At 32.6% G+C, this 72,089-nt stretch overlaps 3 protein-coding genes and 1 long non-coding RNA gene across 8 annotated transcripts; 1 reads left to right on the top strand and 3 right to left on the bottom strand.

The window, feature by feature from the left end:
• Positions 1–28,067: 28,067 nt before the first annotated feature.
• Positions 28,068–33,017, bottom strand: LOC120083325 (uncharacterized protein At4g15970-like). Its single transcript, XM_039039033.2, has 4 exons — positions 32,469–33,017; positions 29,045–29,389; positions 28,489–28,976; positions 28,068–28,389 (listed from the first exon to the last, which is right to left on the bottom strand). The coding sequence occupies exons 1-4, from the start codon at positions 32,706–32,708 to the stop codon at positions 28,323–28,325; spliced, it is 1,140 nt and encodes a 379-aa protein (XP_038894961.1). The 5' UTR covers positions 32,709–33,017; the 3' UTR covers positions 28,068–28,322.
• Positions 33,018–34,436: 1,419 nt separating this feature from the next.
• LOC150034748 (uncharacterized) lies at positions 34,437–37,035 on the top strand. Of its 2 annotated transcripts, XR_016531204.1 has the most exons (5): positions 34,437–34,636; positions 34,916–34,992; positions 35,146–35,199; positions 35,347–35,814; positions 36,615–37,035. It is a non-coding gene; the product is annotated as an uncharacterized LOC150034748 (long non-coding RNA). The 2 variants fall into 2 exon arrangements; XR_016531205.1 differs by lacking the exon at positions 35,347–35,814 and having other exon boundaries at positions 34,441–34,636; positions 36,615–36,875.
• A 4,473-nt stretch (positions 37,036–41,508) lies between these two features.
• Positions 41,509–46,100, bottom strand: LOC120084220 (sucrose synthase 6). The gene is made up of 15 exons (XM_039040125.2): positions 45,775–46,100; positions 45,558–45,690; positions 45,332–45,486; positions 44,999–45,191; positions 44,777–44,895; positions 44,451–44,667; positions 44,266–44,361; positions 43,987–44,160; positions 43,780–43,896; positions 43,471–43,637; positions 43,152–43,376; positions 42,489–43,055; positions 42,276–42,414; positions 42,067–42,194; positions 41,509–41,816 (listed from the first exon to the last, which is right to left on the bottom strand). Exons 1-15 carry the CDS (start codon positions 45,879–45,881, stop codon positions 41,654–41,656), a joined length of 2,700 nt encoding a protein of 899 aa, XP_038896053.1. The 5' UTR covers positions 45,882–46,100; the 3' UTR covers positions 41,509–41,653.
• Positions 46,101–47,645: 1,545 nt separating this feature from the next.
• AGO1 (Stabilizer of iron transporter SufD / Polynucleotidyl transferase) lies at positions 47,646–55,099 on the bottom strand. Of its 4 annotated transcripts, none has more exons than XM_090316243.1 (23): positions 54,723–55,058; positions 53,460–53,893; positions 53,232–53,387; positions 52,926–53,134; positions 52,688–52,837; positions 52,466–52,599; positions 52,226–52,335; positions 51,954–52,060; positions 51,722–51,860; positions 51,490–51,606; positions 51,286–51,393; positions 51,119–51,190; positions 50,544–50,666; positions 50,266–50,431; positions 49,927–50,186; positions 49,698–49,840; positions 49,527–49,589; positions 49,365–49,428; positions 49,142–49,277; positions 48,717–48,790; positions 48,529–48,623; positions 48,273–48,304; positions 47,646–48,148 (listed from the first exon to the last, which is right to left on the bottom strand). In XM_090316243.1, exons 2-23 carry the CDS (start codon positions 53,868–53,870, stop codon positions 47,934–47,936), a joined length of 3,084 nt encoding a protein of 1,027 aa, XP_090172369.1. In that variant the 5' UTR covers positions 53,871–53,893; positions 54,723–55,058; the 3' UTR covers positions 47,646–47,933. The 4 variants fall into 4 exon arrangements, with proteins under 4 accessions (XP_090172369.1, XP_090172370.1, XP_038896052.1 ...); XM_090316244.1 differs by having other exon boundaries at positions 53,460–53,875; positions 54,723–54,997; XM_039040124.2 differs by having other exon boundaries at positions 53,232–53,893; positions 54,723–55,099.
• Positions 55,100–72,089: the final 16,990 nt, after the last annotated feature.

Below are 72,089 nucleotides of genomic sequence, written 5' to 3' on the forward strand. Positions count from 1 at the left end.
TAATTAATAGACAATTAATATAATCACATTATATTTATAACCTATGGATTAATATCATATATTAACCATAGTATTTTTCCTTCATTAGATATAAAGCATATTTACATCCAATTTCCTCCAAATTAATTTATCTCATACATAAAGTTAATTATATCATATATAATTAACTAGTTCAATTATATCATATATATTCGAACTCCCTCTTGTCAATTTAAACATTTCAAACTGACCCAAAAATTGATTCTCAACTTGTATCCAAGCTACCAAGAGGACCTTATGGACCTATGGCTCGAAGCTCCAACGGTACGTGAATAATTGACTAAACTCTTTAGCCGCGATATCCACCATCCGTTAACTATCGGATATTTCACTAAAGACCGACGGTTGAACTTTTCTTACCATAGATATATTTCTATGTCCATTGGATATAACAATCATTAGTACAATAACCCTTCACAGATGCTCGTAAGTACAGCTGGGTCAATTTACCATTTTGCCCCTTTAGTTACATCTTACTCCTTAAGTACCACTGATTCCTCTAATAAACAATACAACATAGTCCTACTGTGTGTGAACATCTCTCGGGCTATGAGAAGGTGTGTGGCGCCACATCGTTTAAGCCCTGGGATCAGTCCTTAAGAGAGCAATATATCTACTTACCCCTGCTTTAGGGAAGGAGTGAACTCCCATCTTGTGAAGCTGAGTTCTCATCTCTCAAATCAAACAAATCCCCAAAGTGATAGGTTTGAGTCGGCGATCTGGCCACTCGCACCTATGCAAATCAAAGGATTTCCCTCAATGGCAGGAGTTCCCAACTCACTCAGGATTGAGGTCATGTTACCTATGGTCATCCTAGTGAAGTGAAGTATATGTCATGAACAGAGTTATATGACGAGACGTTAACGCTTTGTGGTCAGGTCTTATACAAACTCTTTGTATAGGACGCCTCCACTCGTATGTCCCCTACACGAATCATCGAGATCAAATCATCTGTGACAAGTCGCAACACTTGTAAATATTCCACAAAGCAGGTCGCGTCCGTAGCGTTACCAGGATAAGGTTTCCCTCCTATATCCATATACTATAGACCATTTTGGTTGTCACTTAAAACATGATCCACTTGTATGTAACTACATACATGCTTAAGTTATATAAAGACAACCAGAGATATTAAGTTTATTGGTTTGTGGTAAAATAAAACATCTAAATGTGCAAAGTCAAGAAGTGAAGTAAATATTATATATATTATACATCATAAGCATTCATACAAAATTGTTTACAAACTACATGACACAAGACTTTAGGGCACAAACCCCAACAATCTCCCACTTGTCCTAAAGCGAAGTGGGGAGTACAAAAACAAGTACAAAACGATAAACTAGGGCATAAAAACCCAGGATAATAAAATCTCCCACTTGTCCTAGTCCAGCTGCGGGCGGTCCCGTAGACCCATGCTCTGAAGGTGACCCTTAAACACTGTAGCCGTAAGAGCGTTCGTAAATGGATCAGCTGTTGGGGTTGATGCCCTAAAGTCTCATGTCCTGTAGTTTAAACAATATATACGAACACTTGTGTTGTTAATATATGATATTTATTTCACATCTTGTTGTTTTGCTCGGTATATAACACCGTTCATGACAGAGACTTCATTTCACTAGGATGACCATAGGTAACTTGACCTCAATCCTGAGTGAGTTGGGAACTCCTGCCACTGAGGGTGGTCCTTTGATTTGTGTGGGTGCGAGTGGCCACGTCACCGATTCAAACTACCATTTTGGGGATTCGTCTGATTTGGGAGCTAGGAACTTAGCTACACAAGATGGAATTCACTCTTTCCCCAAAGTAGGGGTAAGTAGATAGATGGCTCCCTTAAGGGCTGATTCCGGGGCTTGAACGATATGGCGTCACACACCTTCTCTTGGCACGAGAGGTGTTTACACGTAGTTGGACTATGTTATATTGTTCATTAGAGGAATCAATGGTACTTAAGGAGTGAGATGTAACTACAGGGGCAAAACGGTTAATTGACCCAGCTGTACTTACGAGCATCTGTGAAGGGTCATCATACTCATGATTGATTATATCCGATGGACACTGAAATATATCTGTAGTAAGAAGAGTTCAACTATTGGTCTTTAGTGGAATCACTGACAATTAACAGATGGTAGATCTCGTGGTTAAAGAGTTTAGTCAGCTATTCACGTACTGTTGGAGCTTCGAGCCACAGGTCCATTAGGTCACCTGAGTGGCTTGGATAAAGTCGAGAACCAGTGTTTGGGTTAATTTGAAATGTTCAAATTGACAAGAGAAAGTTCAATTATATATGATATAACTGGCTAAATGTATGAAATACATTAATTATGGAGGAAATTAGATATAAATATGATTTATATCAAGTAAAGGAAAAAATACTATAGTAGATATGTGATATCAAACTATAGGATATAAATATAATATGATTATATTTATTATTTAAATTAATTGATTAATTATTTGACAATTAACTAATTTGTCCACGCTCGGACGTGGGAAATGGGTTGCGTAGGTAATTTTCATGAGAGTGCATTCAAATTTTTGTCTGCGCCCAAAAGATTTCGTGAAAGCGATCGCGAGAGCCTATACGATAGAAGCTCGTCCGTCTAAACAATCGTCTACCTCATGTTTTCTCAAAACAATCGTATACGTTTTTCCTAAACGATCGTAAAGCCTTTCATACATGATCGTGTAGCTCTTCTATACAATAAGCATTTCCACTATATGATAGCACAGTTCCATCTCCCACTTGCTTATCGTCTACACGACGCATTGTCTTCTGTCCTCTACCAAACTCACCAAAGCCCACTCTTTGGGTTTTCATGTCGAGGATACCTAGGTTTCACTTGTGGTGGTGTTGTCCCCACTGTAGTTTTAGTGTTCGTACTGATCGTGTTGTTGCAGTCGACATATTAGCCGGGTGTTGGTAGATCCATTGGAGGGTTTCCGCTGCTTAGGGTTCAGACATATGAATAGAGTCTTCATCTAGTATGAACCCTTTCCTTGTTATTCATTTTGTTCTGAACATGTCGATAATTAGGTTTATATGCATAACTGTTAACGTTGAATGTATATCTTTTGTGTTTCGGTCACTGTGAAATCAGAGCGATCTTAATCCACTCATGGAATTCTCGTTATGAGTTCCTTCAATTGGTATCAGAGCCAGGTTGCTAATACTCCGATTTCATCTGTTGCAATGAAATAACATATACATTAATGGTGGGTGCATTTCTACGTTGTTTTAATTGTTAAATCTGTTGTGGATATGCCGGTTTAATGGATATTTTTGGGATGAATCACCTCGGTTTGTCTAATTCCTTTTACAATTGCGGTTGTTTTTAAAGGCCCCTGTGTTTTTGGTCATAATAATCGTTATCGAGTCTGCGTTTTTGGGCATAATAATCATTATCGAGTTCTTAACTGCAGTCAATAGACCTACATTATTCCTAATAAGTAGTATATCATCTACATACAACACTAAGAAAGCTACTGAGCTGTTGACTATCTTCTTGTAAACACAAGGTTCATCAACGTTTTGATCAAAGCCATACGATTTAATCGCAATATTAAACCGAATATTCCAAGATCAAGACGCTTGCTTCAGCCCATAAATGGACCGATTCAGTTTGCAAACTTTTTTCTCTTGACCTTGGACAATGAATCCTTTGGGTTGCACCATGTAAATGGTCTCCTCAAGATTCTCATTCAGAAAAACCGTCTTGACGTCCATTTGCCAGATCTCATAATTATAATAAGCAACAATGGACAGGAGGATGCAGATCGACTTTAACATGGCAACAGGTGAGAAAGTCTTCTCCTAGTTGACTCCCTCCTCTCAGTATAACCCTTTGCCACAAGTCGAGCCTTAAAGGTTTGCACCTTCCCATCAGCACCCCGTTTGCGCTTGTAGATCCATTTACAACCTATAGGTCTTACCCCATCGGGCTGATCTACAAGATCCCATACCGAATTGAAGTACATTGACTCCATCTCAAGATTCATGGCTTTGACCCATTCATCATGGTCAACATCCTCCATTGCCTTTTGATAAGACAATGAATCCTCAATGTCGCCATTTGCCACCACAACTAGGATTTCCGTGAAACCCAGATAGCGATCAGATGGGTTCATAACCCTCCCACTGCGTTGAGGTTCTGTCAACTCTTGAGGTGGAACCGACCTACCAGATGAACTATCATCAACAACTCTGGTTAATGAAGCAGGTTCTTCAACAACTTTTGTTGAAGTTTCTGTAGTTTCTTTGGAAAGCTCACATAACACGACTTTACTACGTGGACTGTGCTCCCTGATATAATCCTCCTCCAGAAAAGTAGCGTTTGTGGAAACAAACACCTTGTTTTCGGACGGATCATAAAAGTAACCCCTTCGTGTACCTTTGGGGTAGCCTACAAAGATGCACAACCTCGACTGTGATTCCAACTTCTTGGCAACCTCATATGCGAAAGTGACATAAACTAGCTTTATGCCCATTCCATAACTCTAGAGGTGTTCTCGCAACACTCTTAGAAGGAACACAGTTGAGAATGTATACCGTAGTTTCCACTGCGAAACCCCAAAACGAGTCTGGTAAGGAAGTGCAACTCATCATCGAACGAACTATGTCCAACAAGGCTTTGTTTCTCCTCTTCGCTACACCATTCTATTGAGGTGTACCCGACACTGAGAGTTGGGAAACGATTCCATGTTCTAATAAATAGTCTTGGAACTCAGAATCCAAAAACTCTCCACCCCGATCTGATCGAAGTGTTTTAATTCGTCTATCCAAAGCATTCTCAACTTCAGCCTTAAATAATTTGAACTTTTCAAAAGATTCAGACTTTCGTTGCATCAGATAAACATACCCATATCTCGAGTAATCATTAGTAAAACTGATAAAGTACTCATAGCCTCCTCGAGCTCGCACATTCATGGGACTGCAAAGGTCAGAATGTACTAATTCTAGAGGCTCTTTGGCTCGATAATCTTTTCCAGTAAAAGGTCTTTTAGTCATCTTACTCTCAAGGCAAGATTTTCACATTGGTAACTAATTTTCTTCTAACTCGCTTAGAAGGTCATTCTTCATCAATCTCTAAATCCTATTGAGATTGATGTGCCCTAATCGAAGGTGCCAAAGTTGGCCATTCTCTTTTGGAGAAACCCGATGGCGTTTAGATTGAGTTACAGCAGATTTAAACATCTCTATGTTATGGAGGGAACTTAAGGCTAACGGTCTTAGCACATACCAGTTATTTTCCAGTTTAGTTATACAAATTTCAACATTATCCTTATGCATAAACACTTTATTCAATTTAAAAGAAATAGAGTAATTACATTGTAACAGACACTTTACAGAAATAAGGTTTCTTTTTAGTTTAGGAACTACAAAGACATCTTTTAATACAAGAAACCTATTTTGTAAAGTTAACTGGATGCCTCCCACTGCCACAGCTGAGATGACATGCCCGGTTCCTACTCGCAACGTCAAATCACCAGCCTCCAGCTATCGTTAGGATCTAATCCCTTGAAAAGAAGAACAAATATGATTAGTGGCGCTCGAATCAATTATCCAAGAAGAATTATCATTCTCCACTAAATAAGTTTCTAACACAAGTAAATCACCTTATTTTCCTTAAGATAGTGAGGACAAGTCCTCTTCCAGTATTCATCCTGATTGCAGTGAAAATATGTTCCTTTTTCAACTGGTGGTGGACGCTTCTTTTGGGAGATAGGTGGTGGGTTAGCAGGCGCTTTCCCTTTCCCTTTACCACCCTTCTTCTTCTTCCTTTTTCCAAAGTTACAAGTTAAAGGTGCAGACTTTGTTCCTGAGGTTGAACCTCGATGGAACCTTTTAGAAAACGAGACAATATTTGCCTCACTTATTTTTTTCTCCTTACTTTTCAGTAAGGATTGATAAGTCTGCAACTCGTTGAGGAGAGTAGTAAAGGTATAGACTACTTTTTTAAGAATCGTATTACTAACAAAGTGGAGGACGCTCTCCGACAATGAATTCAGGATAATACTAAACTGACTGCCCTCATCGATTTTAGACTCGTTCATCTCCGCCACATTAAAGTAGACCATCATATTTAGCACGTGTTCACGAACAGAGGTGTCTTTTTTCATTTTTGAGCTGAAGATGTGTTTCAGAGCCTCGTGCTTGAGCTGTTCAAACGACTGTCTAAACATTCCCTGTAGGGACTCCATGATCTCAAGTGCTGAGACCATGGGCTCATGGTTCTTGGCCAACACGTAACTAAGATTGGTCAAGATATAGGCTCAAGCCTTTTCGTTTACCCGTGTCCAATGCTCATACATTGCCTAAATATTTTGAGCAACATCCGGAGGTGGAATAGGAGAACAATCCTTCGTAAGGACAAACTTCAGATCCTCAATGATGAGTATCGTTGTGAGCATATGTTTCCAACTTGAATAGTTTTGGCCATTCCATTTTTTCGGCACTAAGTAAACTGATAGTGGCTGTAACCATTTAAAATTGTTGCTGAGAAACAAATAAACTTTAATAAGACTTTGTAAAATCACATTTTAAACCAATTAGTTTTAGCAAAACAATTTCCAAGTACCCTAAGTGATAAGACTTTCTATTTTGCAATGATGCCCCAGCGAGGTAGGACAGACATCACCGGTGGGATGATCAGATGTCGTTTCACTAAGATGAGACATTCTTAACCATTAGGTAGAACCAACTCTTACAACTACCTAATAGCCACCATTTGTTCGGTCTAGAACTGTTAACCCTTAAAAATTTCGCGTAAGTGTAACCCCTCGTTTTCGGCCCCAGAGTCCTGCCCTAATGCGCCCACTGTAGAGAAAAAGCAGATTATGACAAGAGACTAAGTAATCTTATCCTTTTACAGGAGATCAAATAAAGAAACGTGTAAAACAGTCATCCTATAGGGGGACACTCCTAGAGCGCCTTTAGGTGATGCGCAGAAACTTTATTTAATCCAACGAGAGAGACCGTTGGATATACTGTCGCACTTACCACTCCCATTTACTACGAACATTCTCTCCATCCACCTTAATATTGACCTACGCAAACACCATCCTTTAGGGGGACACTCCCAGGGTGTCACGAGGCCGAGGATAGATCTCACGGTATGGACTATAAGGGAGAAACGCGAGAGGTTTAAATGAAGCATCAAATGCCTCAAGTACCTCCCACTGAATGTTTTACCTAGGGGTTTATTAACATAGACAATCCAACTACTGATTATAATCTAAGTCATTTATTAAGTTTGTACAAAAACAACTTTTGTCTTTGAAATAAAACAAATTCAAGTAGTCACATTAAGCTCTTTAATGAATTGTCCTTAACTTGCATGCATGTATCAAATCTATCTAATTCACCTTTCCAGGTAGGTTCCCAGGTAGGGGTGCTCCATTGCGTCACCTTAAATACCCCAGCCTAGACAGAACCCGCCTTAGACAAAAGGTCCCTTATAGATAGATTTGCTACACTTTAACCTTTATTTAATTATTTTAGTTCTAATTTCATTTTATAACCATTATAAAATAAACAACTAAAACACACATGCCACATAACGAAGTATTTATAACACTAATAAATATTACGCTAAATAAATAATGCATATATAAATATAACCCTTATATTATATGATGCATGAGCATGCACTTACATAATTTAAATCATGCTTCACTAAATTATAACACTTATAATAAAGAGAATATGCATGACCAGTGCATAACCTAAGGTGGGATTTATCTATATGTGTATATCATATGACATAAAATAAATATACATCGCATGTATAAAACCATGGATTAATGGACTGGGATGACCAACACAAAATCGGAATGAAAAAACTATCTATTACATCATTCCACCGAGCAAACCAGTTCACAAGCGAACCGGATCTTGATCTGCCAGGAAAAGCTCCCATCGTTTAGTAAACGCCTCCAGGTAACGATCATATAGTGCACACTAGACGACAGTGCAAAAGCTATACGATTGCATAGACAACAATAAGGCCACGAAGCCTGATCGTCTAGACGATCGCTTAGTACGCAAAAGGTAAACGATTTACCATGCATTTACTCCGCGATCATATAGTCAGTAACTAAGCGATGAAGCTCGCTGAGCTATACGATCGTCTAGTGTGTGCGCGCGTTAAATGACAGTCGAGCATCCGATACTCAGCGATCATCTACCTCATCGTCTACACGACACGACCAATGCTTGATCGTCTTCTTCCTTGAAGAACAGAAACCTGGCTTTGCTACCAATTGAAGGAACTCTTATTCAAGAGTACCTATGAGCGGAAGCGAATCTTTCCAATTCATTGTGACAGAATTTCCACATATACATTCAAGCATCCTAATATGTATTCATAACATTCAATTACTGACATGCTCAAAGGAACAATAAATAAGAGATCAAGAGATCATATCAGTCAAATACTTATTCTTCATAGCAAATCTTGCTTTCGCTGGAACGGTAAGCTATTGTTCAGCAAATCCCAATCGTCTACCTCGAACAGTCTCCACACGAACAGAAGGAAATGGAGACGACACCATCACTTAGAGCCCTCAGTATTCTCGGAGTGAGAATCCAAAGGGTGGGCTTTGTTTGGATTTGGTAGAGTTGAGGAGGAAGGGAGATCGTATAGAACGATCAAGCAAGTGGGAGAAAGGCTCGTTTATCATATAGAAAAAATGTTTGATCGTTTAGGTGAAGTATACAGTCGCGTAGGAAAAGGTAAGCGACCGTCTAAACGATTATGTAGGAAAAGCTAAGCGATCGTCTATACGATCGTTTAGTAAATATCGGGCGCTAAACAATCACTTAGAAAAAGGTAAACAATCATTTAGTAAATAGCGCGTTAAGCGATTGCTCAGCTCTATCGTATAGGTAAGCAGTCGTTCAGCACTATTGTATAGGCATTGATTTTATTAAGCGATGACACACTTCAGACTATGTCCGTGCATCCAATGCTTAACACACCGTGAGCTATTTAAGCATCTCAAATCGATTCTTCAACTTACTCATTTGTTATGAAAAAGAAGAGACGCCGACTTATTATCCCTTAACCGTCCAATTAATAGACAATGAATATAATCACATTGTATTCAATATCATCTATTAACCACATTATTTTTTCTCCACTAGATATAAATCATATTTACATCTAATTTCCTCCAAATTAATGTATCTCATACATAAAGTTAATTATATCATATATAATTAACTAGTTCAATTATATCATATATAATCAAATTCCCTCTTGTCAATTTGAACATTTCAAACTGATCCAAAAACAGATTCTCAACTTGTATCCAAGCTACCAAGAGGACCTTATGAACCTATGGCTCGAAGCTCCAATGGTACATGAATAACTGACTAAACTTTTTGGCCACGATATCCACCATCCATTAACTGCCAGGCATTCCACTAAAGATCGAAAATTGAACTCTTCTTACCATAGATATATTTTTATGTCCATTGGATATAACCAATCATCAGTGCGATGACCCTTCACAGATGCTTGTAAGTACAGCTGGGCCAATTTACCGTTTTGCCTCTGTAGTTATATCTTACTCCTTAAGTACCACCGATCCCTTTAATGAACAATACGACATAGTCTTACTATGTGTGAACACCTCTCGGCCATGAGAAGGTGTGTGGCGCCACATCGTTCAAGCCCCAGGATCAGCCCTTAAGAGAGCAATATATCTACTTACCTTTGCTTCGGGGAAAGAGTGAACTCCATCTTGTGAAGCTGAGTTCCCAGCTCCCAAATCAGACGAATCTTCAAAGTGGTAGGTTTGAGTCGACACTCTAACCACTCGCACCCATGCAAATCAAAGGACCACCCTCAATGGCAGGAGTTCCCAACTCACCCAGGATTGAGGTTAAGGTTGGCAACGAGGTCAGGCCAGGGCGGGGGAGAGTCCCTCGTCCCCGACCCCGTAGGGAAAATTACCCCCATCCTCGTCGGGGAAACGGGTTCCCGTGGAGCCCCATTCCCCTTTTTTCCTGCGGGGATTCCCCTACTAATTCCCCACGGGGAATCCCTTATTAGATCCCTGCGGGGATTTCCCATTTCTTTCTTTTAACTTTTTAAAGTTTGGGCTCGACTTTTGGGCTTAAATTTAAAATTTGTATATTCAATATTGGACTTATAACACTATAAGTCTATAGTATACATTATAAACATACATATAAATAAGTTATTTTATATATTATAAATATATATTTATAAAATATTAAAAATATAACTATATAAAATCGGGATCGAGGATTAATTGGGGTCGGGGTCGGGGCCCCAAAAAAATTCTTCGGTTTAACCCCATCCCTGGTCAAACCAGGGATTCCCCGCCCCGCGGGGAATTTTGCTAACCCTAATTGAGGTCATGTTACCTATGGTCATCCTAGTGAAGTGAAGTATCTGTCATGAACGGAGTTATATGACGAGATGTTAACACTTCATGGTCAGGTCTTATACAAACTCTATGTATAGGATGTCCCCGCTTGCATGTCCCCTACACGAATGATCATGATTAAACCATCTGTGATAAGTCACACCACTTGTAACTATTCCACAAAGCGGGCCGCGTCCGTAGCATTACCAGGATAAGGTTTCCCTCCTATATCCATATACTACAGACCATTTTGGTTGTCACTTAAGACATGATCCACTTGTATGTCACTACATACATGCTTAAGTTACATAAAGACAACCAGAGATATTAAGTTTATTGGTTTGTGGTAAAATAAAACATCTAAATGTGTAAAGTCAAGAAGTGAAGTAAATATTATATATATTATACATCACAAATGTTCGTACAAAATTGTTTACAAACTATAGAACACGAGACTTTAGAGCACAAACCCCAACAAGGGTGATATGAAACGAAACATGAATCTTGATTGTGAACTTTTAGGGGCGTGAGAGCTAAAAATAACATATCACATATGTTATTAATTATTTCACATATGTTATTAATCTCCCACTAAAGTGTTATTAAATTTTCACTGAAGTGTTCTAATAACATATCATATATGCTATTAAACTCTCACTGAAGTGTCATAACACTTGTTTGGGTATATCTTTACTCAGGTTTGTTCCGACTAATTAAACAACCTAAGTCTAGGTGTTTATCCAGGTATAACATTTATATTTGGATTTAACTTATGATGTTTAGGTGATAAACCAGTTTTAAAACCTCACACCGCTCACATATTGCTCATAAAATTGGTTAACAACGCTCAATTATTTGGCCATAATCTCTAGGTAGGAGAGGTTCCGTCGACTGTCAACTTTAAAAACCCCCAGCCTTAGACAGGATTATATACCGGTTGAGTTTGTAACTATATTTTACAAGATGTCGACCTATTTTAACTATTAAAATAGGTGGTTAACCTACGTGAGTATGCAACGTATCTTTGTTATGGATTTTAAATGTCTAACCCAATTTATAGTAACTTATAAAACTTTAGACAAGTTAAGCATCTATAACATACATCAGATATCTCATAATATAACACTTATATTAAATATCTGAAACCCTAAACATGCATACTATATATTATAACACTTTATAACATACTTTCAATGCATGTGACATGCTTTCTATGGTGGGATTTTAAATCTACATGGCATACTTTATACACATACAAGATTTATTTAATCATATCATACATCACATGCATAAATAATTAAATACATACTAATATGGTTTTAGTTTTGGCATTTTCAAGCAAACAAAAGCCTAATTACTATAAAATTCAGCAAAAATCGGCCCCAAAACACTTCTGGACCACTCAAACTGCCCTGAACCAGACCCAAACCTCTTGAACCACACCTACAATGCTAAAAAATGGTTGAACCGGGCACAAAACCATCGAGAACCATCGAGCATCGAGTATGCCATCGAGCATGAGCATCAAGTCTGCCATTGAGCATCGAGTATGACATCGTGCATCGAGTATTTATCAAAATACCATCGAATAAATGCAAACGAGTACCATCGAGTATGGCATCTTGCATTAAATATTTACCAAAATACCATCAAATAAATGCAATCGAGTACCATCGAGTATGGCATTGTGCATCGAGTATTTACCAAAATACCATCGAGTACCATCGAGTATGGCATCATGCATCGAGTATTTTACTAAAATACCATCGAGTATGTTGTTGAGTACCATCAAGTATGGTATCGTGCATCGAGTATTTCACACAAATATCATCGAGTATGGCATTGTGCATCAAGTATGCACCTAAATACTATTAAGTAATGCCATCGAGTCATCGAGTATTGGGTAGTGGCTCAAATTTAGTTTCTGTTGCTCGACCTTCTTCACTTCTTTTTCAATTACAACCTAGTTGCAACTCTAATGACTCTAATTGAATTACACACTTAATCACACATTAAGGCCCATCAATCAAGAGCCAATTACAAGAATTACAATATAATGAAAGAGAATTCAATGCCAAAACTCAGAAAAACCATATCAGTTCACCATTTTCACACAACTTATGAAAAACACTCACCAAGCCAAAATTAACTCGAATTGAATGCTTAAACCTGGCTCTAATACCAATTGTTGGTTTACAGATACATGTAGTGAAAGAAAATAGGATCATTAAGCATTCTAATTTATTAATTTTGACTTCAAAATAAGCATGTTCACATAGAATTAAGAAGAGAGTTTCATGCTAACCTCTGAAGAATCTCTTGAATCTTGATCTTTAGCTATAATCTTCTTTTCCTTTGGTTGTGAACTACCACAAGGTCTTCCCTACTATTCTCTTTGAGCCTTAGTTGTGGGACTCAAAACAAGCTTGAATTAGGCAAAAATGGAGAGGAGGTCACTGGTTTACAAAGGTCGAAGACCTTCTTCACCCTCCATAATTTCTTAGTAAATTCAGTCAATTTGCCTTAGTTTTTCCACTCAATCGAGAGTGGTTTTATTACATGAATCTCATACAAAGAACCACACATAAATTATACCCACGGCTGAGAAATTTGCTGAGATTGAGAGAGTGGAAAGTGATTGAGCTGCTTAGTTAAAAAGTGGAGAAATCCAACTTTTGGATTTTCCAATTTCTCCAATTTTCTTCTTCTTCTTCTTCTTTTTATTTTTTATTTTTTTTATTTTTACTTTCAAAATTAAAAACTTTTCCAATTTTAATTCTTGAATTTAAAATGAGATTTTATTAATTTTACAAAAATTAATTCAATAACTAATGTTTCTAATAAAATTAATTAAATAATTTAATTAATTCTAATTAATTTAATATCAAATATTAAATTAATTTATCATCAACTCCATGAAATTAATATTTAAATATTAATCGATTCTCCAATTTTCTTTAATTCCCAAATTAAACATGTAATTATATCACATATAACTACTAATTCCTTTAATTCAAATTTGAACATTTCAAATCAACTTATCATGCTATTCTAAAGTTTATCTGTTTGTGAGCTAGTAGGGGGACCTAATGGACCTACAGATCATGAGCTCCAACTATCCGAGATTAATTGGTTATACTCTTTACATCGAACTAACCCCCCATTCATTAACTACCGGGTCACTCAACTAAAGTACAGAATTGCACTTTCTTCACTGTAGATATATTGTGTCCACTCGATATAACCATGATTAGTAAGTTAACCCTTCACAGGTTTTTCATAATAACGGCTAGGTCAAAAGGTTGTTATACCCTTGAGAGTACCTTTTGTTCCTTAAGTCCCATTAGTACTTTAATGAACAATTGATTTGTGATCCAATCATCAAATCGAGTCCTTCTTGGGCCAATGAGAGGGTGGGACCCTTGTTCAAGCCCCAGAGTCAGGACTTAAGGAAACAACCTCTCTACTATCCTTGAAAGCGGGTATGAGTGAATTCCATCTTGCACCCTATGTCTCTGGCTATCTATCTGATCTTACCCCTGAAATGGGAGGTTTATTGAGTGGGCGTTGTTGAGCCAACCCTCACCCATGCAAATCTAAGGATAATTCTGAATAAACATGAGTTCATAGTTAGCTCAGGATTAAGTTCAAGTTACCTAGGTCATCGTTTTGAAATACTCAATCTTAAACAGTAAACAATGTTATAAAGTATGAGTGACTTATTTCTTGGTCTGATCTTGTGCAAACTCATTGCACATGATACCCCCACTCCTCATGTCACTACATGTACGAATCAGGATCACTTCTTCTGTAGCACTTTACAACTCCTTGTAACAACTACAAAATGAACCACATTCAGTAGTGTTACCAGAATAAGGCACCAAACCTTATTCATATTCTATAGATCATTTTGACCATTTACTCGAACATGATCCACTCTTATGTCTCCACATAAAGTTCAAGTACTCATGTAATAGTCATGGATCTTTTAGTTTATTGGATTTATTTCCAAAACGAAATAAGCAATTCATATATTCAATAACAACTTTATTGAATCAAACTTCAATAATAAATTTATTGAATTTCAGAATAAGTTTATTGTTTATAAACCACGAGTTTTAGGACATAAAATCGGACATTATATTGTACCCATATACATTATATTAATTACATCTCATACAATTAATTTTCTTAATTAATTTGAACAATTCAAATTAATTAAAAATAACTGATTATTATTTAACTCTTATTGAGTTAGCAAGGGACCTTATGGACTTACAGATTAGAAGCTCCAGATATACGAGATTAATTAATTAAATTAATCAACATTCATTAACCGCTGGTCACTTCACTAAAGACCGACAGTTGCACTCTTCGCACTATAGATATATTTCTATGTCATGAATATAACTAATCAACAGTAAGTAGACCTTTCGTAAATTGCTTGTAACTGCAGTTGGATCAAAATAATCGTTTTATCTCTATAGTTACATCTAACTCCTTAAGTACCACTAGTCCCTCTAATGAACAATTAGTTATAGTCTAATTATAAATTAGATCCCTCTCTTGCTAGTGAGAGGGTGAGGCACTTCATTGTTCAAGGCTCGATATCAGCACTTAAGGGAGCAATTCATCTACTTTCTCTATAACCAGGAATGAGTGAATTCCATCTTGTGTAGATGTGTTCCCAACTTCTCACTTAGATGAATCCTCAAAATAGTAGATATATTGAGTTGGTGAAACTGGCCACTCTCACCCATGCAGACCAAATGACCGTCCTTATAGGCAGGAGTTCACAACTCACTCAGGATTAAGGTCAAGTTACTTATGGCCATCCAGTGAAATGCAAGTCTCTTTAACTAACAGTGTTATAAAGAGAGACTAATCATTTCGTGGTCCAGTCTTATACAAACTCTTTATATATGATATCCTTACTCACATGTCTCCACATGAATGATCATGATCAGATCATTTATAACACTTTACAACAATTGTAACTAGAATCATAGGTTATTATATTTAGGTTAATGCAAACTAAATGTCAAATAAAATAATACCTTATTTTATTAAATATTTGTGTACAAATAATTTACAAATTACAAAACCCACGAGATTTAGGGCACAACCCCAACATGTTAGTATATTTGAAATGTATTGTTTGGAAGTTTCGATACAACTTTACGATAGTACAATATACAAATTAAGAGTATATATTGTTTAACCGAATTTCTTTATCAATTATATCGCTGTATATAAATCACATAATGGCTCAATGTTCAACATAAATTATATTATATATCATAAGTTTCATTTATATCACAGTATATGTCACACATTTCATAATTTTCAAAAGTATATACTGACTTAATGTTCAACATAAAACATCTATACTATCTAAAAGGGGCTATGTGAAGAAAAATTCAATTTCCCCTTTTGCTTCTTTTATTGATTGGTAATAGAGTTATATAAGGTAATTTTACATTAAAATCATTAATAAAAATCTCGTATTTAATCTTCACGTTTTTTTTTCTTTTTAAATATCAACATCGCATTGACCAATTCAAAGGATTTGATTAAAAATAAATTATTTATCTTTGATTTTAAGATTATTATTATTATTATTATTATTTATTTTCACGTTAAATGATCCCTATCCCTTTTATATCTATATAGTCCCACCGTTTTTCAATATTTCAATTCTCAAATCTTCCTCTCGATCATTCTTTGTGATCTAATGTAATTTCTTATTTTTAAAATGCTTTTATAGGTTTTTTCTTCTATTTTTATAATTATCCTGACATGGATTAAGCTACCCATTTTCACATAATAAATATGGTGGAGAAAAGTCCATTACTAATTTTCACACATTGAAAAGGGTGGAGAAAAGACCACTACTAATTCTCACATAATAAAGAACGTGGAGAAAATACCTCTATTGATTCTGGTATATTGAAAAGGGTGAAGCAGAATACTCTTCAAGCAATTTAGTGGTTTTATATGTTTTTTTTTTTTTTTTTTTTTTTTTTTTTTTTTTTTTTTTTTTTTTTTACTTTTCAATTTTGTAAATACAAATGTATACCAATGAATTTAGGTGAGTGATTCTACTTCTTTTTTTTTTCTCTCAATTTTGTTGTAAATACACACGGTTGATTCATATATTTAAGAAAAATAATAATATTGTAGGGATTTTACAAAATGATATTTTTATTGCAATAAAGTTTGAAATTAAGAAAATACAATTATAAATCTACACATGAAAAATAAGATTTTAGGGTTTCTCAAATAGAAAAATAATATTTTGGTTTAGAAATTAAAAAAAAAATAATACAAAATAACTAAGAGAGAGGTATATATATAAACAAAGATTAGAAAGATCACGAAATTTTTAAGGAAATAGGAAAAAACGTTTTGATTTAAATTAAAGATTCAAATTAATAAAAATATAAAATAAAAAAATCTAAATAATTTTTTTCTCCCTCAATTTTATTTTCTTATTTTGATATATTTCGATTTTTTAGTTTAAATTTAGTTTTGATTATTATATTAGTCCAACCATTAAACAAAAACCCCTCTCGAGCTAGTGAGAGGGTAAGGGCCCTTTGTTCAAGTCCTGGAGACACCACTTAAGGGAACACTCATCTACTTCCCAGAAGTCGGGAATGAGTGAAATCCAACTTGTATGATTATGTTCCCAGCTACTCACTCGGTCTTATCCTCAAAATGGTAGGCATATTGAGTCCGCGAACTGGCCACTCTCACCCATACAAATCAAAGGACAATATCTTATGAACAGGAGTCCATAATATATTCAGGAGTAAGACTAAGTTGCCTAGATCATCCTATTAAAATAGAAACCTAATTAGTCAACGAAGTTACATCTAGTGGTTACTATTTCGCGATATGGCTTTGTGCAAACTCATTGTCTAGGATACCCCCATTCACGTGTCTCCTACACAAGTGCATTGGATTACTGAATTTGTATCAAATACAAAGTGGGTCATATCCATAGTGTTACTAGGATAAGGTACCCAACCTTACCCCTATACTATAGACCCTTTAGGTTGTATCTTGAATATTGATCCTTATATGTCTCTACATACAGTTCAAGACTCATAAGATAGTCTAGGATGTTAGTTTATTGGATTTTATGGTTAACAAGACAAAATTAAATAAAATATCAATAACACTTATTGAGAAAAACATTAATAACTATTTATTAATGATGGTCATTTAATTACATTCACTATCTACAAGTTTTAGGGCATAAAACCCAACACGGGATTCACCAGAGGTTTGCGTCTTCTTCAGGATTCACCAGAGATTGATGTCTTCTTTGAGATTCACCAGAGGTTTGTGGGTACACTTAATCTACGATAGTGCGGGTTCAACTAACCACTAGTTAGTCATCCTATGTAAAGTAGAGGTGTATGCATGTCTCACTAGAAAGTAACATCTAGAGGACATAGAAGCTTAGCCTGACCCTGGTAGCGGTGTTACTTACTAAGTATTTTATACTCATCATTTCTTATGTTATGTTTTTCAGGTAAGTGCAAGGACATACCGGCGAGTGAATGAAGGAATCCGTGACCGTGCCATTGGGACCAAAGAAATGCTTAAGCTCATGTTTTCATGTTTTAGTGTTTTAAATTCTAGTCATGATGTGAGAATTTAGAGTTCCATGGTTGAAAGCTTTATATATCATACTTCATGAAATTTATTTTGAAAGATTTTCAGTTATCTGGATGTTACAAAAGTATTTATGTAAATAAATTCGTATGATTTAGTTAAAATTTGTGAGAGAATCGTTTAGAGGTTTATGCATGTATGAAGTAACGACCTAGTATAAGTCCTAGAAAGTTAGGGTCGTTACAAATTACATGCAAATGTTTAACCATTCTAATTCAACAAAGAAATTTAAAGATGAACCCATGAATTTGAATATGAATCTCATTCATATAAATACAAAATTTCTATTGCTATGATACTCCAATAAGTCAGAATAAAAGCCACCGTAGGGCAATTAGTCATTCCTTCACTGGATTGATACATTTTCAACCAAATGTTACACTAGAATAACTCTTTATTCCTTTAACATCTAGTTGTCATATTTTGATCAAGAAACCATTAACTTATTTAACAATTTCTTGTAAGTGTAACCCTTCATTTTAGATTATAGAGTTCCACTCCAATGAGCCAATCGTAGGAAAAAATCGATTGGAGCAAAATCTAAATGTTAGAGTATATTAAAACAGAGAAAAAGAGAATCAATAAGCACTCTAATTATACTTAATTTGAGTTTAAAACATGCTTCAAAGTAACAATTACAGGAGAGGGTTTGCTAAACACAATACCTTTGAAGAATCCTCTTTAATACCAACTGAGTTCCACGTGAAAGAGCTTCAATCTTCAAGTAGACCACCACGAAGATCTTCTCTACTATTTTCTTGCAAGGATTGTGTGGTAGAAACACTAAATTGAGCTGGATATATATAAGATATGAAGAGGGTTTGAAGGGTAATAAATTTCTGAAAAGTTCTTCAAGAAGTTCTTGAAACCATGAATCAATTATTCAGCTTAGCACTTCAATTTATAGAGCTCTCATCATGCAAATTCAAAGCTTGCATGAAGGCTAGCTCCTACTTCATGGAGAAAATGGAATTGAGTGAATAAGGTGCCTTGCACCATAGTGGAGATTTCCAACCTTTAGAAATCCCTACTTTGAATTTTGATTTTCAAAATGATTTCCAAAATCATTTTCTAAATTAAACTTATTTAATTTGATTTATTGGTTTTATAAAAATTAATTCAATTAATTAATTTTTAAATAAAACTAATTAATTAAACATTTTAATTATTTTTTTAATTTAATATCTAAGTTAAATTAAAAAAAAAAAAAAACAATTCCATCATAATGAAATTAATATTATACAATTAATATCTAAATCATATTTTAAACATTAATCGTTTCTCCAATTTCTTTTAATTTCGATAAAATTAAACATTTTAATTGTATCGAATACAATAAATAGAAACCCTAATTGAATTTGAACATTCCAAATTCCCTAATTTCAAATCTTATCAAGACTACTCAATTTACTAATCTAAATTACGAGCTAGTAGAGGGACCTTAGGACCTACAAATCATGAGCTCCAATGACTTGTAATTAATTGGTTAAACTCTTGATACCAAATTAATCACTATTCGTTAACTACCAAGACATTTCACTATAGCTCAATAGTTGCACTCTCCTCATTGTAGATATATTTCTGTCTATTTTAACCATAATCGATAAGTCAACCTTCACAGGTCGTTCATATTTACAGTTGGGTCAAAGATTACCATTTTACCCCTATAAATACATCTTGCTCCATAAGCTCCCACTGATCCTCCATAGAACAATTGATTTATAGTCCAACTTATAAATTATAACCTTTATTTCCATGAGAGGGTGGTACCCCGTTGTTCGAGACAAGAAATCGGCGTTTAAGAGAATAACCCATCTACTAACCCTAAATCGGGTAGAAGCGAATTTCATATAACAAAACTATGTCCCCAGCTATCTATCTGATCTTATCCCCAAAGTGGGAGGCTTATTGAGCAATGTTGTTGGACTACTCTCACCTATGCAGATAAAAAGATAATCTCGAATAAACAAGGGTTCATAGTTAGCTCAGGATTAAGATCGAGCTACCCTAGGTCATTGAGTTTGAGATAGTCAATTTTAATAGTAATCAGTTATTATAAAGAAAAGTGACTATTTCGAGGTCCAGTCTTATGAAAACTCATTGCACAGGATGCCTCCACTCACATGTCTCTACATGAATGATTTTTTTATTACATCATTTGTATCAATATACAAAATGGGCCACATCCAATAGTATCACCAGGATGAGGTACCCAATCTCATCCATATACTTGTAGACCATTTTGGCTACATACTAAAACTTGATCCATTTTTATGTCATCACATAAAGTTAAAGTATTCATGTTATAGCCATAGATTCGTTTATTGGATTTTCATAGAAGGATGCAATATCAATAGTAATTTATTAAATAAAAAAACTCAACAACATTTTTATTAATAAATAGAATATGTTAACAACATTTACAAACTGCGAGTTTAGGTCATTTCCAACACTAAAGCAATCCTATCCATTTCTGGAGTTTGGGTAAAATTTCATGCAAATACCATCCATAGGAGGACACAAGCAAAGGTATCTCGAGGCCGAGCATGAAAGTTTACTACAAACCAATGAAGGAGACCGTGGGATATGTTGACACAGTTCCTTCTCCCACTTACTATAAAAACTCTCTCCATTCACCTTGGTATTGACCTATGCAAATACCATCCATAGGAGAACACAAGCAAAGGTGTCTCGAGGCCGAGCATAGATCTCACGGTGTGAACTATTTAGGGAGAAATGTGAAAATAAAATTGAAGTATCATATAAATCATTTTCCTCCCACTGAGTGTTTTACAAAAGAGGGTTCATAACTTAGGTAAATTAGGTTAATAAATTTATCTAAGTGAAATGTTAACTTGGCCTAATATTATATTGGATAGTTTACCAATGTTGATTCTTGTTTATTAAACACTTTAATAAATCTAAATCATTCATTGCATGCTTATAACATTATTGTTTAATAAATCTAAATCATTCATTGCATGCTTATAACATTATTGTCTAATTCATCTTCCAGGTCGGTTCCTAAGTAGGGGTATTCCATTTTCGTCAGCTTAAATACCATAGCTTTAGACAAAACCTTCCTTAGATGAAGGTCTCTTATAGACAATTATGTTATAAATTTAATTTTTTATTTACTCAAATTTAATCATATTAAAGGGAATTAAAAGATTAATCCTATTTCTAGTCATATTAGAAATAAATATTAACCTAGGTTTAGGTGAAACTAATTTTGAAATATTTAAAATTAATTTTAACCTGTGTTTGCATGAAAATCTTGATTATAGATTTTAATTCTAATTTCATTTAACTTATAACTATTATAAAGTTTAATGAAACAATTAAAACCTAAGCCATGCATCTAATGACATAGATAAAAATATAACAATTATATTTCTAAGGTAATGTCATACTTCATGCATTTTCATTTTCATTTTCATTATATAACCTATCAATTGTATTATTAAATAATGAAAATAAATATCATACCCATCACATAGTATAAAACTTATTTTATAGATCATACTAATATAACATTTGTAATAAAGTATGATGTATGGACATGTTGCAATCATATAATACAACTCTTATATTAAATATGATGCATGAGCATGCTTAACTTAATCATGCAACTATACAATATAACTTTTATATTAAAATGATGCATGATTTTATGTTTATCCTATGGTGGGATTTATACTATGTGGCATTCAATATGACATATAAATAACTAAAATCATATATCATATGTACAATTAAATAAAACAGCAATATTGGACCGAAATTGGCATCCTAAACATTAATTAAATTAATATAATATTTCTATTAATTTAATTAATGAAGATATAATGAATAATTACAAAAAAACGGAAAAACTGAAAAAGGAGGCTCGAACCCACAATCTGGAGGTTTCTTGACGCGCGTTGACCATTTGGAGCATTGTAACGCTGGCTTTTATGTTGTTGTAGCCTTGGGCCATGCTGCGGCTAGAGCGTTGCGATCTTGTAAGGCAGGAAACCTGCTCTGCTTCACCCGTTCATCTGATTTGCTCTTTTCTTGCTCCAAAATTTCACCGACCAAAGTCGAAACTCCATCACGAATGACAAGGACAATTACAAACTCGATTACATGAAACTAAATGCCCAAAACATCGGGAAATTACAACTTTAAACACCTTTAAAGCAGTAAATTCTAGGCCAATTTCGAAACCATCCAATATGTAAAACCCATACATTCAAACTGAAATATGCACCTACCAAAACTCTGAATTAAAGTTTTAAAATAAAAAATTGAGATTCAAACAACCTAGCTCTGATACCAATTGAAGGGATTGACATTCACCGCGGTGGAAGAAATCGTATCCCAATTTTAGTTTTACAGAACAATAATCAGAGGACGGAAATGTAGGATAAACAAAACTAATTAAACATGTACAAGAAGAAGAAGAAAGATTAGGATATCACATACCCTTGAAGACCAATTTTTTGCATTCCTCTCCAATTCGTGTCTTCTTCTCTCGATCGCACGAATACCGCAACCGGACACCATCATGGTGTTGGAAATGTCCTAGACTCGCAGTTCGTAAATATTGTTAATCTATTATATTCATCAATAAAAGTATTATTGAGTATTTTATTTAATAAATTGTTGTTGATATTGCATTCTGTTTTAAAAATCCAATAAACGAATCCATGGCTATTAATATGAATACTTTAACTTTATGTGGCAAGATAAAAGAGGATCAAGTTTTAGTATATAACCAAAATGGTCTACAAGTATATGGATGAGATTGGGTACCTCATCCTGGTGACACTATTGGATGCGGCCCATTTTGTATATTAATACAAATGATGTGATCCCAAAATCATTCATGTGGAGACGTGTGAGTGGAGGCATTCTATGCAATGAGTTTGCATAAGACCGGACCTCAAAATAATCATTTTTCTTTATAACGACCGTTTACTGCTAAAACTGGCTATTTCAAATTCAATGACCTAGGGTAACTTGATCTTAATCTTGAGTTAACTATGAACTTCTGTTTATTCGGTATTATCCTTTGATCTACATAGGTGAGAGTAGTCCAATAGCACTGCTCAATAAGCCTCCCATTTTGGGGATAAGACCTGGTAGATAACTAGAGACATAGTTCTGCAATATGAAATTCACTCCTACCTGGCTTAGGGTTAGCAAATAGGTTGTTCTTTTAAGTGCTGATTCTTGGTCTTGAACAATAGGGCCCCGCCCTCTCGTGATGGAGAGGGTCATGGTTTATAAGTTGGACTATAAACCAATTGTTTAAATGGAGGATCAATGGAGCTTAAGGAGCAAGATATATTTACAGAGGTAAAACAGTAACTTTGACCTAGCTGTAAATACGAACGACCTGTGAAGGATTGACTTACTAATTATGATTAAAAATGAATAAAAATATATCTATAAGTAAGATAGTGCAACTATCGAGCTATAGTAGTGTGTCTCGGTAGTTAACGAATATTGATTCATTCGGTCTAATGAGTTTAGTCAATTAATTTCAAATCGTTGGAGCTCATGATCTTTAGGTTCATAAGGTCTCTCTACTAACTCGTAAAATATATCTTGGAATAATGAATTGAGTAGATCCGAAATGTTCAACTTTGGAATTAGGGTTTTTGAATTTGAAGTGTTCAAATTTAATTTAGGGTATGATTAATTATATTTGATATAATCAAAATGTTTAATTTTATTTAAATTAAACGAAATCAGAGAGATTAGAATATTTAAATATTGATTTAAATATTAGTTTACATAAATAGGATTCATGTATAAACTATGAGTTTGATTAATTTAATATTTAATATTAAATTATTAATTAATTATTTAAAATTGTTTAATTAATTATTTAAATAAAACATTTTTCATTTTTTGAAAATCAAAATTCAGTTTAAATTTAATTTTTAATTTTAGAAAATTAGAATTGAATTCAAAATTGAATTTTAAATGGAAAATTCCATTTTGAGTGCAATTATCCAACTTTTTCCATTTTAATTGGGGTGGTTTCACCCATTTGAAACACCTAGCCCACTCATAATTAGCTTCTTGAGGTGTCATTAAGCTAAAATTAAAATGCTTGCATGATTAATTTGCTTAAATACATCTGATTTGATTAGATTTAGATGATCATGCAAGTTGAAATTGTTTTTTTTTTTCCGAAATTCTCTCCAACCCCTTATCTTCTCTAATACAATTAACTTCAACTCTGAGATCCCACCTCTCATTTCAAGGATAGTAGAGAAGATCCTTGTGGTGATCCATTGGTGTTTTAGAGATCAAATTCGTAGAGGAGAAGAAGAATTTCAATTGTTCATCAAAGGTATTCTAACATGAAACCCTATTTTCTGCAAAACTGTTTTAGCATGCTTTATAAACTCAAATTAAGTGTAATTATAGTGCTTATTGATTCTGATTTCTTCCACTGCATGTTAGTTTTATCTATCACATGGGGTCTTCTCCGTTATTCTCGGGGACGAGAATCATGCAGATGTATGGGCTTGCACTCAATCTCGACTTAGGGAAGAGTATGAGAGATTTCTATGAGAAAAAAATCTGTAGAATAAACATAGAAAATGAGAGGGAGGAAGGAGATGATGATCAGATTCTCTCTCTCCTTTCTTTATGTAAAAAATTGAGAGATTTGATGGTGATTTCTATGAGAAAAAATTTTGTAGAAAAAGCATAGAAAAGGAGAGGAAGGAAGGAGATGATGATCAAAAAACTTTTTTTCTCTCTCCTTTCTTTACGTAAAAAATTGAGAGATTTAAGGGTTGAGGGAGTTATAACTCTTCCCTCCCCCCAATTCAAAATTTGAATTTTAACAAAACATATATATATACATACTAACTTAATATATATAAATATTAAACTATATGTTATATCACATATAATAGACCCTATAGATTTTATATAAATCATATCCATATAATTTAATATTTGAATCATATTCAAATAACAACCTCTCTCATCAAACTATAGAAATTTAATATGAATCATATTAATATTAATTTTAACATATAGTTTCTATATGAATCATATTCACATAATTAATATTTGAATCATATTCAAATATTTATTTCTCTCATAAAACTATATAAATTTAATATGAATCATATTCATATAGTTAATATTTGAATCATATTCAAATATTTATTTCTCTCATAAAACTACATAAATTTAATATGAATCATATTCACACTAAATTTTAACATATAGTTTTTATATGAATCATATTCATATAATTAATATTTGAATCATATTCAAATATTTATTTCTCTCATAAAAATGTATCAACATACATTATATTATATAGTGTATCAATATACATTATTTAATTGTATCTTATATAATTAATTCCCTTTAATTAATTTGAACAATCAAAATTAATTTGATTTCCATCAGTTCTCATTGAGCTAACGAGGAGACTTAATGGACCTATAGATTGAAGCTCCAGTGATACGAGAATAATTGATTAAACTCTTTTAATCAAATTAATCCACATTCATTAATTGTTGGTCACTCCACTAAAGACCAACATCTGAACTCTTCGCACTATAAATATATTTACGTGTCTAGTGGATATAACCAATCAACAATTCGTTGACCTTTCACAAATTGCTTGTAAGTACCATTTTACCCCTGTAGTTACATCTACCGTTTTACCCTTGTAGTTACATCTAACTCCTTAAGTATCACTGATCCCTCTAATGAACAATTAGTCATAGTCCAACTATGACCGAACCCCTCTCTGGCCAGGAGAGGGTGAGGCACCTCATTGTTCAAGCCCCGGAATCAGCCCTTAAGGGAGAAATTTATCTTCCTACCCTAACTATAGAGAATGAGTGAATTCCTTCTTGTGTAGTTGTGTTTCTAGCTTCTCAATCAGACAAAACCCTAAAATGGTAGGCTTATTGAGTCGGCGAATCTCGCCACTCTCACCCATACAAATCAAATGATCACCCTTATATGTAGGAGTTCACAACTCACTCAAGATTAAGGTCGAGCCACCTATGATCATCCTGGTGAAATGTAAGTCTCTTCTAGCAACGGCGTATAAAGAAAGCCTTAACATCCGCTGTATTACTTTCTTGGCGTGGAGGTATCTCGTCCAGTCTTTATACAAACTCCTTCGTATAAGATACCGCCGCTCACATGTCTCCACAAATGATCAGGATCAGATCATTTATAGTACTTTATAATAATTGTAACAACTATAAAACGGGTCGTATCAGTAGTGTTGCCATCATGGTAACACTACTATATAATATATTAGAGTAATATATGAGAATGAGATTCAAATTAATATAACGTATAATTAATACTATATAATATATTAGAGTAATATATGTGAATAAGATTCAAATATTAATTATATGAATGTGATTCATATAAATAATATAGGTTAAAATTAATATGAATGAGATTCATATTAAAACTATAGGTTATGAAAGAATTATCCATTTGAATGTGATTTAAATGCATGGTTAATTAAATATGTGATATTTAATTAAGTTTATAATTAATTAATGAGATTATTAATTATTTCATCTATTATTCGATTTTATAATTGATTAATTAGATTAATTAATGATATTTAATTAAAATAGATTTTTTTAAATTTAATATTAACTAAATTAAATAATAATAAAAACTTAGTTGTAGGGGAGCGGTTGTTGAAGTGAGGGGGAGTTATCCCCTCACGTAGTACTCTCACAAATACGTTGTTGAAATGAGCGGTTTTGTAGCTTGATTAATGCTTATGTTTCATACCTCTAACTTTTGCATTTCCTTTGTTGAATTTATGGGAAAATATTGTTAAGTTAAACTGATCACTTAATTTAGCATTCTAGTGGAGCCCTAGTGTTGAGAAGGTTAAGATATAAACTGATTTCACAAAGGAATATGGGACTAAGAGTTTCAAAATATGACTGTCACATCATCTTATAATAACAGGCACCATATGGTAAAGAAATTGTATATAATTAATCTAAGATCCATCTAACCATGGAAATATAGGCATTAGTTGCTTAGAACTCCCAAAAGAAACTTCACGCAAGACCGAATAGGAGGAGTTTTCTGTCCAGGTATAATGCAGTTGCATTGCCAAAGACACACTGTCCTTTTGATTAAAACATAATTATGTCCCTATTCAACACCCTTGTTTACTGCTTTTATCATCATTCAACCTCAAAATCACTTATTTACCGATTATCCCTTGGTTTGCATTGAAAAGTTGTTTCTTAGAAAAATTGAATTGCATAAATAGACTCTTGGAATTCGACTTTTGGAATAATTCAAGATTTGTTATTCATCGATAGTATATGCTCTCACTTAGACCATATTTATTCTCATTTTCATCACACATACACGTTTGATCGATCGCTATCCTTATACTCCCTCTTTCTTTTACTCATACAAAAAAATTTATAAAATAATATGTCACGTGACACAATTTCATTAGGTGTTGATGGGTCGCACAAGGCACTGCACCCAAATTTTTTCCATACCTTAATCGAATTATGATGTCATTCAGACCATGAACTTTGACTTAATGATTGTTATGTAGTCAAAGGTAATGTGTGTGCATATATAGACACGTGTATATAAATTTAATTATTTATTAAAAAGCAAAAGCCAACATATTGACGATAAAATGAACTTAGTTCACAATAATTCGCATAATTTTTTATCCTAAAGGTGAAAGGTTTGATTCCTCGTCTAATTAATATAGTATGGGACTAAATTGGTCAAATTAAAATTTTGAGGACCAAATGCATCTATACCTAAAAACTCAGATACTAAAAGAGTATTTTTCTAAAAAAAAAAAAAATCAATATAGACACAACATCACAAATAATTAAAAAGAAATTCACCAGAAAAAGAAGAAGATTAAACTAATTAAGAAAATTAAGAAAACGTGAAACCAACTAAAAGTAATTAATTTGCTGCTAAGAGTTAAACATTAAAAGGGAAAGAAGAAAAGACAGCATTTCTTTCTTGGGGCCTTTTAACAATGTACAGAAAAATCGTGTACTAAAAGATCGGATAGGGAATACAACCATTTCATTCGAAGCTAACATTATTCACCACTTCTTCGAAAATAGGAACGATTGCAACTAATATCTTAATTTTTTCCTCTATTCAAATCAAATCGTCATACCAATTTAGGATTCCTATAATAACCTTCTGTCGCCAGTGTTCTTATTGTCCTTGCGTTGCCTCCCTCTTTGAAATGAAGTTCTGAATTTTCCACATAAAAGTAAAAGTGAAGCTTTATTATAATTGGCACAAGATAGAAAGAAAGAAAGCATATAATACTAATAATTATTATTATTATACCTGCAATCTTGAGGAACAGTCCATGAAGGGGTGGATGAAGCTAATTTGTTATCCGCAGTTGTTGGGTTAAAAAAGTTACTCCAATCTTGTAGCAAAATTCTTAGATCGTGCACTTTGTTCTCTAGTCCAACGCAGCAATTGGCATGCACTGTGGCCATTTTGTTCATGTCCCTCCCCATCTGACAGAACCCCCCGAAATTCGCAGTGTCTAAGAACCTTAATTTCAGCCCAATTTTAGAGATCAATGGACTGTGTTTGATCTTGTTCAGCACATCTTGGTCGTGCTTCCCTGGATATATTGTCCTCGATTCGTACCAAAACTTATAGAATTTCACCGTTTTTGGATTCGCTTTCACGTACACAAACCCTCCATTGGGATTGTTATTTAGATCTTCCGAGTTCCCCATAAAAAAATCGCAAGCAATTTGAAAATCTGCGTCTGGGTAGAAGTGATTGAATGGATCTTGCAGCCACATGATATCAGAATCCTGCACGATCCTCTCAAATCTTAAATCACTGGTTGACCCAAAAATTTGGCGTAAAGATAGTAACTAACCGTAAAGACGAAGCTGTAGCCCATTTGGAGAACAGAGGTGAGAAATTCAATTCTTCGCCACATCATTTTCAAGTAATCAGGGGTCATGAAATAGGCTTCGCTGGAGAAGTTGGTCCCTTGAGTATTCAGTTCATAGCAATGAGGATGCAACGCCACGCAACGAGAATACGCCTTTTCATCCAACGTGACTATCACTAAATGCTTCAGTAATCTTTGGGTTCCGTTTCCGATGTGGAAGCTTTTAAGAAACAGATCGAGGAGTGAATCTGGCTCTGCCCATGCATCATTCAACGTCGTCAAGATTATTGTTCCATCTTCCATTGCTGCTTCTTTCAGAACTTTTTCCTATATTTCATTTTTGTGATTTTACAAACTTTTATAAGTTTTAACATCATTTTACAATATACTCTGTTTCATCCTACTTTTTCTAATTTCCAACCGTCCGATGATTTTAGAATTTGGGATCAATGATGTTACATATTACTCTTAAATTTGAATTAAGATTTTTACTTTTAATTTCGGTTTTCATTAAATATTCATTTTCAGTTATTAGTGTGTGATGTCTATTAATTAATTAAATATAATTATGATCGAATTGTTAAATTTAATTTTAATATTGATGAAAAATACTTAAACTTAATTAATTTTAATTTTTGATTTTTGAAAATGAGTGTTTTGTGGAAAATTGTTGTTAAAAGTGTAAATTTTGAAACGACCAAAATGAAACAAAACTCAAATTGGAATGGTAACATTATGCCTAATGAAAAATTGAAACCATACTAAAAAGTGACTAAATGTATAACATTTTGAAACTTAGTAATCTCATGCCTAAGAACCAATAAGGTATTTTTCCCAAACTAGTAACACATTGAAGAATAATTTAAAATAGTTAATATCATTTTTCTGATTTTTTTAAGGGATCATTTTTGCAAAGTTTAAAATCACTCCAAAATATATTTTTTTAAAGTTTTGGTTTATGAAAATAGTGTTTAAAAAGTGTAAAATTAAATATTAGATTTATTTTGAAAAATTAAAATTTGTTTTTTAATTATTTAATATTTACTCTTAAATTTCATCTATTTTTAAGACAGCAAATATAAGAAAATAAATCAATTTTATTTTATTATCTATTATTTTTTTATTAACAACAAAATTTTATTATATTTAAAAATATTTTCGAGAGTGTTACCATTATTATAGAGTAAGTCTGTTCAAAATTTGTTAGAAACCATAGACACACATTCCCTTTATTTGAATGGTGATATTTTAAGTGTATGTTATGTAGACATTGACACCCCACCATGTATTATTAGCAGAGCTGTGCGGGAGGGGAATAAATTGTTTTTATATTGTAATGAAAAAATAAATTGTTTTTATATTGTAATGAAAAAATAAATTGTTTTTATATTGTAATGAAAAAATAAATTGTTTTTATATTGTAATGAAAAAATAAATTGTTTTTATATTGTACGAAAATATGGATGAGAGTTTTATTGGAACAAAAACATATAATTACACCACAATCGCCCACTTTCCTTTGTAAAATCCTGTCCCCTTCCCTTCCCTTTCCATTCCCCCAACTCCACTCCTTTTCTCCCCTCACAATATTAAATATATACGCCCACCCAACCCTTATTAGCTCATTTTTAAAACTTCTTTCAAAAAATTAGATCACCTAAAATAATTTTTTTTTTAAAAAAACGATCAACTCAATCTAATTTATGTGATTTTAATTAGCTTATCAATTCATTTGAATTTGATAGAGTTCAAATAAATGAAAATTTGTGAGTTAGATTGGTTCATGAATTCACTTAAAGTAATCCAAATCAATCTAAACTTCTTGTTAACATTTAAAATATATATATATATTAACTTATGATATAATTATATATACATATATTTATCTAAGTTTTTTTTTGATAATTTATTATCCAATAACTCTTAAAAATATTTTTTTGCACTTTGGAAAGAAAATTTTGTTATATAAATTGAAATTATGTTTAAATCTTAATTCAATATATAAAAATAATTCAATCAAATTTTTTCGTATTAACATCTTACTTTTTTTCAGAACATAAATTTAAATAAATAATCCGATTAACCTGAACCAACACAATCCAAATGTTTTAGGGTTGGATTGAGTTGGATTCATTTTTTAATAAGGATTGTGTAGGTGGAAGAAATTAACAAACCCAACAATTGAGTTAAATCTAAAAAGTTCTTCAACCCACTAATATCCCTATATTTAACCCGTGTTTTTAACTTTTACTCCATTTTTTTCACAATTCACTCACTTCTTAATTACGAAATTAGAGTTTGACATCTAATAAATACTAAACTTATAATTCAATCATATGAAAATAAAATTTCAAAAATTATTCATTGTTATTTTATTTCATAAACTCTAATTTAATTATAATTTTACTTTTCAAATTGATAGATCATACTTGGTTATTTTATTTCATAAAATGTATAACAATTCTAAATTTTAGAATAAACATAACTCCAAGACTAAACTTATAATTTAATCCTACTTTTACTTTTCAAATTGACAAATGATATGTTATTGGTATTTATATTTTATTTAATAGACTCTACAACAATTCCAAACTTTTTTAGAAGTAACATAACTTTCAATTTTATATTAAATAGATGGTGAAAATTTTGAAAATTTTGAAAAATAATTACAATTCAAAATTTTCTAATAAAATCTTAATTTTTTAATTTTGTATGATTTTTTTTAAAAATAAAATATTATCAAAACTGATGGACTAAATTTGAAAATACCAAATAGATTGAAACATAAAAAAGTTCAATTACTAAATATCTTTTCCATCTATTTGTATCCAGTAAAAAAAGAAGAAGTAAGAAGGGAAATAATAATAAATGCACGCGCGAGTCACGCGCTGGCGCAGCAGGGGAGCAGCCTGGCTATTGAGCCTATCGCCAACTTACCAATCACTTGCCATGATATTCACCAATAATTCTGCGTTTTGTGTGTGTGTGTGTGTGTTTTTTCTTTTTTTTAAAAAAAATTTATTTTGTGTGTACGTTTATAAACTTAGTTGGAAAATTATTAAATGAACCATTAAAGAACTGCAGCATATGCAACCTTCCCCTTTAATTTTTTTTTTTAAAAAAAATTATTATTATTAATTCAGAAACAAAGCCCAGTTGGCTCTATTTGATTTATTCGTCAATCCTAGGACTCGAGAATCGCGTTTGGTCACAAATCGAAGCAAGAATTATTTTTCCGTTTAATTCAGATTTTATTCTTCGACTCCTAAACACAATCAACCTACCTCAAGTCGATCGCATGATTCCCCAGTTACCAACAATAATTATAAATAAACAAAATTAAACAAAATCAATTCTTTTTTTAAAAAAAAAAAAAAATAGAGAGAAATTAGAAATGGAAACTAACCAAAAGAGGGTCTTTGTGAGGAGCAGAGAATCGAAAAGCACGGTAGGTGTCGGAAACAGGAAGAAATTTGAAAGGATTAATGGTTGAGTTGTACAGAACAAGGAGACCCAATATAACGCCAACGAACACAACGGACGTCCTCGCCATCCTCCACGTAACCGCCGTCGTATGAACCGCCGAGGGAGCCGACAACTTGCCGTTGCCGGCGGGTCCTCCGTCGGCGGCGGAATTATTCTTCATTGCAAGCTGAAACCGTGAGGAAGAGGAGGAAAAGAGGAAATTTTGAGTCGCTTATAAGACGAGCGTAATGGTTGACTCGCTGGGATTTAGATGATGAAAAAAAGAGGTAGAAGAAGAAGAAGAAGAAGAAGAAGAAAAATGGCGTTATTTTCATGTTGACGTCAGAGAGGGGTCAATAAATAAAAACTTGAACTAAACAAGGGGCTGATCGGTAAAAAAAAAGAGTGGGAGAAGAAGAGAGAGTTTTAATTTAATTAATTGCCGGCTGCCCCTTTCTCAGTTTCATAATTTCTTTGTCTGGTCCCTCCCATCCCCTCCTTAATTTGTCTCTATTTATCCAATTGCTTGTATTTGCTGTTTCTGAAAACGACTAGAATTTTGAAGGCGGAATCTTTCTCCTCATTTTGATTTTTCTTCCTTCTTTCCTTTTAATTCTCTTCTATGGTTTCATTTTTATTCAATGGTTAATTTCCATATTTTCATCTCTAACTCTATTTTTAATCTTATCTTTTAAACACCCACGCTTCACTAATTCCATAATTATTTTCTAATCACATATGTGTGACGTTTTTATTTTATTGAATTTTGCTGTCTTCTTTTCTAAATTTGATACATACATATTATTTTTAGTTTAATGCAGGTCACCATGAAAATTAAAGTAAAATGGGTAGCAAAACCAATTAAGTAAACGGCATATATGTAGCTAGCATTTTTTTTATTGCAAATATAGCAAAATTTCTAAATTTCAACTTTTATCGTTTTATGGTATTCTGATTTTAACATTGTATCAATGTTGGCCGTCCAACTCTTTGCAGGTTCCTTCACCTAACATTTTTCAAGAAAAATTTTCCTTCTTTTAAATAGAGCTTTTGGAATCTTCGGCGGTTCCTCTTTAACTCCAATTTTGATCTCTAGTGATGACCGCCCAAAAGTTTTATTTATATATACAGTTTGAAAATTGCAAGCAAATTTCTCTCCCATATTTTTAAACAATTCCTCCTTTTTCATACCATTATTTTAATTATAACAAATTAATCACAAAATTTTGGCCAAATATTTGTTGAGCAATCAATAATTCATAATGGGTGTGCCCTATTTGGAAAGACTTTCCACTGCCGTGATAATTCCTTTCCGATCTCCAAAATGTTAATCAGCTTTCGCTCTCCTTTGGATATCATAGTTTTGCCGCAAGTCCTACACTCTTTTCTGATTCTTCTTGAAGTTAAATTAAAACTAATATTTAATTTGGGACTTAGTAAAAATTTTAAGTGGTAACTTGTGAGAAATTGGTCTAGGCGTGGAACTTGTGTGTGAGGGGAAGGTGTTATAAGTTTTTAAGAAAATGTGTGTGTGTTAGGGTGGTGAGCCATGCGTTGAACAAGGAAGCCAAGAGGAAGGTTTAGGCTAAAGAGTATGTTAGGAGTTGAATGAGGTGAAAGGGGAGCCAGCCATGCCCTGAAGTTGGGAGGTGAAAAGGAAGAAATTTGGTCCAACTGTTAGCCGAGAGCTATATGGAAATTTAGGGAATTAATAATTTTCTTTTAATTAAATTAGGTAATATTTGGTAATTATCTTTTAATTATTTTATTTGATATTTAAGGTGGCTAAGATAGTGTTAGACAAGAATTAGTGGGATTGAAATGATTATAGGAGGAGCTGTCAACATTTCAAGCAAGCATGAAGAGGTAGTCGGTCATATAAATTGGATGAAGAAGAAGGAATCGATTTGCACGATTCACTCGAGAAAATTGTGATTTTCTTTGGCCAAGAGCAAGAGAAACCAGAGAGGAAGGAGAAGGAAGGCTGCCATAGAGAAATTCAACTGAAAAGATGGGAAAATTGAAGAAAACTCGAGGTTGGTCTGAATTCGGTGAGGTTTTTGGTGGATTTTGAGTAAGTGAGGAGGAATTAAAACTTCAAATTTGAAGGTAAGTTAATTTACAGGTTGTTTAAGAGGTTTATGGAATACATTGGAGTTTAAATTGGCTGGAAGTGATGAAAAAGTACTGAAAATTCAAGTGAAAAACAAGGGTCTAGATAAGGGGTTGTGAGGTTTAAAAAGGTAAGTCACCCAATATAGGATTGTTTCAAGTTAAGCACACTTATCTTTGAAGTTCTTATGATTGAGCCACCGAAAAGAAAGGTGCACCTTAGTAGTAATTTTCAATTCTTTTAAGCATTTATTAACCATACTTTCATGTCCTCAGGATCCCTCTCATTCAGATGTGATATCAGTTCATTCAGATGTGATATCAGTTCATTCATGTACCCTTCTTGAACTCAGGTCGTTACACGAAATCTCTTTTCTCCTCTTTACACAAAATTCCCTCTTAATCTAAAATAGGCAGAGCCCACTACTCCTGGATTCTCACCCTGAGAATATCGAGGAAGTCTTTGTGGTCGTGTTCTAACTTGTATGAAATTTTCTTGAAGAAAGTCTTCAAGTGGTTCGCGTATTGTTCGAGAGAATTCTTGAAAAAAGATCTTCAAAGTAAGATTTCTAAAACCTTTTTGTTAAACATGCTATAATTTATACATAAATGTATATCTTGTCTACTGTTTTATTGTAAAATCTCACATTCAATAAAAAATAGAAATTGGATCGATCTTGCTTCCGCTTACGGTTCCCTCCCATTAGGGATCTTTCACGTGCAACAGCGTTCGCCTGATCAGTCAGTTCATGTGCTGCTACCCATGCCGCTTATCAGGAAACCTGTGTGCATGTGTTGCTACTCACGCTAGCCATCCACGCCCCCTGTGCACACGCCTAAGTGTCTATGTGTGTCCCAGCACCCACGCCTACTCCTGGCCATGCACCTAGCTGCTGTGGCTTGTCATGGACTTGTCTTGGATATTTGGAGTTGTTAAATTATATCTAAGCCATTTAAGGGTTTTGTGGATTTTTAACTATAAAAATGACTAAGTATGAAGTCTGAGAAGAATTTAAAGGGTTAAATAGAAATTAAGAAAAGTATGAACTTAGGTATAGAATGTTTGGAAGCTATAAGCTTTAAGCAATCCGAATCAACCAGGGGTTTATAATCCATTCTTCAGGACAGACAGAGATTAGAGCAGCTTATAGACCCTTGGCAGTCAACCAATGACAGTAAGTGATAAATGTTTTCAAATGAAGCTATTTTATGATTGAAATATAGTAAAGTATTTATTAAAGGCCTTGTTGGGCATGATTTACCTACCTTGAGTTTTATGATCTATTTTCTAAAGTGTTATACTAAACATGATTTTCTTGTTAAGCATGTTTTATCTAAACCATGTGCTGGAAATTAGTTACTAAAGTAATGTGTTCACAAAAACAAGGAAAGTATTTCATGATTTCAAGATTATAGCATGTTACAATTTGCTAAAGTAAAGTTTAAATTTCCATTTGCTTCGTACCCCAGTTTATGGATTTTGAATACTGAAGGATAGAAGAAGGTATCTGAGATTTTTAGTGTATGAATATGTTATAGGTCTTTGGGATCCACCTTGGCACACTTGCTTTAGATTGTGTACATGAGTGCTCGATCTTTTGGGGGTATTTATAAGTGCATGTATGAGAGTTATCGATTGCTGATTTTTTTTAGGTTACTCTACATTAACTAAGGTTATCGACGTTGAATGTATTGAGCTTGCTCTACCTCAACTAAGGCTTTGGGTACAAATTTTATGCAAGTTTTATGAATGATTGAGAACTTAAGCATGATTTAGTATGTATAATGTTTTATGGTTTTATGATACTAATTTATGCCTGACCTGGGAATCATGAATTTATTAAATATTCTCTCAAATTTAAAATCAAGTATAGATTCTTGGATACTTTTATATGTACTTATTTAAGCATTTACTTAAATCCATCACTCATTAGGCTTTCCAGTTCACTGTTTTTAAATGTTTTCTTCCCCCCAGGTAGCGAACAAGTTCCTAACCTGTTACAATCAGTCTGTCACGACCTCGGATCATCAGATAGTTCAGAGCCTTCTTAGGTTTTGTTTATGTACATTGTTTTTGTCCAAATGTCATGTAACATCTTAGCAAGGGATGAGAGGAACAATCTGTTCGTAAATAATCTTGTATATTAGGTCCTGCTTAAGTTCTATGAAGTTCTGAATGCCTATAGTCTTAAAATTATGAGATGAATGCACAAACATATTATTATTTATTAGGTCAAGCAATAACAAGTTACAGGAAACAGGTGGATAGTAGATGTCATAAGAGGGTTGGCATGTACTGTCTTCACATTCCCCTTTTAGGTGATGAGGGTGAGCTTTTCTTTACAAATTGAAATTGTTCATCCCAATAACATAATAGAATATAACTATTTCATGTACTATGTGTTTTATATACTATATAGTGGGATAAATCTTTATATTTAATTTTAATTTGATTTTATTTTTTTGTTCGATTTCTAGGGTTCTGACTTTGATTTAGGTTATTCTATAAATTGATTTACCAAATTTGAAATAGATTGATCGTACAAAATGCATACATTATGACTAATAATCACACTGATATACCAAACCATTAATTTTACTAAAAAATAAAATTTAAATAACTATGTTGATATACTAAATATGCTAGTATATTAGCAAAATTTGTCGACAATAGATTACAAGTGTATAAAAAATGTGCAAATTTTGGTACACTATAACCGTACTAATATACTTAAAATCTATAGATTTTTTTAGTATAACAAAAGTATATCAAAATTGTAGGGCATGCTAGTAATTTATCATATCGATAAAAATTTTAGATATCCATAAGCAAACATTAAATCTCTAGTCCATAAACATGTATAATATTAGATATCAATGGGGCAAAATTATCAAATATTCTATGTGTTTAAGCAATATATCAAATATAAGACATAAGTGTATCCGTCATCAATTAGAAAATACTTGAAGTAAGACATGAGTGTATCAATAGTATATCTAACAACAATCAACATTTAAAATATATCAATAATATATCTAACATCAATCAACATATAATGAATAATTTATGTTGAAGTAAAGTATGTGTGTTTCATTTTATAAACATGATATTCCAAGTATACTAGTAATATATATCTGATAAGACATGAGTGTATCAACAGTATATCTAATAAAAATCAACATTCAATCAATAACTTATTGTGAAGTAAAGCATGTGTATTTCATCTTATAAGCATGATAATCTGAGTGTACCAGCAGTTTATAGATACAAGGCATGAACGATAGGATATCAATCAATAAATACTTGAAGTAAGACATTATTGTAGCAACGATATATGTAACATCAATCAACTTTTCAAATATATCAGCAGTATATCTAACAATAATATAATCAACATTCAACTAATGACTTCTTTTGAAGTAAAACATGTGTGTTTCATTTTAAAGACATAATATTCCAAATATATCAACGTTATATTAGACAACAATAAAAAATTTTAAGTAAGACATGAGTGTATCAATAGTATAACTAACATCAATCAACATTTTACATATATCAACACTATATTAAATAAGAATCGACATTTAAGTAATTGGGTCATATTGATTTGTTTGCTATTTTTGCAAACATGAAGAAGCTAACACACGGGCTTAAGTAAGCAATCTCTAAAAGTAGTGTACCAAGCTATCAAATATATATATATATAGTAATGTAGCTTAAAAGTTCATATTAAATTTTATACCAAAATTTAACCATGGTAACCTAATTTAATTATTTTATAAAAATGTCTCAAAAGTAGATAAATAAAATGAAATAAAATATTGAAAGTTCTTTTATTTTGTCCAGAAGGGAATTTTAAGGAAAACTGGAAATATAAATGGGACCAAAGCAGAAGCGCGTGGTCAAGTACAAAGGCGTTAAGAAAAAATGGGCAGGCCAAAGTTGAACTTCAAAGCCTGATTTTGATACCTTTCAACGTTTATTTCAAGCCAACCGGCAACCGGATGTTTGCTTAGCTGCCGGTTCCCCTTACTTTACTATGATTTTAATCTCAATTCCCCAACGCTGATTGGCTTTTAACCTCATTTTTTATTTTTAGATTTATATCTTTATTTTGATCCTGAAACTTTAGAAAATATCTATTATAATCCTTCAACTTTTAGAAATACCTTACTTTAGTCCAGGTTAATTTTGGATGATTAGACTGCCAAATAAATTAGTTATGCTAAAAAAATCTAGGGTTTCAATTTTGAATTAGGTGCTAAAGCGATTTCTTATAGAAGATCTCAAAAGTTATTTTGCATCCAAGATTTTGACGATTCACTATTTTGGTACGTTGATTGTGGATATTTTGCTTCACCTTCGTTTTGCCCAATCCATACTACATGCAATTTCATTTTCAAATAGATTTCATCTTTAAATAGTAGACATAATCTTAATAGTAGGGACCAAAATAAACAATTTGCAAAAGTTCAATAACTAAAATGAGTTATCGCAAGTTTTAGGAATCAAAATAGAACAATGCTCAATAACTTTATTTTTATTGTTATTATTAACCATAATTGATCATTTATTCAAATTCGTCATCTTCCCCAACTGATTAATACTATCCGTCAATTTAATTACCAAGATACTTTGGAGTTTGGATTGGAATCTATCCTCTCCCTTTTTTATTCCTTTCTTTTCTTAGTACTAAAGTTTTAAATTTAAATTTTAAACTTCTTAATCGTTAATTCATACTTTATATCACAATTAAGGCTCATTTTATCTTAATGTATCTCTTTCTTATTCCATATTCTATATGGATTTAGAATAAGTTTATCCATCGAATTAGTTTAGTTTTTTTAAAATGTAATAGAGCCAGACATCAATTTAATTTTTATTTTTATTACATGTTTAACACCTAAATTTTAATTTTATTAGAATTCAAAGAGTCCAATTTGTTTATTGTGAAAAATATTTTAAGGGTTTAACGAAATTTCTATAATTAAAACTTAATGAAATGGGACAGTTGCAAATATAGATATTAGATCCAAAATATTAACAGATAACATAATGTAAAAAAATTGTAAATATGGCCAAATTTAAATAGTCTATCAATGATAAACAATATTATTGGTAGGAGTCTATGAGTGATAAGCCATATCATTTGTAAAATAGATTTGTCGATATTTAGAATTTTTTAGAAAATGATGTTATACATTTTATTATTATTTCTAAAAGTGCTACTAATTATAATTACCCTAATGAAATTATAGGTAGCTGGATAAATTACTTAGATAATCAATGTTCTTATAAAACTAGAAAGATTAAATCATTTCATAATAGACAGATCGATGGACAAGCAGCCGTGAGTGACAAAGACCATGGATGACAGATGGGAGGAGGGAGAAAGAAGAGAGAGAATAAATAAAATAACTTTTTATTAACAATACTGTTTTTTCATACTTCAAAGGTTAAAATGTCGAATTTGAAAGGTCCACCAACGTATAATCAAACCTTGCCTCGCCTTAAATAGAGATCCAAAGTGTTATTTTTCCAAATATTTAATGTAATTTATAACTATTTTAAAATTTTATATATTTTATTTCAACAAATTGTTTAATATTTATAAATAATAGGACAATTTTATAGAAAAAGTGTATCAGCATCTAACACTGATTGCTATTTTGTTATTTTGTATAAATAGTTTTTCTTATTTTTCTATTTTTAAAAATTTTCTTTAAAAAAAAGTTAATTAAAATAAAATTATATTGACTAAAATAAATGTATATAATTTTTATTTCTTTTAAAAAAATATTAAACTGCATGAAGACCCCACAGCCTAAAGTTAATTAAGAAACACTTCCAACCTAAAAAAACTTAAAGAAAAAAATCAACCAAACACAAGAAGTAAAAAACACGCACAGTTCAAAGAGAAAAGTAAGTCTTTTCAAATTTAAATTTTGTACGCAAAAGGAGATTTAAAACACGTGGTTCTAATTTTTTTAGTGAAATTCTTATAAATAAAAAAATCCTTAAAATATTTCCATTTCATAGAAAAAAAAAATTCAAAAGTGCTTTGTATAATAATAATCTAATAATACAATCCTAGAATTAGAAATAAATCAAGTATGGGAAAAGTAAACCAATTATTGAGTGCCATCTTCTTTTCTATAGCTTTTATTTCTTTAAAAGTAATAAATTTCTGTAATTATACTCACTTCTTTAAGAAAAAGAAATCATCAAAGATAAAAGAGATATCTTTTATGGATAAGGATCATCCCACGATGCTTCATTTTCTCCGCCATAACACATCATAAATTATTGTTTTAATTGCACCTAATTTTTTAAAATATATATAGTTGAGAATGTGACCGTTCTATCAAGTACTCATCTATCTGTATTTATTTCCAGTCATATCACTTTACTATGTCAATCAAGGAAAATCGACATAGTTAAGTCAAGATACATGATTCCGATGCCATTTGTAAAGACATTCATATATATCCATATTGGTATGATATTGTTCACTTCATACTCAGACTTTATTTTTTAAATTACCTAAAAAAACTGATATGAACGAAGATGTTGTCTCTCACTTATAGTCATAATCTTCCCATTTCTAAGCCAATGAGCGACTTTAGTTGTACTCCCAACAATTCTTCTTTAAAAAAAATGATCATCAACAAAGCCTACACCGACATAGTTAAGTCAGGGTACAGCCTTAATACCACTTGTCAGGGACACTGGAAGTACTGGCATACCTCAAAATAGGTATTGCTATTGTCTATTTTGTGCATATTCTCCTCTGCCTTTACTTTTTAAATCACCCAAAAGGTTCTATCATAGCTTTCCTAGGCATTTTGAGACTTTTGGTTCCCAAAAAAAAAAAAAAAGGAATGAATGAATTTATTCATGTGGGTAAATTATACAGTATGGTCCACATGGGTTGGCAACCTCAGCAAGTTCTTTGAGTTGACGAGTGATTATTATAATTTAGTTTACGCAAAGAAAGTTGAATTATAAGAAGGTTATAGTGGTAAATCATCATATGCTTGATTTACTCCAGAAATCCTCTTTAGCATGTAGTAAGCAACCAAGAGAGAGCCAGCCAAAAAGCACATCTTTTTTATGGTGTTTGATAGCCCATTCCCACTCTGGCCAAGCTCCACTACTGAACTCCTATCTTCACTCCTGCAAAATAAACACTCTTTTTCTTTAACTGTGTTCTTCAGGACTTGGCACATCTCTATATCAATCAACTATCAAAGTTTTTCATTATTTATATTTTGGATCATATGGTGTCAATTTTCTTGTTCAAAGATCTAAACTTCAAATCTTTCTACTGTGCATGTGTGGGAGCTTTGAGTTATAAGACAATGTCAGTTTCAGTTATTAAGGTTAATGGCAAATTATCAATGCTAATCAAGAGTGGATAATTTGCCTTGGTCTTGGCTCCGGCAGAGCGGCAGCCGATCTCCGGGATCGGAGCTCCGTTGTCGGCTGCTGTGGTGTGGCTGTGGCAGTTGGAGCTGGCAAGGATTCTTCGGTAGGGATTGAAATGTTCTTCACCTGTTAAGATTTAGACTGCTTAAAAAAGCTGAAATTCTTAATCTAATTATGTTCAAGATGTAATATCCTATAGATGTTTACCAATTTCCTAAACAAGAGAGAGTAAAGGAATTCAATGTATCTCATCTTGGCTTGTTTTTGGTCCTTTGTTAACTGCCTCCAAAATCCATAAATTGATCCCATGTTCAGAGCCTTCTTTGCATATATGTTCCAAGTGTAGCTGAAAAACCATAATCAATAAGTGAATACCAACATCCTAAATTGATTAGAGATGATGTTTGTGCTTTTATTTACCATTCATATATTCGCTGAAGACCAGCTTCTGACATCTTGTTCCAATATCCAGCATCTGACTTGCATTTCTCAAAGAATGCAACAATCTTTTTGCTTGATTTGTCTCCATTGTTCGGATCGATTTGGAAGCCTGAGACTCCATCGACAATTATCTCGGCTGGGCCTCCTTGGTTTGTTGCAAAAGTAGGCAATCCACAGTTCATTGCCTCGATGACTGTTAGGCCAAAACCCTCATAAAGTGCAGGCTGCACAAAAGCTCCTTTTGTATCAGCAATGCACCGGTATAGCTCTCCATTGCGGTATCGATCAGTTTGAGCTGCTATCCATCTGATTTGTCCCCTGAGTTTATATTTTTCTATCAGGGAATGCATCTTTTTTATCTCAGCAATTTCTTCCCTGTCCTCTGATTTTGATGGATCAAAGAATCCAGCTACCACCACAAGGTTTACTAAACTTCTCAGCTTCCTGTTTTTACCATACCATTCAGTCAACCCAGTTATGTTTTTCACTGTATCAAGCCTTGCCATTGAGAAAATAATTGGCTTCTTCTTATCTGCAAGGTAACCTCTGTACCCGAAATTTACACGATTGGAAGTTAGAAGTGTACTGATGATTTTCTAATAGTGTTCAATGGAAAAGAGATTGAGACTAGGTAACAGTTACATGTGCTCATCATTGTTTTCTCTGCTATAAAGTAGTTCCTCGATATCGGGATGAAAATTAGTAAGTCGCTTCGATTTCTCAGTGAAAGGAAAATAGACAGATTGATCAGCCCCAGGAGCAGCAATGTTGAATTTGGGGTCAAACACATTAATACCTGAGACTACTCTATAAAGTCCAGGCATAGTAAAGGCCTCATGGCTTTCATATTGTCCTGGCCTGTTTTTGCTGTTAGACAAAACTTTTTACTTAGCTACTGAAAGGTTATATATTTCTAGAATGCAAATCCAGCTGAGTTCATTACGATATAGAACTTTCTAACCTTCCTGAAATTTCTTGATAAGTACTTGTTATAATGAAATCAGTTGCATTCATTGAGATCAAATCAGCTGTGAATTGACATGAAAAATGATACTTTGGATCAAGTTCCTTCCATTTAGCATCCGAATCCTCGTACTTTGTTTTCTCCAAAGCGTGTGCTATAATTCCCTGGGAGATTCAAAAAAAGAAAGAAAATCAAGAATTTAGAAATCTAGAAACCAAAAAAGGAACCAAACATGACAGATTTTTCTCAAGCTTTTATATTTTGTTCCTGGTCTTCTAGTTTGTGAGTTGAGAAAATGAAGTGGACCTGTGTAATTCCAAGTTTCTTAGCCATCAAAGAAGCAACCAAGTTTCCATCAGTGTAGTTGCCAATGACGAGGTCTGGTTTGCAATTCATGACTTCAAGGATCTTACCAGTGGCATCCTACAAATACAAAGTGGAGTGAGGAATAAAAGTTAATATAAGATGAATGAACTGGTTGGGCAAAATGAAAGAATTTCTGAGGTCAAATGCCTTGACAAATCTCTCCAAGTATGGATAGACATCAAAACGCGAAACCCATTGGCGAAGGACTCCATTTTGTGTGAAGAATGGGACCCTGAGAATGTGAGAATGCTTTGTGTTTTCTATAGGCTCTAACTCTACATTGCACTTCGTCCCTCGTGCATCGGGTATTAACCTTGTCACCTAAATATGTCAATTTTAATACATATTAAAACATCTGCTGCAGTTGCCAAGAACAAGGACAATGTTGTTGTGAACTTGTGATCTTTGTGCCTATAACAAACATACCACAAGAATCTGAGGCTTTGCTTGCAGGCCTTGCTGCTCAATTCTGTTCAGCAACTCTTCTTCTAAAGCTCTCACTTGATCCAGAATGTAGACAATCTAGTCATTTTTGTAGCAGGTGAGTGATATACAAGTCCTCAGGAAGACAGCATTGTAATGCTGAAATAAACAGTTGATCAAATTCTGACCTGACCGCCGGTGTCGGGCAAACCAAGGACGCCTGCCTGGCCGAAATAGCCGTGAGGCGAAAAGATTACAATATTCAATGTGGTTGGAAGCTTGCTAAACAGTAACTCCAATTTTGCTGGATCTGGTGCTTGGAGGACCTCAGAAAGGATCAACATTGTTTCTCTTACCCTCTCTGAAGTGCTTCCCCATCCTTTCTCAAATCCCCATCCTTTCATCCTTAAGGCATTTAAGGATAAAAAATACAATTAGATAAAATTTTAGAGTAATGGGAAATCAAAACTAGATTCCCTATGGTTTAGGGAAAGAAATAAGAATTCTTGGTTACTTGTGCTTAAATTCTTCATATGGCGTGTCTTTTGGCAGTGAAGATAGATATACTTGGGCTGCAAACAATGCCGATTGAAGCTTGGAAACAGTGTTAAGTTTCTTATTGATCATAAGACTCTGCAAGATTTAAATCCAAATGTTGTCATTCCTTGATTTGAATTGCCAAAGTTTTTTCTTAAAATTTTCAACTTTCTGCAATTGAATATTCATATTTTCATACCTGTCCTCGATGGTGAAGAGCCAGCAGATAATCAACAAGTGCCTTGACATTCTGTTTATCCTCACCAAACCTTGAACTGATGAATTTTGAGATCAAGTTGACTCCGTTTCCAATCGATGACGGAAGGCTCAAGCGAGGGGCGCTGAATTCAATGGCTCCAAAATCTATCTCTAGAGCATTTTCATCATTTGCCCTGCAACATCAAACCAATCATTTTGACAACTCTTTCCTTCATCAATCCAAAGATTACTACACAATGAAGTGAACATAAAAGAGCCTTGTCTCAACTTCTGAATATTGGAAAGGGGAAATCAGAACTATTTATAGACTCACCAATTCTCATCAAAGATGGCTTCCTTAAACTTCAAGTACTCTGAAACAGTAAGGTCTCCTACTTCCAAACTTGTAGCATTCACCTTAACAAACTCCCAGAAACCGGGACTCGGCCTCACGGCTAGAGCGACGTTCGGAGGGACAACAGCAGCCTCCTGCATATAAGCCATCAAATTCCATCCTCCTTCAAAGAAGAAACAGTAAAGAAAAAGAGTTTCAATATTACCTGAGTATTACTTAGAATGTAGCCAAGAAAGCCTTCCAAAACATGGCTCTTCTCATGCTTGTCTTCAATTGTTATCTCCACATCTTTCATCAAATCTTGGCATTTCATCAACCTCTTCCCATTCTCAAGAAACCTATTTACTCAGATGGGTTAAATTCATATCTCAAAAAGTCACAAACTTTCCTTTAAGCTCTATGTTGCTTGAGAAACTATGTACCTGGCAAAGCATTTCTTCATTGGGTTATGGGATCTCCTCAATGCATCGTTTAGACTGTCAGAAATTGGTGTGTCTAATCTCATCAAGCTGGCTGCTGCCATGGCCATTTTTTCCTTCAATTGTCTTCTACAACAGTTTTCAACTTGATGATAAAGTGATGATTATTGTCTTGCTTTTGTCTTGTGATCTGAGATATATATACCTTAATTGACAGAGTTTGAGAAAATGTTATATGTAATTGAAGAGTGAGAGAGACGAAAAGCTGAAACAGAAACAAGGATAACGATGAAGAGAAGAACATTTCTGAGGTTTGAAATATTGAAAGCAAGAAAGGAATTGTAATTGTGGGAAGTTATTTCAGATTTCCTTTCCATAAAGGCTTTTTAAGAGGTGAAGGTAAAGAACTTCAAGCAAAGCGACTTTCTTTGTCTTTCATTTTTTTTAGTTTCATTTGTATTGGTATTAGAGACGCTGGCTTTTATTCTTTCCTTCTTTCAGTTCCACAATTGTAGCAGCCTTAGATTCTTAAGATACAATTGGAAATTTTAGGCTTTTGGAGTTGCCACAAGTCCATGATTGAGAAGCTTCTGCTTTGAAATGTGACAATTCCTTATTGAGTGTTAACCAAGCGTTTACTGGAACTCTGAAATCATTGAAACTATTTTTTATTTGTCAATTCGTGCGTAATTGATTAAAGTCTATTTCCTTGAGAGTTTAGAAGTTCGTATTTTTGCGCCCAGCTAAAAAAAACTATTTTTACAATGGCTGATTATATTGCAAATTATCTCTATAAAGTCATAGAAATTTCAAGATATAATTAAACATACATTCTTCACAATAATTTGTTCAAATTATAATATGATAGATAATCCATCATATAACAGATGGACATAATCGTGTCATGATATAAACAAGTACAAGCATAGAAATATGATTGGACTCGACCTTAAACCTCATAACGATTTAATTATCATATACTATAGTCGACTCATCAATTACATCATATATATAACCATTAATTACTGAATGTGAAACTATAGAAAAACAGATTGCTTGAATATGAAGAACGGGGATCCACTAGAAAGAGCTAAAAATCAAGAAGCGGAAGAGCATGTCAAAGTCAAACTAATTGAATTATACTTTGGTAACTTGAAAAACATTTATCAACAAACTTGTTTAATTTCATAAAATTCAAAACTGAAATTCAGTTTGTCAATTAGATATAAGCTTTAGATAAGTTCCATTCACTTTGGGGTTGATTTGGCAGTAATACAATCTGCTTGAGTTGGATTGCTTCTGTCCATCAATTTCAGCGATAACCTGAATCAATCTCGCTCGCTCAAATTATAAATAAACCTAATGATTAGCTTGTAAGGCGAGATATAAAAATGCAACCATATGAACCAACCATTTTCCTTATCCAAAGTTCCTGTTGGACTCCTTGAAAAAAGATCTAGCAATGAATAATTTGCATGGGATCAGATTGGGAGTCGGAGAGGGGTACTCAATTTCTATTTCCATTCAATTATGTAGGGCCGACCTAAAAGAGATTGACCAGGTTGAGAATTCAAGGTGACTGTTTAAAAGCATCAAGAGAAATCTTTTATATAGATACAGTGAACCGGCAGACAATTCTACCGCACAAAAGAGAATCAGCAAGGTTAATTAAATTCATAGCCTTGCCCAAAAAAAACATTCAAGAAATCGTTTTAAATTATTTTGTAAATAAGATTTTTCATGAAATAAACCAACTTTAGACTTTCTAAACGAAGTAAACTACTACTAGGTATATATATATATATTTGAAAATAAATGGCATAATCCTAAAATCTGGCCACAGACATCTACTTTCCTCTTTCTGCCATCAAGGATTAATAAAGCAAACAAAGCAGTAAAAATAGTTTTGAAATCTGGTGTTTGACATCATAGACTCTCGAATGGACGGCAATGCATGGCACCGAAGGGAGACATGAGCCACCAATGAGAGTTGGAAACGACACAAAATAACAAAAGTAGGCTGCGGATACTAAGTTATATAGTTAATCACACACAAATGGGAAGTTTTCAGACCTTCATCAAACCAAAGCTCCGGGAACTAAACGAGACACACCTTCAAGACTTGGGGAGTGGAACCTGTGGTAGTAAATAAAAACAAGTCATCAACAATAGAACATAACCCTCTTAACATTCTCTTTCAGAGCTGGCAAAGGTCGAACAGCAGCATTCAACCCCAGTGCCCGTGTACTGCGAGCACCACCAACACCACCACGTCCAGCAGCAGCATCACTGCTAATTGACCCACTGTCAGAGGTTTCTGGTTCCATATAAAAACGAGCTCGGAATGCAGCAAGATGAGCATAGTACGCTGGGGGCACTGCAAAAGGTTATACCAAATTAACAAACTATGAACAAGGAAAATAACATACAAATAATCACTATCAATGGTAGATTAGAGGGTCAGGCAGAACAAAGTCAAATCACGTCAATTGAAAACTTACCAATAGAAACAGAGCGAGTACACCTTGCATACCTACAAAAAAAAAATTAAATTAAAAACAAAAACCTATATTTAATTAACCCAATCTCGCAATTAAAATAATAATATAGAACTTGGCTTGTAATTCTTGAGCAATAGTTAAAGCAGAACCATATTAGTGGAAATTATTCAGAATATTACAAAGAACTTGGGAAAGAACAGCTAGCGTATATCAAATTTTTTGCCCCGGAGGGGGGGGAAGGGGAAATAAAACTCACGTATAACAAAGATTATTCGTTAGAGTCTGCAGTCCGTCGGCTGTGAACTTGTTCTCATCCCACAGAACATGGTAATGAGCAGGACGACTTGTACCCTGGTCAAAAAGTATCAAAAGTTATTTAATAATTCTTTATCTTTGCATATATCATTAAACAATAACAAGATATTTCATTATAGATAGTTCTACCTGGATTCCAGCATGACTGCACAGGTAAAAGTCAAATTCCGTAGGGTGACAAATTTTGGAGTCAACAACCGTACCTGACGTTTCCATCAACAGAGTTGGTGATAAAATTCATTTTTAACAACAAAAATAAAGAATAAAAAATTAACTAAGAATTAAAAAATTGAGCTTCAGTAATAAAAACAACTCTTTTGCTAATAGTGGATTTTTCAGTCAGTATGCACCAACTGTCCAGTTAAAAACCTTTAAAATTAGCTAAAACTGTGACACTTTGAAGTTGAAATGAGTTCATATAGTATGCCCTCCAATTAATTAATTCCACATGCAGCATCTATAATCTCCCAACTTCTCCTACTTACAAGTTAATCAAATGTCAAAAATGTAAACCAACTCTATACATGATAAGTTAGCTCTATATTATATTTTACCAGGCAATATGTTCCCACTCTTGTCAACTGCATGGCGATCAGAATGGTTGTTAGCAAACAACCTAGTGTGATGACGCTTCTGTACTACCACGAATGTCACTGGAGGTTGGTAGTTTGGTTCCAAAGAAGCACATGCCTAAAGACGAATGGAATAATTTACAAACATATATCACTCGTTAATTAAATTTCCTAGGAGTATCTCAAAACAGATGGAAGAATTTACCTTTCTAATCGCATCCAGTTCATGCAACAAAACTTGATAGAACTGTCCTTCGCTGACCCCATCCCTGCAAGGCAAAATTTTTAGATAGACATCAAACATACAACATATGAAAATAATTCTTTTTTTGCGACCAAACAATAGATAAGAGATCAAAGAAAATGCCTGTAAAATATAATTCGTTGAGGTTTCTGTCCAGTTGCTCTACGGAAGGAGATGAGAAGTTCCCTGTATCACCGCGGGGACGGAAGAAAATATGGACACAAGTTTACTAAGACAACTTCAACATGCAACCAAAAGGCGAGCACTAAAAACTACTAGGTTTATTAGTCATACTTGATCATTCCACCCGTTACTGTCCCCCTAACAGGATCCTGCCATGTTTTGAAAAGATCTTGAATAAGCTCTTGCCTGTGGGCTTGAGCACTAACCAAACCAGCATATTTTGTAACTTCTGGCCAATCTTGAGAAGCCACAACCTGTTGTCAAAATAATACTAAGGAACTTAATAGTGGCTTAGATCAGACAAAACTTATAAAATAAAAAGTGGTGTCATTGTTCATACAGCAGCAATGGATGGACTTGAGTCTTCTCCAGGGTGTGGATGAGTTACGTCAGCACCAAATATAATGGTAGGCCGGTCACTAACCAAGGGTATACGCATAGATAACGCATCAACGAGTACAGTATTCCTTCCCCCGACCTTCACATTTATTTTCAAGGCCACATTGGCCAAATACTGTTTACTCATTTTGAAGACATGTTTAGTCAAACAGCACTGGGAAACGAGGCCGAGATCTGTTTCACAGATACGTTTCAAATCACCTGCAAAGAGCATAATGAAAAAAATAATTAAAAAGACATTAAGATGTAAATAACAAAAACAGTATTCCCGTTGACATACCATAAAGAGATCCATTGTTATCTGGCAATACAACAATAAGCAGATCAAGCTCCTTGCCCTGGGGTTGGAGAATGCTCATTGCATCATGGTACCGAGTTTTAAGGGCCTTTTCCACGTGATCAGGACGAGCAAAAATAGGAGGAAGCACTGGTTCTGGATTGAAAGCCTACAATCATCATAGAAAGCTTTAGTGTTAAAACACTTCGATGACTTGATGTAAATCTCACCACTTATAGATGGAAATAAATTAATAAATCTAAAAGAACCAACATTATTACCATGCCAGAAATGTAACACATTTGAGCAAGTTCATAACAAAAGCCACGAGTAACACTGTCTTGCACATAGCGAGAGAAATTAATGCACATCCAGTTGTTAACAGTACCACCATTGAACATTTTCTGCATTAATTCATAATCAACAAAGAAAAATGGTCAGATTCTCGTTTTCATAAATAACTCTGGAAATCATCAATTGTCAAATGACAATCATTCGGCATAATAGTGGAGATGACACATGGACAGGGAAGGGGCATTTCTCTCTCAAACAAACTAGCTTACCTACCATGGACAAGGTATCTGAAAATTTTTATGACGAATGTGACATCTCACTCATAGTAGAATACATTAAAAAAAATTGGTCAATAAACTGTAGAGCACATAATTTAATAATTAATGTTTTTTATTCTCCTCTTATAGCATATCCCAAAACAAGGCAGAGAAACAGGGAACCAAAAATTCCAGACAACATAAAAGATTCAACCACAACACCAGAAAAGATAAACTAGAGAGCGGGAAAAAGAACCCCTCTAAAACTGCAAATTGACCACATTAAATCCAACTACAAGAATTACCTTATTCATCATATTCCACTGTCCAACTTGTGGCAAACAATCTTTTTCTCTGCCGGTGTCATGATATTTTAGCTGCAAAAGAACAAAAAGATCATATATGTAGATTAACATTTTGGAATTCAGACAGAAATCTCGGCTTTAATAATAAAAGAATTAGGATACGTTACCCATGGTGCTGGAAGAATACGAGCTTCAACGGAAGCAAGCTTCTCACTTATCTTAATTCCAAACTCTTTTGCATATGGATCATTGTGATATGCATTATGACGTACAGTCTAAAATTAAGAAAATGTTAAGCATATTTAACAATGATCCATCTGAAAGCTGGATAACTAGAACTGAATTAGGCTTTAAAGATAAAGTTCCAAGACCTGCATAATGTCTTCCTCTCTATCTTTTGGCCGTTGGCATGTAACCTTGAGCAGAGCAGTTATTTGTCTTTCATTAAGCCTTTTGGAATACCTCTGGCCTTCAACAATCTTACAAACCTGAATCAAAATCATTTTCAATGCTAAAACTCATAATACATATTGGGATACACAACATAAATTAGCAATACTAGAATATTCAACCGACAAAATGAAATATAAGTAGAATCATTACTTCCATGGGTAGATAGTTAGGTCTCTGCTGATTCCCTACTTGAAGACAAGGCCACTGGGTATGTTGGATAACAAACCCATATGTTTCATAGAAGTACTCGACCACTGACTTCATAGTACCTCTTTCATCAACCGGGAAACTAATACAAATACAATTAGTATAAGTGATGAAGTTCAATATATACAAACTTAGTCATGCAAGACTTTTCAATTCAAGTTCAAATATTACTTACGTTAGCTCCCGTGTTGCTTGTGATGTCAAACCAGAAATGCGATATTTTCTGCGCATATTCCCACGATGTGTCACTTCAACCTTGACACCTCGAAGAGCCTTCTTTATCTGAAATCACTTAGAAAAATTAAAGCACATCTCCTCCAATAGAAATGGCATTACTATGAAAAGTCATAACATAACAAAACTAGGTAAAAGAACAACTGGAAATAGTCCTAGCCCATGAGCTTGTTGATTAAAATATCATGACCTATGCAGTGAAAAGCATCCAACCTTCACACGGTCAGCATCAGATAATGGTCTGGATGACACATCGCGATTGAGAAGTTGAGTCACAAAATCAATGACAGGCAAGGGCTCTATGAAAGCAGTAGATGACATGTCTGCATCCATCGTGAATGGTCACTTAACCGAAATAACACATGAAGGGCAAAACATAAACTAAAAAATAATTTCCATGACTTTCATTATCAAAAACATAAAATGCAATGAACAAAGAGTGGGGCTCAATACCAATATTAAGGGAGAGTCCCATTTGAGTAGGCCGGATACTCTGATAAAAGCCACGCCAACTTTCCAACCCCTCACCCAGTGTCTGACGTCTGCCAAGGTCTGGAGAGTAAAATGATCGGGCCACTGGACAATACCTAGACGATATAACAACAATCTCATTCATTAATCCAACCCAACAAAACTAAAAAAACATAAAACATAGGTGTACAGTAATATTTATGCCTTGAAGTTGGCAATTCGCGTAATACAATATCCAGAACTTGAAGGGCTTCTTGAGGGGCATCAGCCTGTCTGCCTTGCAAAAAGAGTCCAAGATGGTGCAGATCAGCACGAGCAGCAAATTTGATTACAACTTTAAATTCTTTTTCCCGCCTGCACCAAGAGAAAAAAAAATCATCAAGAAAAATGAAAAGAGCAAATAGCACAAAAAGAAAAATTCAAAGAGGTGAGGGTACGGCACCTTTGTCCTCCGGATCCATCTTCTTCATCAAAAAGAGTTATTCTAAACTCATTTGATATGAAAGGAAGGGGACCAGCCGTATATAAACTTTTTCTTCCATCATAAGCAGGAAGCCGATCTCCAAGGTGCGAGACCCTATATAATTTCACTAGCTGTTCCATAACAGCTCGGTTGTAGACACGCGAAGTGACTTCTGGGGTAATGGTAACCTAAATGCAACAAAAACCTGTCAGTGTAGAATTAAAATATAAAAATATATATAAGAGAAAAACAATAGAAAATATATGAGCAGCAGTAAATGCCCACATCATACTGATGAAGATCTTTGTCTGGTAACTCGGCAAAGAAGTGGTTAGCTTTAACAATACACCTTATGCCAGAGCTACCCTTTCCTGGTCTCAGTGGGAACCTCATGGATTTACTAGAGGGTGCAGGTTGAATTGCTTGGCTTTGAGAAGATTCCTGTTGAATGGAAATTTGTTGAAATTGTTGATCAATTGTTGAAGTGTCAGATGGGTGGGAGGAAGAACTTGCCACAGATGAGACTGGCTGAGTCATCCCTCCTTGATACTCTGGGGTTGCTTGGTGCAGCTCGGGAACTGGTGGCCTGGATGGTCCGCCAGAAGAAGGTCCTCCCCCAATGCCACCACCACCCATGCCTCCGCGATTACCACTACCATAGTTACTGCGCCCACCTCTACCCCTGCCTTGGTATTCAGGAGGTCCTCCATAGTGCTGATGTTGAGATATTCCTCGGCCACGACCACCACCGCCTTGACCTCCACGTCCCCCTTGAGAACCCCAACCTCTACCACCCTGGTACCCACTCCCACCATGTTGCTGTTGGCCGTCTCTCCTTTCACCTGATCGTTGGGAGCCACGACCACCACTGTCTTGATACTCGGAACTTTCGCCACCAGCATCAGTCCTCTTCTTCCTCCCCATGATCACTACAAGAAAATGGAGAGCTAAACCTGACAAGTTAGAATTGATAAATGATAAACCTGACAACTACAAGACATACTTATTGTTGACAATAGACAGAAACAAGCGAATTCCTAATGAACAAATACGTATAAAACTATAAAACACTAATAAAAAACCGAGATACACCAGCAATCCGAGTAAAAAAATTTCCCTACTGTAAAACAGAAAATAAATTCATATTTCCTCAATGCTTGATCTCGGCTTTCTTCAAAAAAAAAAATAATAAAGTAAACTAAAAAATATCTACCCGGAAGTTTTTGAAAAGAAAAATCAAACAAAGATCAAAGAATTTAACAGTATTTTCTTCTCGGTAAGACAGTAAAAACTGAACAGAAAATTATAAGCGTTCACTTGAGAACCGGCAGCAAAATAAATGGTAAAATAGCGCAGAGGCCAAACCCTAACGATATAATATAATTTTCAGCCATAGTATCGACACCAAAACAACCAAAACAACCAGAAAACCCTAAACGTGGCACAAGATAATATGTTTTAGGAGACGTTCAGAGTAACTAAAACTCGGTAAATCGCTAAACACGATCTATCGATCTCACACCGACGGAAGAGGAACAAAGTATTAAAAAAAGCGCAAGGAAAATCAGACTCAGAGGGAAAGAAAGGGAAAGATCCGTTCTGAAAAGAACTCGCAAAGCAAAGACCACTGAAACATAGAGTAGATCCAGAGATAGTTGAAGAAGAAGTAAGCAAGAAATGAGAAGGTAATCAAACAGAAAAACCAATCGCATTGAGAAATAGAAGAAGCAAGTAAGGAAAGCAAAAACCTAAAATGAAAGTTAGTTGATGATTAACCTTAGACGAGCAGGTAGCCGGAAAATCGCTGGCTGCGGTGTGATGGAAAAACGAAAAAAAAAAAAAAAAGAAGAAGAAGAAGAAGAAGAAAGAAGCAGAGAGGGACTGAATCGCGTCGCCTAGCTTTACAGAACGAGAGAGCCAGAGAGGGTAATAATAAAAAGCAGCAGCCAAAAGAGAGAAAGCCCTTGGTTTCGCCTGCGCCTCGCCCTCCTCTCCTCTTACTCTTAAAACACACTACTTTGTTACTTTCACTTGCATTTGGAAGGACACCCTATAATGCTCCCCACACCCTACATATAAAGCACCGGGTAGGTCTTCGAAAAAGACAACTCCATCCCTCTCCCCTAAAAATATGTGAATATATATAATTAATTAAAACCAGAACCAAAACCAAAACCAAACCCCCCATTTTAAACAATTTTGATTATTGCTAAAGCCCTCTCCTCCTCCGTGGCACTATATCAAGACAATGACTGGTCTACTCTCTTACGTGGCATGTCTTCTGTGTTGCTTATGTGACATTGCCAGAGTGGTGGTGGATCCATCCAGTAAATCCAACGGAACGGGACAACGGCGTAAACGGGTTAGTGGCTGAAGTTCACATGATTGGCCCCGACCCCTCTTCATACCACCACTACGCCACTATCCCCTGCGCCCGTTTCTATCCGTTTCCCAATACCTCCATCTCCTCTCTACTCGCTCTCTCCACTTGCCACCTGTCCAACTCCTCGCGAGTCATCTTCACGCTCCGGCGTATCTCCCCTTCCATTATCACTTACCCCTCACCTCACCTCCCGATAAATTAATAAAGGTCAATTGAATTATTATTATTATTCTAAACAGTTTTCAATCAGCCTAATTATTGATATTAGCAACTAGTTTCTATTTTTTTCCTCTCTTTTTCCAACTTTTATAATTATTTTTTTTCTGGATTTTCTTATTTTTCTTTTCTACAAAAATTTACTGTTCTTTCTCGAGGTTTCTCCGGATTTGACCAAAGATGAACCAAAATTAGTTGGCTGTTTGTCTATCTTATTTGACCCTTTATTTAAATGATTCACCTTGTAGGACCATTTCGAACACGTATTTTTTACTCGAAAATAATGTATTTAGGTAAGTCAAATCTACAATGAAAAATTATATACTGACCGATGCTGTTGGAAGTTGGATGAATTTATATACCCTTAAAAGTTAAAAACAACGATTGGCCAATTTGAAAATATTACATATTTTAAGTAAAGGAACATATTTATAAATTATATATTTAAAAAAATAATAATAAAATATAATATAAATTATTAAAAGTTAAAATACAGATATGAACCGAGGCATCATGGAGTCCGCCTGTACCATGAATCTTTGCTATTACTGGGGGATTCTTATTTTTTATTATTCATTTTCTCCTTATTCACATCACATATATCTTATTGTAGTAAACTAAGGTAATTTACCTGATCTTCTTCTTAGTGTTTGATTGGACGTTATTTAATAAAAATGAAAGTTTATGCTAAAATGAACTTGGGGAATTTACTCACGTTATTTAATAAAAATGAGGATCTATACCAAAATAAACTTAAGTAATTTACATTATCTTCTTTTCCATTGTTTGATTGGACAATATTTAATAAAAATGAAAGTTTATGTCATAATAAAATTAGGTAACTTGCATAATATTGTCGAATGTTTGATTTGATCCCAAGATAACAAAGTTTATATGGAATTTTCTTTACATAAGAATTATTTTAAAATTTTATATTTATTAATTATGTCTTATGATTATAAAAGTTTGGAATCCAGTTAACCTATATTTAAATTAGACCAATTTGATAACAATTTAACCTATTGCATAATCATTTCGATTGTAATTATATATATATATATATATATATATATATATATATATATATATATATATTCCAATTTCTCTATTATCATTTTGACCCATCTCAAAAAAAAAAAAAAACAATTGGATTCTCAAATAAATTATTTTTAAAAAAATCGGCTTTGATTTTTTAAAACATTAGTAACGAGTATATAAGAAAACACAAAAATTGATGGGCTAAAATGATGTTTATGAGCTTAAACAAATTTTAAAACAAAAAACTAAGGTTGATAATTATCTAAGCTCATTTTCGTAGATATTTGATTTTTTTATTGTTTTTGAAAATTAAGTCTATAGACACTATTTTTACCTCTAATTTTTTCATTTGTTATTTATTTTTTACCAATGGTTAAAAAAACCAAAAATTTGAAAACTAAAAATGTAACTTTTAAAAACTTGTTTTTGGAATTTGGAATTTGGCTAAGAATTCAACCATCACAATTAATAAAGATGGAAATTATTGTAAGAAATATGGAGGAAATAGGCTAATTTTCAAAAACCAAAAAACAACAAATGAAATAGTTACCAAATGGGTCTTAGTTTTTAGTTTTTTATTTTCAAAAAAATAAATTCATTTCCTTTCCATTGTTTACAATATTCTTCGTATTTATTAAGTAAAAAAGTTAATTTTTAGCCAAATTTAAAAAACAATAACGAAATTTTAAAAACTACTCTTTTTAGTTTTCAAATTTTGGATTTGTTTTATTTTTCAAACAAAATATTGATAAATAGAAGTGAAAAATAGTGTTGGTAGTTTTAATTTTTAAATTCTAAAAACAAAAAAATTAAGGCCCCGTTTGGTAAACATTTGTTTATTTGTTTTTGTTTTTCAAAATCAAGTCTATTTCATTCACATTTCTTACTATATGATTTGCATATTTTTTAAGTACGGTGGTTGAGCCAAATTAAATTAAAAAAACAATTTTTTGAATGCTACTTTTTTAGTTTTCAAAACTTTGCTTGGTTTTTTAAACCATTGGTGAAAAGTAGATAACAAATGAATGAATTTGGAGGTAGAAGTAGTGTTTATAAGTTTAATTTTCAAAAACGAAAATAACAAAATAAAATAGTTACCAAATAAAACCTAAATGATTATCGAACAGACGCTTAATGAACTTTTATGTCATACAACCTAGATGATTTTGGCTATTCCAAAACAAATTTTTAATGACTATTTGAGTCCGATTTAATAAATTTGGATAATTCTTCATATTAAAAATATGCTTCACGTGAAATTATTAATTGACCGCTTAAATTTCTATTTTATGGAAACTAATTGCTTATTTATTTTTCAATAATTAAATACTTATTGAACAATGATGCTACAAATTTATATCCAAGTAAAGACAAAATGTCACTATTATTTTTAAGGGTCGCTTCGATCACATATATTGTTTAATGAGAATAGATATCAAAATATATAAGATTTGAATGTTTGAATTTTAAATATATAAGATATTTAATATCTGTGTTTAGATGTACAGGATAATTAATGTCTGAAAGTTAAATATTCAATAGTGTGTATATAAAAACTAAAGGTAAATAATTACTTAATTAAATACAAGAGATCAATCAAACTTAACATTAATTAATTTATTGTTATGCTAATTAATTGTTTAATTAATAAAAATAAATAAATACAATTAAATTTGAATGTTTGGATTTTAAATATCTAGAATAATTAATGTCTGTGTTTGGATGTGTAGGATAATTAATATCTAAAAGTTAAATATTTGTATTCAATTCAATAGTGTGTATATAAAAACTGAAAGTAAATAATTACTTGATTAAATGTAAGAGATCAATCAAACTTAACATTAGTTAATTTTACTAATTAATTGTTTAATTAATAAAAATAAATAAATATTTTTAATTGAACATAATTAAACTAATTACTAAAAATAATTAAATTAACAAGAGCATTGATAATTAACCATAATAATTTATATTAAGTAGTTAAAATAGCATAAAATATTAATCGTAAATATAATAGTTGTATTTTATTAAGTCTAAATAATATATTTAAATTTAATAATTAATTAAAATTAATAGTAATGAATAATTGATATTAATTTATTAATTAATTAAGCTATATTTGTACTCTTCATCTCCCAACATACAAATCTCACACTTTATAGTGTATTATGGATCTTAAAGTTCCCTGAATAATAATATCTGGGTGTTAAAAGTGAAATTATGTGAAATAAACAAGATATTAAATGTCTGTTTGAAATTTCATGGGAAAACCGTGAAACAAGCTAGACTTAATGTGTCATTTGGATAGCAGATATTATTTATTGGATATAGATATTAAATATATGGGGTTTGAATGTTTGGTTTCATATATCTGGGATAATTAATGTTTGTGTTTGGATGTGCAAAATAATTAACGTCTCGAAGTTAAATATTTGTGTTCAATTCAATAATTTATATATAGATCAAACTAAAAGTAAAAAATTACTTAATTAAATGTAAAAGATCAAATAAATTTAACATTAATTAATTTATTGTTGTGTTAATTAATCATTTAAGTAATAAAATAAAAAATAAATAAACACTCTGTAATTAAACATAATTAAATTAGTTACTAAAAATAATTAAATTAATTAATTAGTTAATTAGAACATTGATAATTAACAATAATAATTTATATTAAATAGTTTAAGACGTCATAAAATGTTAATGGTAAAGATATTAGTTGAAATTTATTAAATCTAAATAATATATTTATATTTAATAATTAATTAAAACTAATAATAATGAATACTTGATATTAATTTATTAATTAATGAAGCTATATTTTTATTGCTCATCTCACAGACATATAAATCTCGCACTTTTGTGGGTATTAAAAAACTTATATCATATGAGTTTTAAAGTTTTCTGGATAATAATATCTTGGATTTTAAAAGGTGGAATTCTCTAAAAAAAAAAAAGAAAAAAAAAGAAAAAAAAAGTATATTAATTGTCTATCTAAAATTTCATGAGAAAACCTATGAAACATACGGGGTCTAAGAGGGGAAAAAATGTCAAACTCAAACAACTTTAGGTTAAAACGTTAGAATTCTACATACCAACTAATTAGAGTGTTCTAAAAGATTCAAGTGACAAATAATCCCCATTATTTCATTTTTGAAAACATTAAAAGTTGCAGCATAAATAACATTTTGTATATTTTCTTAGACTTTGTGTATGAATAAATGTGCTGAGTGATAACATTATTGACATCCAATAATGGTGTGAATTTTTTCAACTTTAGAGTAATGTAACCAACTCAACTATAGTCTATAATAATAGTGTGGTTGTTGTCGTTGTAAATGGACACCAAACTTAGACTAAGCACAAAGTGTAGTAAGTAATAATTTAACCTTAAAATAATTTGTAATATGGTTCAGATTTTAGTTTTGTAAATGACTATGATATTAATAACCAAACAACTTATAATAAAAGATAAGACAAAACAAAAATTATCTCATAAACAAGTCAGAATGCCAAGAAACAAAAAATAATTAGTCACAGATTTTATGGTTAATACAAAACACCCAAGTCACTAATACATGATTAGAATTTTGAGTAAAAAAAAATTTGTTCTACTTTGTTCATCCGCCCACAAATAAATTTAGCCATATTTAAACCAACCCAAATTATTTATTAAAAAAGAACAAATGTTTGATTAATAACCATGATAATAATGATAATGACTTAGTTATAGTAATATTCTATCCATTAGACAAATAGTAAATAAAAACTATAAAATTTTAGATAAATAAAAGAAAACGATTTTTTTGGAGAAAGATAAAAGGTAATATAGATGTATCCTGGATCCACATATTTCTGTGCATCCCACTTTTATGATTCACACTTAAAAGAATTAAAATACTTCGAGAAAAATGAGAAGAATCTGTCGTATATCAATTTATGATTGGATAATTTGGTGTGATGCTAGGTTAGCAACGGAGCGGGACAGGGGTAAAGGGTTCCTCGTCCCCAATGGAGGAATCTACCCTCATCCCCACTTCCGTTCCCGCCATTTGAAGGCAGGGATTTCCCATCAGGGAAATGGAGGAATCTACCCTCATCCCCATTTCTCATTTTGTTTTTCTATGGGGATGTTTTTTTAAAAAAAATTTCCTAAAATTTCTTTTGATTTGGACTTGGACACTTTAATTGTACTAAATTAAAAACCATGTTTAAATGTAAAAAGCTAAATACATACATATATACTATCAAACACATATACTTTATATGAGGCAAAGAATCTATATGAGACACGTATCGGATACCGATACTTCCCAGATACATATCTGACACGCGATTCGACATATCTATTTCTATGTGTACCTTTTTTTTAAAGAAAAAAGACAAGAACTCATTTAATCTTTCTCAATTTAAAACTAGACAACCTATTCAAAAAACCCCCACTACTCGAGTCCAAAACTAAAAAGAAAAAAATAAATAAAAGACTAAACTCTAGAATCATCTAATCTTCATCTTCACATTTGAGTCCCCACAAAGTCCACCAAAATATAAACCATTTGGATATTTTCAACAATTCAATAAAGAAGTTCTTCGTTTATCTTCATATTTCTCCCTATAATCTTCTTCTTATTTGTAATATGAGTCACTTTTCTATTACATTTGATTAACTATTGTACTTCAACATATTAGATGTTGCTTTTTTTGTATTGTATTTCAGTGTTTGTATTCTATTTTGTGTTATTGTTATTAACTTGTATGCTAAATTTATCTATATCCTAGATTTTTTTAAGAAAAAGAAAATGTATCTTCAATATACCAGTACCCTCTTTTTTTAAGAAATATATATATATATATTAAAAATATATATAAAAAAATGACGTATCTTTAGACGTATCTGTATCTTAGTTTTTTAGAAATTGGCGAATCGCCGTATCTGATCATATCCGTATCGTGTAATCGTATTTGTATTGCTTCATAACGCGCGCGCGCGCACACACACACACATATATATAATCTAATCAGGGTCGAGGCCAGAACGAGAATACCATCTTGTCTTCGGACAGGGACCCTAATAAGATCCTCGGTTTGACCCCTATTCCCGATTAAACTGAAAATTTTCTGCCTCGATCGGAACCGTGAAGAATTTTGTCAACCTTAATAAATATAAGTGCTACTCAAAATGTACTTAAATATTTTTCAAAAGAAAATAGGTTGATTTTAAACCACTATAAAAGGAGTTAATTATTTTTTTCCCGTAAAAAGGAACACCATTTTTTATTTTATTTTTATTCATTATTAATATTTTAATATCGTGAGGTTGTAACAAAATATGTGATTTAGTATATGATTTAATGAGTGAAGACAATGAAAAAGGGCAAAATGAATATGGTAGGGTGACCACAAATAGAAGGTCTGGAATTCATGAAAATTACTCAAAACAAAATTACATGTGAAAGTTGAGCTAAGTGTCATTAAATGAGCCTATTTACATACAGCGCCATGTGTTTGAGGAGGAAAAGCAAACCAACACTTTACAAAGATGCTGTTGGATGAGGGAGCCTTGATGGAAACGTATACAACTTTTTAGGAGTATACATGGATTGAGTTGAGTTTGATGGAAAGTGTTTTTTGGATAACTCAAAAATTCGGATTGGTTAGATTGACAACCGAAATGATGCAAATTAAGTTACCAACCCAACCCAACCCTTAAAATTTGGATTGAGTTGGATTGGATTGTCGTGTTATAATTTTTTTTAATAAAAAATATATAAATTTATATAAAATCTCATAAAATTCAAATATTAAATATCAAATATCTATGATATTTATTGCAAACTTTAAATAAAGACAAATATCATAACAATTTTAAAAAAAAATATTAAAAATTTAGGAATTAATCAATACAAAATAATTAAATTTTAAATTAAAATGATATATATATATATATATATATATAATTCGGGTTGGTTGGGTTAACTCAAATTTTTTTAACCAACTCACAATCCAACCCAATAAAAATAGAAAAATTCAACTCAATCCAATTTAAGAATAAAACTAATCCAATCAACCTTTGAATTGGGTACTCCATAATTTTTGGGTTGCCATATTGTTTTAATACCCCTACGGTTTAACTCATAAATTTAAATAAACGTCCAATTAAATTACATCTTCTCCATTATTTGCCCTCTTTTAATTTTCTTGCCTTTTGTTCTAATCAAATTAATTCCGTACTCCACTTTACGTGAACATGCATTTTTTTTCCCGTTTCATTTATTAACCATATTTCAAACCAAGCAAATAGTTTTTTTTTTTCTTTCTTCCAAACAATATTGTATATTGAAAATCACAGTAGACATAATCGTAAATTTACATTTAAATATGAACAACATTGTAAACTAGGTTGAAATAGACGCAACATTAATTATTCTAGAAGTTTCTATTAAAGTATGTATAATAGACTTTTCTAAAATTATGTTGAAATATGTAAAGGTATATTTCAAAGAAAAGATCTAGAAATATCCTAGGGTTTGTTTAGGCTCCAAAGAATTTTAAAATTCCGTTTAGATAAGGATATTCTCATAAAATTATCTAGAATTAGTTAGATCTAAGAAAAGTCTAGAAAAATTCTATTCCTTGAGCTCCAAGGATCTCATGCCTATAAATAGGAGATGTAGTCTCATATGTAAGCAAGTAAAGTTAGAGAGCTATTATAGAAAAGTGAATGAGTGTCTTGAGAGTAAAGAGTAATCTCTAAAAAATGTCCATCTGTGTTCTTTCTTATATAAAAGTTTATTTCCTCCAAAATTATCTCTCTTCCTTTTATGCAAATTTATTCAACAAGTGGTATCAAAGCCAAGCCAGCATAGCTTATTGTAGTGGAGCTTTTGAAGATCGAGTACAGTCTGGGACTGTGAAGCTTCTTATCTATGACACAGTTACTCATAGAGTGCATTCATCACTACATGAGACTCCTTGAATCTTCTCCCCGACAAACTTAGCTCACTAGCTAAGAATCTTTGCCCTGAACTAGGCTTGAAAGGTTCAATCCATTATGAGATTATTAATTTGGATTATTTGACTACTAATAAGGATCATCTTTTAAATGAGAAAAAAGAGAAAATATATATAAATTGTAAGGAGAAGATGATGGGAGACCTTCAAATTGTTGGAGGAATCAAGAAGGTCAACATTCAAAACTACAAAATATGGTCCACTTGCATGAAGTCATATCTCCAAGCCCAAGACTTGTAGGATGTTGTGGGAGGCATTGAAGTCAATCCATTTGAGGATGCTGTTGCTTTGAAGAAATGGAATATCAAGGAAGGTAAGACCATGTTTGTAATCAAAACTGCAATTAATGAAGAAATGTTGGAGCACATCAATACAACGGAGATACCAAAGATAGCATGGACACGTCTGCTTCACTTTTTCAAAGAAAAATGATGTGAGATAACAATTTCTATAGAATGGGCTTCTACCCCTTACTCAAAGGGAGATGACTATTAACCAATACTTCGCCAAGGTAAAAACTCTATGCCGTGAAATCTCTAAATTAGATCCTACTTCCGCTATTTCAGAATCAAGGATGAGAAGAATTATTATTCATGGACTTAATCCTGAATATAGAAGCTTTATTGCTACTATTCAAAGTTGGGCAACCCATTCTCTAATTGACTTAGAAAATATGCTTGTAATCAAAATATCAAAAGAAAGTAGGATCAAAAGGAGGAAGAAACTCCAAAACCCTCTCAAGTAGGGGGAGTTAGTAAAACTAATAAAAATCACGAGTATAGAAAAAATGGTGAATGTTATAACTATGGAAAGATAGGCCATTGTGCTAGAGATTGTCATCGAAAGAAAAAGGTAGCAGAAAGCTGAGAGCATCAATGAAGAAGAGTGGGATGCAGAGGCATGCTTTGCAACAACAGTCCACATCCAATGTGGTGGAGAACGAAGTGTTGGCTCTCCATGCAGAAGAGGTAAATTATGAAAATGATTGGATTGTTGATTTAGGTTACTCTAACCACATGACGAGATATAAGAGGAAGCTACAAAACACATCTTAGTACAAAGAAAGTCGAGTTGTAGTCACTGCAAACAACTGAAGTTGCCAATAATCCACGTTGGCAAAACTATGATAATTCCTCATTCTAATTACAATCAAATGGAATTGGAGAACGTGTTATCAGACAACTTTGTTGTATTTGGACCTCATGGTGTCAAGATCTTAACGTTAGTGGTACACTATTGATGGAGGGACAAGGAATGGACTCCATCTATATCATGTTACTAGAGGGCACCTACGTGGATAAGCAAAAGCACCCAAGGACAAAGTGCATTGTTTCTGTTGGTGGACAATGCTATACATCGAGAAATGTTACAGTTGATGAAACATTGTCATGGCAGGCACCCGAATCAGAAAAAATACCTAAGGATGAGAAGACTTTCAAAGAAGGAACAAAAGAGGAGATAAGCCAAGTGCAAGAGACTCCAATGGAAGGAGAAGAAAAAAATGACGAAGACGAGAAAGAGCAACTAAGGACACTGAGTCCTTGGCATGGTGGTGCACGTGATCGAGAACTACAATTACGGAGATTAACCAGACAAAGAATACCAAATTTTAGGTATACAAATGCAACATTAGAAATATTTGAAGAACCAACGACATATGAAGAAGTTTCACAAAATATCCAATGGAGAAAGGCCATGAAATAAGAAGTGGATACATTGATAAGACATAGACATTGGGACATAGTGCCAAAAGGCTCAGAGCATCTAAGCTTGCAGAGTTTCAAGAATAATTCGAGACGATGGAAAGAGCTAGAATAGTTGGTGTCGAAGGGGAGTTGAAATAGAAGCAGCACTTATTATTCTAGAAGTTTCTATTGAAGTATATATAATAGACTTTTCTAGAATTATATTGAAATATATAAATATATATCTCAAAGAAACGATCTAGAAATATCCTAGGGTTTCTTTAGGCTCCAAGGAATTCTAAAATTCCTTTAGATAAAGATAATCTTATAGAATTATCTAGAATTAGTTAGATCTAAGAAAATTCAAGAAAAATCCTATTCCTCATACTCAAAGGATCTCATGCCTATAAATAGGAGATTTGGCTCCATATGTGAGCTAAGCAAAGCTAAAGAGCTAGTGTAGAAAAGTGAGTGAGTGTCTTGAGTGTAATCTCTCAAAAGGGTTCATCTTTGTTCTTTCTTAAATAAAAGTTTATTTCCTCCAAGATTGTCTCTCTTTCTTTTGTGCAAATTTCTTCAACAAACTGTGATGCGTTATTACATGGAGAATATATTCATACTATCAATCAAGTTAAAAGTTGCCATTCATAAATTTTCATCAAGAATATACTTTACAGTCATGTTCATGAAATGACACGAGGATTTTAAAATTTGTGTATGTATATAAATACAAATCTATGTATATAAATACATCGAGTACGTTAAACGTGACCAAATGACCCATCATTTGCGAGTGTGAGTGTATAATGTTACTGCTTTACCTATTTGCTTAAATAGATCCCAAGACAAAGTAAGGTATCATACATACCAATACAAAAATACAATTACATTGTTTCATGTCAAATATCTCACCAATATCACTTATGACAGAAAAAAGCCCATATTTTCCAATGACATGATGATTTTTTATTATGTCGTTTAAAATTAGCTTATATGATCTATCATTTGGATAATATTAATTCATTTATCTGTCATAAGTTTTGCATCTTCTTTTATTATGATTACGTGAATAGATGTATTTTTAACTAGTTTATAAGCTTCCAATTTAAGGTAGATTGAACCGTTGACCTCAAAGTTGATAATATATATTTATTCTAGTTAAACTATTCTCTTTTTGGTATAAGTTAGGCTGTCAACTGTTTTGTGGCATTGTTTTAGTATAGTTGTTTGTATAGATCCTATATGTTAATTGTTTGGTTTGTTTGTATAAAAAAAAAAAAAAATGAAAATTGTATTTGTTTTCTACAATTTTTTATTCATAGTTTTTATATGTATGTGCGACATTAGCGATCTCCGCCAATTTAAAAATCAAAACAACTTTTTATGGTCTCATTTGATAACTATTTGGTTTTTTGTTTTTGTTTTTGAAAATTATGTCATACACTACTTCCACCTCCAAATTTCTTTTATTCGTTATCTACTTTTTACTAGTGGTTTAAAAAATAAAGCCAAATTTTTTAAACAAAAAGGTAGATTTTAAGAATTCGATCATTGTTCTTAAAAATGATGCAAATCATTATAAGAAATTGAGAGAAAATAGACTTGATTTTCATAAATTAAAAACAAAAAATAAAATAATTATCAAATGAGACTCTAGTTTTCAAATTTTAGATTTGATTTTAAAAACATTCCTATAGTATAAACAACAAAACATAATAAATAAGTGTTTATAGACAAAAAAAAAAACAAAAGATCAAATAATTACGAAAAGCTTTAGAAAATAAAATTGATTTTGATTTGTTTGTTAGTTACCAACAAAATTGAACCTTGATTGTGATTTGTTATCAACTTATCATTTTATTTGACTCTATACACCGCCAAATATTCACGGCTAAATTATACACTGAAGAGAGAAAAAAAATTAAAAAATAGTCATAGACTGTGTTGTATATGTTATGTAAAGTTTTAGAAAAGAATTTAATTATAAAAGTTGAATAGTAGACTTTGATTTATGAATAAGAGAGTTTGAAAAAAAAAAAAAGTCACACATGACGATTTAAAAAGATCTTGATCCTTCCTAAATTTATTGGATGATTTGATTGCACTAATTTTAAAGAGTGGGCAACGGGGCGGGGAGGGTCCCCTCCCCGGCCCTATGGAGGAAATTCCCCCATCCTTGTCCCCACCAAAACCCCTATTAGATCCCTATGGGGGCGGGAAATTCGCCCCTTCCCGTTTCCCACGGATCCTTATTAGATCCCTATGGAGATTCCCCATTAAGTTTGGGTTTGACTTTTGGGCTTAAATTTAGAATTTATATTCGATATTGGGCTCACAATAATCTATAGTATAAATTTTAAATATATATTTATAAAATATTAAATATATAAATATATAAAATCGGGGTCAGGGATTAATCGGAGTCGAGGTCGGAGATTAATCGCGGTCTGGTCGAGGCAGGGATACCATCCCCGTTCTCGGCTAGGCCCCGAAAAAATTCCTCGATTTGACCCATCCCAGTCAAATCGGGGATTCCCCACCCTGATCGGGATGGGGCCCGCGAAGAATTTTGCCAACCATAAAACCAATGATATTTTATTGTATTTTATTTCTTTTGAATTTGATTATTTGATTATTCTCTTAGTTTTAAGCTTCAATTTAAATGAAAATATTATATTTTTCTATTTTCGTATAAAAAGATTTCGTACAAACAAGATAATTTGATTATGCTCTTAATTTTAACCATTTGAAATTTTAATTTAAAACAAAATATTATTATTTTTATGCATACATGAACTCTTAAAACTTATTATTGTTTGTAGATTTGCGTTTATTTTGATTTTACAAATTATTTCAAAATTATACCAAGATAAATTAGTGCGTACTTACAACAAATTCGAAAAGAGAAAAAAGGGAATAAAAACTTGTAAAAAATAGTAAAATTTATGATAAACCCCTAAGCTCATTGATATGCATTTACAAAAATTAAAATATGAAAAGAAACTACAAAAAAAACACTTTCTTCTTTTTCATTTTGACGGCCTCTAAATTATTTGAAGTTCGAGAAATTTCTTGAACTTCAAAAGCAAGACGTTTTCTCCACTTTCTTCAATATGTAAGGATATGTGTGCATAGAAAAACTGCAAAAGCATACAAAAAAAATTACATTAAATAACTCTATATGTTTTTACAAAATTGAAAAGGGATTTTTTTTTTTTTTTTTGAAAAGTGAACAAAATTTGAAAAAGAGGACATATGTTAAACAAAAATGAAAAATAAAGAGAGAGGGGTGATATCTTTTTATAGAAGATAGATACTTACAATAGAGAAATTGAACTTCGAAAAGAAACATTGGAAAATAGGTTGCTATTAATAAAATAAAAAAAAAAAGTCTACAACAAAATTTCTAAAAAAGAAGAAAGAAAAAGAGAGGAAAGAAGATACCAAAGAAAATGAGATGTTGAAATTAGTTATTTATAAGAAAATTTAGATCTCAAATCATAATTTTATTTTATTTTATTTTTAAAAAAATCTTTTATTTCATGTGAAGTAGAGATTATCAGAGATAATATAAGAGATTAGAGGATAAAATATAATTTGTTTTTAATTTTTTTCCCTTTATTTAAGGTGAAGTAGATATTAAAAATAAAATATAAATAAGATATTATGGATAAAATAAGATTGTTTTTTAAAAAATTCGTAGAGATTATTAGGGATAAAATTATGTGATTTTTCTTAAATGATTTAAACGTGAAATTACGTAACACATGCATATGATTATAAATTAAAATGGATAAAAAGGGAAAATCAAATATTTCTCCTCATAGCCTATTTTAGATAGTATAAATTAAAGGTTTGTAGCATTGATTTTCGTCAAAAATTCTAAAAGTGTATACTCTAAAAATAGTTTTGAAAGGTTTTGTCCAAATAATATCAATATTTTGACAGAATAAAAATATTTTAAAAATATATTTAGCATATATGTGCACACACATACATACACCACGGTGAAAAAAAAAATTGGTTTTTATTTTCGTGTTTTTTAAACATGAAGAACAAAATTAATTATCAAACTCTATAACTAGTAAAATGCCCAAACAATGCCCAAAAGATTTTTTTAAACCTACTTATTTTGAATTCCTTCCATTATATCTATAGTTTTCCATTTTTAAAAAGATTAAACTTAACAAAACTATTCAGATCTTTTCTTTTTTTTCATTTAGTTTAGCGGGTAAATATAGTGCTCACAAGAGAAATAGCAAATTTTAACTTTTTATTTATAAAAATAGCAAATCAATATTTTATTAATAAAAATGGAAAAACGAATTATAAATAAAAAATAAATGAATCTATAAAAGTCTAAACTAACCTCAACCATACAAATGAGATTGCAATTGACTTATTAAGAAATGTTTGTAATTAAAACAAACATCTAGAGATTATAAGTGTCTCCATGGGCCAAACTTTGAGCATTGCAATGACCTCTTCTCCAACCAAGTTGTCACCATCATCCTCTTCAAAATCGACTCCTCCATCAACAACGTCAACACATCCAATTTCAATTTTGTCTTTATCCCTTGTTCTGTCGGACGTGGCTACCTCTCCTTTCACCAAAACTTCACCACCAGCTTCGACTTCGACACCTTCTCCATCGACTTCATTTATTGCTCCTTTAAAGGTACCAATGATCACTCTAGTTCCATCTTCCTCTATCTCAACTCCTCCGGCATAGGTGCCGCCGCCGACCTTAACCCCTAGCCATGGTGCTATCGTGAATAGAATTACTATCTCATAATCTATCATCGTAGCCAAAATTTCCTACACTCTACTACTTTAAATGCAATTGATCTGTCTTCACTCTTCACTCTACTCCTTTAAAAAATCCATTGACACAAAGAAAAAGATTGGGAGATGTGCAACACAGTTGGGTTATAATAACTTAAGTTTTTTTTAACAAAAAATATTAACTCACATTATATATATATGTGTGTGTGTGTATATATATATATATATGTATGTATGTATGTATTTGTATATTCAAATATATTCAAATATGATAATTGATTGTATAAAATTTTCAAACTAAATAAAAAGTAAAAATGTAAAAACATAATATAATTTGAAATTTAAAAAAAAATCAAAGAAAAGTGATTTAGGGTTAAAGAAAAGTGGGAATATGTGAGTGAGAGTGTATTTTTTATAAATTGGATATTTTCTATTTTGCTATTCTTCCCAACCAAATCTTTAAAAAAGTAATATGATTCAAAATTTTAAAACAAGATTAATTAATAAAAATGAGACGTTTTCTAATATTTCACGTTTAAAACAAAATTATAGTAAAGACAATCATAAAAACAATTTAAAAAACGTATGATTTAGTTATGATTACCATAAAATCTAATATAAATATGAAAGTTGGTTAGGAAAACTAATATAATATAAGATTTAAAAATTTAAAATAAGTTAATCATAAAAATAATTTACAACATACATGATCTAGTTAGAATTAAGTGAAAGTATAATAGAAATATAAAAAGTTAGTTTAGGAAATGATTTAGAAAAATTCAAAACTTTTTTTTAAGATAGAAGATAGTTGAGATACAAATTTAATTATAAATTTGATAAATGAATTACAGTGGTATTAAGAAAGGTGCATAATTAATTACAGTGGAATTAAAAAGGCGGGTGACTGTATTTTAGGATTAACGGAAAATCGGTAATTTGCTATATTTCAAAAGGATTATGTAATTTGCTATTTCTCCAAATGAAAGTGTAATTAATACTAAAATTAATAAAATAGCAAACTAGTTTGAAAAAAAAAAAAAAAAAAAAAAACTTCAACACTCCTTAAGCTCGTGCGCATCGCTAGTTTCAACTTTGTGACATTGCGATAGCAGCGTTGCGACGCTGAAAGGCAGAGTGCCTCTATTTTATGTGTTTTCTGCTCCAAACTTGCGCCGAACACCTCCATTTTTCTCAATCTCTTCAGCAACACTTGCTCTTTCGATCGACACAGACTTATAGACTTGAAGCAAAAATTAAATGCCCAAAAAATACAACAAACCCTTATATTTTAATCACATTAAAAATTAATCTAAGTGCCAAATTTGAAACATCCAATTATGCAAACCTTCATTCAAAATGCAGATTTAAAACCCCACCTCTAAACTCATTTTTGTTTAAAAAATACGAAGAATGAAAATGCAAGATCCTGGCTCTAATACCAATTGTTGGGATAGAATCCAAGCGTGTGAACGTCTTGCATCTCGTTAACCGATTTTTTAAGAAACAAAAACAATGTTCTAAAACAGAATATAGAAGGATAAACACATTATAAGCATGCTTTAGATGAAGGAAAATAAGAAGGAAGAACTATTCTTATCTATGGAAATTCACAAGCTCCTAGAACGATCCTATCGCTTTTCCAACGAACACGAATTCCTCGAACAATATTGAACACGACCACGAGAATAACCTTGTTATTCTCTAGGATTCAAATAGAAGAATAGGTGGTATCTAGCTATTGGAAGAGAGTGAAGAGGAGAAAACTCTTTGGAGAGTGTATAGAGGATACCTTTTGTGGCTAGGATAAAATTGCCAAATTAAATGTCACCTTGAAAGGGCCATAAAGGGGCATATATATGACCCCTTCTCTAAGCCTTTCCCAATTTGCCATTATGCTCAATTAATTAAATAATGTTTATTTAATTAATTAGCACATTAATTAAATAATCATTTGTACGTTAAATCCAATTCAAGGTATATATTTAATTAGCAAAAATAAATATTTATACGTTAAATTCAATG

Source organism: Benincasa hispida, chromosome 8 (assembly GCF_027475165.1).
Source record: "Benincasa hispida cultivar pf3 chromosome 8, pf3_genome.v1.1, whole genome shotgun sequence".
NCBI lineage: Eukaryota > Viridiplantae > Streptophyta > Magnoliopsida > Cucurbitales > Cucurbitaceae > Benincasa > Benincasa hispida.

Excerpts from the sequence above, each read along its gene's own strand:
- LOC120083325 (XM_039039033.2), bottom strand. The coding sequence starts at position 32,708 with ATGAAGAATAATTCCGCCGCCGACGGAGGACCCGCCGGCAACGGCAAG. Across the intron at positions 29,390-32,468 it reads CTCACAAAGACCCTCTTTTG|GAAAAAGTTCTGAAAGAAGC; the intron begins GTTAGTTTCCAT and ends AATGAAATATAG. Across the intron at positions 28,977-29,044 it reads GCTACAGCTTCGTCTTTACG|GATTCTGATATCATGTGGCT; the intron begins GTTAGTTACTAT and ends AGGATCGTGCAG.
- LOC120084220 (XM_039040125.2), bottom strand. The coding sequence starts at position 45,881 with ATGGCCATGGCAGCAGCCAGCTTGATGAGATTAGACACACCAATTTCT. Across the intron at positions 44,668-44,776 it reads TATGAAGAATTTAAGCACAA|GATGAAAGGATGGGGATTTG; the intron begins GTAACCAAGAAT and ends AAATGCCTTAAG. Across the intron at positions 41,817-42,066 it reads CTGCCGGAGCCAAGACCAAG|GAGTGAAGATAGGAGTTCAG; the intron begins GCAAATTATCCA and ends TTTATTTTGCAG.
- AGO1 (XM_039040124.2), bottom strand. The coding sequence starts at position 53,870 with ATGGGGAGGAAGAAGAGGACTGATGCTGGTGGCGAAAGTTCCGAGTAT. Across the intron at positions 50,432-50,543 it reads TGTGTTACATTTCTGGCATG|GCTTTCAATCCAGAACCAGT; the intron begins GTAATAATGTTG and ends TGATGATTGTAG. Across the intron at positions 48,149-48,272 it reads TACTCGCTCTGTTTCTATTG|TGCCCCCAGCGTACTATGCT; the intron begins GTAAGTTTTCAA and ends AACCTTTTGCAG.